Genomic DNA, 72,089 nt, shown 5'->3' on the forward strand with positions numbered 1-72,089 from the left:
GGGGCAAAGGCAAGTACTGTGTTAAAAATGTGGTAGCAGGAGGGGAAGCAGGGAAAGGGTGGAAGGAGGGTTTAGTATTGACGGAACATTTTGTGCCTCCAAAATTATTCTAATGGCATTCAATTTTAATTCAGGGTGAAGATTCGGGTCAGTTGCTCATTAATCCAATCTGGCTTTTGCTTCTAGGCTACTATTATTAACTCCCTTATTCAGATGTTATTCAAATGAGTCTCTCTACGAGAGACTGAGAACTGATGCAGGCAAAACATATTGTTAGTAAATCTTCCCCAGTTTGGCAACACATTAATGATGGATCTGGCATTCTCAGTGTCAAAAACTCTATCGGCATCTATTACAACAAAATCAAGATAAAATGAACGAGAAGAAAACAAATGGAGACAGGGAGGGGAAAAGTGCTATCAAATATTTGAAATGCTCTACAGATTCTTTGTCCCCAAAGACTCTCTCACTTTTCAACAATTGGATCAAGGATTTGGTACCACATCATGCAGATAACTTTCCTGTGGAAATATACAAATTGGTAAACGCATAATTATGTGGAAAAACTGGGGGCAGACAGGTGCTGTCAATATAAAGTACCTGAATGTGTCTTTGATGGATTCCTCCTTCTTTGTGACTCTCTTGCCCCTATTTATACCCCTTCCACTAGGCATGTCCTCTTCTACACCCAAATGTCCAGGAGGTCGAGCACTGTGCCTGGCCCAGCATTCAACAAGACAGCATCTTTACTTCTCCCCACTAAAGTTCATCAGCCCTGAATCTCATTCTGCCAAAACCTCATTCTATAAGTTAATCACACTTACCAGGCATTCTGACCTGACCAACGTAATTCTTCATTAACAATTTATCCTACTAAAGAAATAAATAGTAGTATAGATTAGTCATCAGGAGCACAGATTCTGGAGCTAGACTGTGTGGGTTCAGATCCTACCACTAGCTGTGAGACCTGGAGCAAGTTTCTTGACTTTTCTTTCCCCAGTTTTTTCATCTGAAAAATGGGTAATAAAAATAGTACCTACCAAAAAAAAAAAAAATAGTACCTACCTACTGGGCTTTTAAGAGATTGGATGACTTAAAATATGCATGTTATTTAGGACGGTGTCTGGCACATAATAAACACAATTTAATAGCTGTTATCCTTATTTATTAATAACATGTCAAGGAAATTTTATCTTAAATAGGAATTCTTGGAGATGCCAAAAATCTAAATCCAAAGAAAGACTTTCTAACTGGGAAGATACTAGAACAGCTTATGAGGCAGTTAGGAAAAAAAAATATAGACAAATATTTTAAGAACTCTCAAAATGTGTCCTCCCCCTAATGTATGATAACTGCTAGGTTACAGATTATTGAGGCCCAGTGAAATGAAATAGCCTGACTAAGGACATAGAGTTAGTAAAGGATGGTGATAGAGTTTGCCGTGGTAGAGATAAGAGGTGCAGCACCAGGGATCTGGGTCACAGGACTTCTAATGAGAGTATACGGCCCAAAGAGCTTCAACTAGCCAAACATCTCTCTCCCCAGATTCTCAAATCTGTATCTCTTTCTAGGTCTGCCTTCAGCTTCTGGGTAATATATTCAGGTGCCTCCAAGACACTTCTGTTTCTGTATCCCAATGGAAAAGCATGCAACCTGTGACCAAAATGACCCTTTCTCCTGAACCTCCTACTCCAGCGCTCTCCTTAGCTCTGTGACTGGCACTGCCACCCACTCCGTTACCCAAGCCAAAATCCTAGCAGTACCAGGACACCCCTCTTTCCACTTGTGTTTTTCTCTAGTAGTAGACCTACTACCTTAATTCAGAGCATCCTGTTCTCTCACTGAAATGACAGCAGTCACATAACTGATCTTCCGCTCAGTGCCACCCCCATGACTTTTTCTTACGATGTAGTCATAATTATCTCTAGAAAGTACAAATGATCATGCTAATCCCACACTTGGGACTCTTCAATGGCTCCCAGTTACCCATCAGTTCAAGTTCAAATTTCAAAACATAGCTCCCAGCCTTCTTCCTGATTTTGCAAGGGTCTAACTCTTCAGTATCCACTCCCTGTAATCTCTCAGCGGCAATCTCTGAGCTCTTTAAGTTCACATATGCTGTTCCTTCTGCCCAGGCTACGTCTTTCCTCTGGTGGTGTTCCTGTATATTTGAAGCCTGGGTCAGGTAATTCAGGAAAATATTTCACATTTTATGCATAATTTCATCATATATATGCATATATATATATGCATATACATATTTATTTATGTATAAAACACCTTAGAGTTTACACTGTTTTACTGTTTTCAATCTTAAATTCAAATTAAAACTTCAAATGGTCTCGTAGAATTACAGAATTACAGTAACTCAAGTTCTGTTTCTTCATCTTTACAATTACTGTGCTAACATTGCTTTTTCAAATCTGCTGTTTACGCACAGGAATATTTTGCACCCCTGGGGTTGGAGACAATGACCGGGTTTGAAATCAAAGGGGTTTTTGCTTGGGGTGGCAAATGAATGAAGAAGTAACAACGTGTGTTTATACAGCTTTGTCGGCCTCGGATTCCCTATCTCCTGAGATAAGGATGCCTTCGCATAGGAGTTTTTTTCCTGATTTCAGGGGAACAAAAGTGGGTCAGAGTGTTCTTCTTGTACAGACTGTTTCTCAAGTAACTTTAATTCAGAATAATCAACATGGTACCTTGGCACATTTGGGGGCTGCCTGCCCCGAGCCCTGTCACTACTATAGCTAACTCCTACCAATTCTGCTATCACTACCACTTCTTCTAGAATTTCTCACTAGACTTGAGTCCTTGAATTATTCTGAATTAGATGCCTGATGTTATAAACTCCTGGAATTTCTGGGCATGTGTTATGTTTACATTACAGATGACCCTGCCCCTTTTTAATGGTCAGTTTGCTAGTGTATCTTTTTCATTACACTGCAAACTCTACAGAAGCAGAGACTACACACTGTTTCAGGAGTAGTCAATCACTACAAACAAATTTCCTCTTTACTGCTCTGTCAAAAAGTAGCCCAAATCCTAACAAGTGTGGACTGACTTGATAGTCTCACTCCGACACAGTATCAGGATCTACCTTTTAAACTGTGTTTGACAAAGTCTAGTGAGGTCACATTATGCTCACCTTTTGTGACCCGGCCATTCAGCGTGAGGATGGATCATGGAGAGTAAATACTAATCACATCCATGTGTCTGTGCCTGAGACCCAGCCCAGCACGCTGCAGAGAGAGAAGCTTGAGGGGACAAAGTGGGGCTGGAGTGTGGGTGTGGCGGAGGGAATGAGGGGGTGGAGGGCAGGGGAGCAGGCCAACAAAAAACATTTGCTCGTGTTTGTTTTCAATACTTGGTCGGTAACATGTTGCCTCCTTTCTTCAACTGATGAAAAATTGTTCTCACTAAACCTTCAGGTAAACTGTCTCCTTCAGAAAATATTTTCAGACTTCCGGTCAACACCCCCTGTCCCTCTTAGGTATTCTCAAAGTATTATTTGCCCACATTCTGTGAAAGTACTTACCAGATTTTATTAAAATCTTCAGATTTTTTTTGTCAGTTTCTTCCACCAAACCATAATCTCTTTGAGAACATGGATCTATTTTTAATTTATGTTTGAATTCCAATCACCTAATTTAGCAACTGTCCATAACATATATTGAATGTATATGCTTGTTGAATTTTATAAAGCAGAACTGAAGACCATCCACCTACAATGTTAATTGAGGTGAACCACAGAGGTGAACACTGGACTATTAGGTAGGTGGTCCTCAAACCATCCCTTTCTCTCTCTCTCTCTCTCTCTCTCATCTTTCTCAATAACTCTTCTTTTGTTTGTATAACCTTCTTTTCCATGCATCCCTATTCCATACCAGGTAACTATGTGGAACTTGGTCTTTGAGAACTTGAGTCCTTCCAAGTGAGAGACAAACAACATCCCAGAATGGATAAGCCATTTTCTAGATAATATTCCCATTTATTATGCCCCTTCCCTGAATCTAGGATTGATGTTCTTGACTCAGGGAAGACAATGTATTCTAATTCTCTAGCGTCTGTCTTGTAGAATGGCATCTTTCCTAAATTATAGCATCTCTTGTTTTCTTTCTAACAAAACTGTCTCACATAGAGAATTCACTCAAGTTTTGACCTCAGAACTTACCCCTTGCATAAACAGATCACTAGGAAAAAGTCCACCTTTCTTCAGATTTTACAAAAAATAATCCCCCTTCCTCTCGAGCCATAAAATACTTCTTCTCAGCAAATTTAACATATCTGAGAGTTCAACTGTGTATGTGATCCTTTCTGTTCTGATTGTGAGAAGACCAGGAAAGTTGAGATATCATTGAGAAGTGGAAAAATTTTGGGTCTCCTGTACATTTTGGAGGTTACAAGTTATTTGAGTCTAGATTTTCCTACCCCCAGCAAATGAAAATCATAATTCCTCATTCGCTGACTATCATGGATAGGATTCTGTCTGCCATGGAAACATTCTAATGAGGTGGGCTTCTTAGACGTTTCATTACCCAGTTTGCAAACACTAAAAACACTAAAACACTAAAAAGTATAGTTAAACAGCATTGTTTAACATCTACTGAGCATTTGGAATGTTCCAGTTACTATACCACACACTTTATGGACGTTCCTCTGCATGATGTAGATAAGGAAACTGAGGCACAGAAACGTTCAGAAACTTTCCAAAGTTTACACAGCAAGTGAATTGAAATCCAGTTCCTGCCAGAGCTCACCTTCTATGCCTCCAACTCTAAAGTGCCCGCATGGTATGTCATATTTCTCCCAGATGAGTGTAAATTTCTGAATAGTAAAGACCATGTCTTTACTCTGTTCAGTGCTAAGCCCAGGGCCTTAATGATTCTTAATTACATCTCTATATCATAAGTGAAAGAATTATAAGTGTGTTGAAGGTAAGAGCTGACATATATTCTATTCCTTACATAGTAAAAGAAACATTCGCCTTTTTTTCAATTTTAGATTTCTTTAAGCTTGTTTAAATAAAATATTCAAAGAAAAACACATGAAAGAGGATACTCTTCATGAATGACAATTTTGGAAAGAATATTATGCTCAGAATGGAATAGCAGAAAGAACAACATAATGAAAGAACATTTTTCTTATACTTAATAGAAGCCAAGGTTTTCACGGATTATCCCCTATAATTATTATGATAACCTTCAGATGTAATTGCTACCATTAGCCTCAATTTTATAGATGGGAAATTGGGTCTCAGAGTTACTAGGTATCTCGCCAATGTATAAAGCTAGCAAACAGTAGAGTCAAGATTGACCCTAAGGAGTCTGTCATCAGAGCCTGTGTTCTTCATCACTTGCATTAATACAGCACTGAGAAATGCCTTCCCTCTTTCGTATCGAGTATTTTAGATTTTTAAGGACTTATGATTTGTTCTATATGCTCTATAAATTATAAAAAGTAAATTCCCATGGATCTGTCTCATAAAAACAGATTCTGGCCTTTCCACGGTGCATCATGTGCACATTTTCTTTTGATCACTAGAGGGCAATCGTCACGTTTTTAGGGTGGATTAATTCTGACTAGAAACACGGACTCCATGCAAAATAAAGTCAGGCAACCACTTTCAGTTGTGAAAGGAGAGTGTAAAACCAATTTAATTCTCCATGAATTCAACAAATAATTTTATGTGACACATTGGAGACAAAAACAGAGATTCGCTACTCCGCGAGTTTACAATATATTTGGGGGAGAGCTATTCACGTGTAATAAATCTAAACAAGCAGTGTGGACAATAACACCTGGCAGTTTAGAAGAAGGAACGATTGTCAGCCAAAGAAATAATATTGCATACTTATAAACTGCTTTTACAATTTTAAAGTCTTTGTTTCTACTGGATTCTCACACCTCTATAGAAGTGTAATTCTCTGCCTCACATATAAGGGATCCGATCCTTGGAGGTGAAGTGACTTGCCCCAATCATTGGTTTGCTATTAGCATTGGTGAGATTTTCATTTGCATCTTCAAACCTCCTTTCAAACCATTGTTCTTCTTAACCTCACAGGAACTTAATGTGTAACTGATAGAAATTGACCATTTCTACACCTTGGTGTTTTAGGTAATTGTTCTTTTCTCTAATTCTTTCCATCTGTCTAGATATAGTTGGTGTATTTTTGTTGTTACTTTCAGACTTAGTGCCTAAAATGGCTGAATAGATCAAATGTGTATTTTTTTTTTTAATTTCATTTAGAAAACTGAGTTCTATGTCTCAGATCTTGTTTGCCAAGTTTCAAGGGAGAATTTTTATGGTCAAATTATAAAACCCTGAAAATAGGACTTTATAATGGAAATGCTGATACAACCATAACTATAGCATTGCAATTGCATCACTATAAGATAATTGGTTTAGATAATATACCCTTCTGGAATGAATGCCATTCTAAATGATTGTGCATATCCATAAATCTAAGCTAACTCAGTAATTCAAAATTACAAAGATTTAAGTTTAGTACCAATAAGCAATAAATTTATGGCTACTGCTATAATAACTGTTGGTTGCTACACCCTTATTTCACAGCAGGTGGTCTGCTCCATGCTGGTTGCAGACTGAATGAAAGCAGGCAACACTTGGAAACTAATTTCTTAAGTTGATGGAAGACTCCAGAGCCATTTCAACTGGTGAAATAGTGTTGTGTTTTGTGCACTTTTTTTTTCTTTTTAAATTAAATGCTCTGAGACACTTGACCTTTCTGACAAACGAAGGGCAAACACAGCTTTGCTCTCATTTCACGTCACAAATATGTCTCTAGATATTTAAAAGTGTCTTCAGCAGATTGTTTTTTGTTCATGTCATTATTAACACAATACCCCTGTTAAAAAGGGAGAATAACTTACTTGTCATTGAGTGGATTTCTTTGAGTCAAAAAACGGAAAGAGGGCTTTGTTTAGTCCATCCATGTTTGACTCTAGACAAGCAGTCCAAGAAATCTTGCTCCCTTATTCCTAATCTCTTCGTTAAGAGCATCATATACTTTGTTTAACATGTATGTTCAGGTTTCACAACTTAAAATGTTCATTTTTAAATGATGAGGTAGACATTTGGAAAAGCCTTCCTTCCCAGGAAGAAATAGTTTCACGCAACGATTGATGGGATTCAGTCCTCCTGGTTTTAGAGTCTGACGCTTTTCTTGAATATTGATGAAGTGTTTTTCTGAATTATTATAAAATATATTAAAAATCTTTGTTAATATCAGCGGTTTAGGTGACTTAAGAGTTTGGTCTAGGTTTGTATGAATGCTACCTTTTTTTTCTTTCTTTTTTTTTTTTAATACTTCCTTATCTAGAACCGAACCTTACACAGAATAGTCACCAAATAAATTCTTCTCTCTTTTTCTTACTTTGAAGAAAATGGGGTACATTTAAAGGAGAAAGTGGTATTCAAGATAAAAGAAATAGAGAGATGATTGTTGAAGCCAAAATCTGATGACAATGATTGAAACTAGTAAAGAATATAGGTAAAAACACTAAATGAACAATAATATTGAATTTGAAATAAAAATAAATGATTTAAGCATCATGGATTCCTATGAAACAATACGTATAGTGTGAAATGGTTTCACAGAAACTTCAGTTGAAAAAGATGTTTTCTTTAGCTAGGGTTTTTCACTTCAAAAATAAACTATTATGTATTTTAATCAATTTGAATATTAAAAAGTATCAAATTATATAATACCTATATTCTTGGATAGGGAAGCATATTTTATTTCATTTTTTAATTTATTGAAGTATAGTTGACTTATTTTATTTTCTTTCTTTTTTATTCACTGAAATATGGTTGACATGGCATTTTTTAAAAATTTGTTACCAGTGCTTTGAATACAGTAAGCATAGTAAAGTCTAACAAATGGAACCTTACAGACTTCTGTGCAACATATGTTTAAAAAACACTCTTCAGGAAGTTTCCAAACTGCTGAGCTTTGACAGTTCATTGATTTTCTTGTTGTTATCTTATGAAGTCACACATTTACTCACATTACACTGAGATGTACAAAAATAATATATTTTCTTTCTATTTCACATAATAAATCTCATGATAGCCATTCCCCTGGATAATGTGGAACTCCATTCCCTATCAATCCCTTGGGGCATTGGGCCTCAGACAATAACTTAGAATGTCCCTCTAAGTAAATGTGTAGTGTTTCAGAGTGGCACTCATTTCCCCACCTCAACTCCAAGATCACATCTGAATGTATGGAGGGAGGGGCCTCATGTGACCATATTTTGCATTTTAATTTTACTGCTGGTGAACTTGTGGTTTATTCTTTCTCAGCTCATTTGGGGGCCAAGTCCTCCCACTTATGAGGACCAACCTCAAGTCTCACTGGCATTGTAGACCCTCTGAGATATAACTGCAACTTCCATTTAATTAGGCTCTGGCAAGTCACTGAATTCAAAATCGATTTGCTCCTATGAGTACCATCTTTTCTGCCAACATCACTCAAGTCTCTCAGCTAACTTCTGTGTGTCCCTTCCCACATTTCCAAGTGCAAATGGAAAGTTCTGAGTCTCATGCCAGCTGAGATTAACATGGAAGCTGAGATGCTTGGGGAGATCTATGTCAAGTTTCTCCTTTGCCTAACTAGTGTATATGCCATTATTTTTCTCTGATTATGGTTGACCCCAGGTTAGTACAAGACTAGCCTTAGGGGGGCTTCCCTGGTGGCACAGTGGTTGAGAATCTGCCTGCCAATGCAGGGGACACGGGTTCGAACCCTGGTCTGGGAAGATCCCACATGCCGCGGAGCAACTAGGCCCGTGAGCCACAATTGCTGAGCCTGCGCGTCTGGAGCCTGTGCTCCGCAACAAGAGAGGCCGCGATAGTGAGAGGCCCGCGCATCGCGATGAAGAGTGGCCCCCGCTTGTTGCAACTAGAGAAAGCCCTCGCACAGAAACGAAGACCCAACACAGCCAAAAATAAAATAAATAAATAAGTAAATAAAATTAAAAAAAAAAAAAGACTAGCCTTAGTGGAATCTCTTTGTTAAGTGTGTAAGTGGGGGTGAAGCTTCTATGCTACTGATCATCTCATCAGTCCATCTTTCCCATGTTCTCTCTGCTCATGTTGGAAGCTCTGAAGAGAAGCTTGTGCTACAGGCACTTCTCCCCTAACTTCCCTTCTATTGTTCAACTTCTTTCCACATTTTTCTGAGGCTGGAGGGAATTGGCTTGTCTCTTTTTCCTTTTTCCTGGGTGTGATACTTCTGTATATTACATTCTTCTCCTTCCTTATGTGGAAGACACTGTACCCATTCCCAGGTGCTATAATGGTAAATTGATTGCATAGGGCTTACTATTAAGGAAAGAGAATAAAAGTTTGTTTGTTTGTTTTTAACTTGTTTATTTTCAGCCTCTCACCTGTAATTTTGTGTAATATCAGAGTACCTAGTGCTTATTCCCTAGTACACTTGGGTATGATCATACTAATTGTTCAAATATTGAAATGCTTTTTTACTTGTTGGTAAATAGCCACAGAAGGTGTCTAGTATAATACTCAGCATAGTGATGCACAATAATTTTTTTTAATTTTAAGAGGTTTTTGAGCATGGAAGAGACATTAGACTTCTTTCTAGCTAATTCCTTCACTTTCAAGGGGAACACTGAGATGTATAGAGAACTAACTTTTTTTTTAATGTTTTGTGTTCTGGGGATCCCGTTTTTCAATAGGACTGTGAACATAAAATTATGCTATAACTAAAAAGAAAATATAAGTTTCACCAAGGCTTTTCGTTCGTCCCGTGAAAGCACTAAAGATTAAGTGAAAAAATAAAAGGTTTTGATGACCATCCTCCTTGTACAAACATGGAGAAGCCATTTACTTAACCCCAAGTGACACAGTTAAGGGAAAGAAAAAAGAAGGTGATCATGTCCTGGTTCTTCTTCTTCTACCCTGAACATTCTGGGGCCTTACATTGGTGAACAGCTCCACTCCACATGCTTTTGTGACCATGGACCAAGAGGAGTTACATCAGTGACTGAAGGAACTGGAGGATTCTCAGATAAACATTAGCTGCACACAAAAATGTTCCAACACTGCTGTATTCTACAGCCAATTTTTTTCACTCCTGGCATAAATATTAATGGATTTTGTAAGTCAGGAAATGTTTAATGACCAAGAGTTTCAAGCCAAGTCATATTTTCTATCGTCCTCCGTGTTTTTGTGACCTCATTGCTTTGATCTTCTTTCCCCCCCTTTTGTCTCACACAAAGACATAACTTTCATTATTCTCACTATGTAATAAAATTTTATCACTAATCTAATGACTGTCACTACTTAGAATATCAATGGAGCATAGATTTGGATCAAAGGGCATGTGGCATTTTAGTGAACAATTTATTCTGAAATAGCTTTGTGGTTGGGTTGAAATGTTAAGTTGTTCAGTAAGAACTTTCCCTCTTTAATTAGTTTTCTTATGTGTGCTTGATATTACAGGGTATTCTTGCGGGTAGAGCCTTGGAGATTTCACTTTATACTTGGCATGAGCATAGTTTCCAATTTGGAGATCACAGAAAAGCATGGTCACTTCAAAGTCACCTAAATTATACTTCTTTCTGCTGTATCAATTCTATGCAATTTCCTTCACCTTGAGTTTATTTCTCATTTGGTTACTTTCCTCTGACTTATCTTACCATTGCAAAATCTCCCTTTCTTTTCTCCAGATGACACTATTATCTGTTCAAGCATTTATCCAAAAAGAGTTCTTTCTTCCCCATTTGCACATTCCATGAAGTTTTATAGAAGTCATGGGTATCTTCTCATCATTTGAAATTTGTTCTTGCCATCACTTAATACACACATTGTCTTCTTTATTGTCTGTTTCCTTGAACACACTCTCATCTCCATCCAAATCTCAAAATCTGGGTCATACTTATTTTTCTACTTTTTTTTCTGCCATCAACGTAAGAGGCTAGCAAACCTTGGCTATCATCTATTCCTTGAGAAGGTCCTTGAGAAAGACATTCTTGGATTGTAAAACTAGGAAGAGACTGAGAGAATATTTACATCTCAAAAAAACCCCAATTTATATTGCAAGTTTTCTCAAGCAAGTGCTTTAAGAAAAAGGAGGTCAGGGGCCTGTTGACAGGGAATAAAACCTATCCACAGTTTAGCCAAGATGAGGAGAACAGAAAGATTATCTTGATCAAGAGCCTTTGTGCAGGAATAACATGACCTCTTTGTTTGCTATGCCAAAAGTAAATCTGATATCATATGCTTTTTGTCTCTTGGGGGAGGAGGTGTCTAAATAATGTCCTCAGATAAGGAGTGTTTACAGTGTCTGAACAGTATGGTGAGTTACTGGAAAGGAAAGGACCCTTACCCCATCGTTTTCTCTCAGCAGCCTAATAGTGCTCATATATGAAATCGTTCACTATGAAATCCTTTACTAAGTTCATCAATATCTTTGGTAAAAATAGGAATGCAAGAGATTTCTGTGTATTAATTTTGTATCCTGCAACGTTACCAAATTCATTGATGAGCTCTAGTAGTTTTCTGGTAACATATTTAGGATTTTCTACCTGTAGTGTCATGTCATCTGCAAACAGTGACAGTTTTCCTTCTTCTTTTCCAATTTGGATTCCTTTTATTTCCTTTTCTTCTCTGATTGCCATGGCTAGGACTTCCAAAACTATGTTGAATAAAAGTGGCGAGAGTGGACATCCTTGTCTTGTTCCTGATCTTAGAGGAAATGCTTTCAGTTTTTCACCATTGAGAATGTGTTTCCTGTGGGCTTGTTGTATGTGGCCTTTATTGTGTTGAGGTAGGTTCCTCTATGCCCACTTTCTGGAGAGTTTTTATCATAAATGAGTGTTGAATTTTGTCAAAAACTTTTTCTGCATCTATTGAGATGATCATATGGTTTTTTTTCTTCAGTTTGTTCATGTGATTTGTGGAAGGGATGTGGATGGTCCCCGAAAGGTCCTGTAGTCTAGTAATTTTCAAAATAGGTTTTCTATAGGAGCCAAGATTACTGCAAAACTGTTTCCAGACAACCACAGGGATGGGAAGATTGAGAGACCTATTTTTTTCTTCTCCTCCTGAAGCTTGATTTTTATAAATCAAGGTTATATACACAATTTCATTTCAAAAAAATTCAATTTCATTTCAAAAAAATTTACAAAGTTTGAAAATTGCCCCAAAATTTTCAACTCCATGCCTTATAGCTGAGAAAAGAGAAATCCAAAAAAATGATATGACTTGACCAAAGTCTAGTGGTTATGATTATATATTTTGGGTTAAACATACTGGGGTAAAAATTCTAGTCCTTTGACTTACTATTTGATTTTGGGCAAGTTATTTACCCTCTCTTAATCTATAAAATGTAAAAAATAATATCTACCTTATAAGGTTGTTGTAGATACCAAATTGTAACATCTCAAAGCACAGTCCCTGATTCATAGTAAGCTTTCAAGAAATGGTAGTGAATATGAGGATTTGGACAATAATTACCTTTTATGTCACAGAACCTAAATTATGGATTGTGCTTACCATCTTGAGCAGGGAAAAAAGACTGAGTGTTACAGAGTTTAAAATAATAAGCTCAAATTTACTTCTGGGGTCAACCTTAAATGCACAATCAGGTTAGAAGGAAATTTCCATGTTTTTCATGGAGTAAGACCTAGCTCATAAAGCCTTCTACTGAATCAGAACTAACATTTCCTTTTTGCCATTGTTCCCTTTCCAATTTGGAAACTGTGGGTTCAAAAACAGTCATTCTAATTGGCTTCAGTCCTTGAATAAAGGAATAATCTCATATTTGTTATTTCTTTGTAATGGAACAGGAGGATAAAATCAATGAAATGTTCTTCTCTGTTCTTAGTATCAGGAGTTCTGGTAACAAAAGGATGTTTTAACTGATTTGCTTATGGGTTTGGTGACCCACATTAATAATCATTGTTATTCATAGCAAAATTAAATTATTTATATTGTTTACTGTGTGATTTGAGCAGGACCAGATACATGAATTTTACTTAGCGACAGGCTGAAATATTACCCTCATGTCAACTGATAGGGAAATTTTTGAATCTTTCTTTCCCAGCAAGAGCATGAGTGAGTCCCTGGGACAGGCCGCCAAGTGAGGGTTCTTGGCAGGAAATTTTTTCATAGATGGTATCTCGGTTTTGGACAAAAGTAGTGGAATAGTTTGGGCCCCACATTTCAACAAGAAGCAATTTGTTAAAATTTGAAATTTTCCATGTCTCTTTTTATTGGTATCCTTTTACAGTTGATTTCTTAGTTTGGATTTGCTAATTTCCTCTTACTTCTTTCCCATAAACTTTTTGGAAAAATTGAAAATTCATTTTTATGGTGATTAAAAATAATAAAGTAATTTAGGAATAAGGGCAAACTTAATTGGGGAAATTTTTCTCCTGAAGAGGATATTCTCAGGATCCAAAGGGAAGTAATTCCCCATGTTTCTCAACTAGTAGAGAGCAAATACATTTTGTGCATTTTTATATCCAAGGTGGTATGGTTTTTGATAAACGGAAATATTGTGGATCCCAAATCACTAATTGTAGTAATAATTTACTTCTCTATAATTTAATAAGGAGAATTAGAAAGTTTAGAGAAAATGAAGCATAATAAAATAACCTTATTAATGTACTCAGTATACTAGTTTTTGCCTTAATTTCCACCATCTGAGCTTTTCTTATTAGATCCACAAAATCCCTAGTCCAGAAATGTTGTGATATAAAATCTTCAATGTTGAACTTTGTGCTACAGGGAAAATATATTCAGAAGACATATAAGAACTGTTTTCATATAACTGTAATGGCATTTATCCTATTGATTGTTATATATTTCTTTTCATGTATTTTAAAAAATAATTTGAGTTTCTCAAGTCAGTAATAAGGTCTTCTTATCTATTTTCCTAAATATCTGGAATTTCTACAAGATGATCATAGATTTGTGGTCAATGGATCCAAACATTCCTAAATTATCCAGTTGTCTATGATTTTAAATTCTTTATATTTGTAAAACAAAAACAATTTAAATGATATGTATTATCATGTCCAAATAATAAATGTTGAAAGGAATCATCTAATTCTGCTTTGTGACATAGATTCTGTAGAATGTGTTTAACATGTTGGACTTTCAGAGTGAAAGATTGAAATGATGCTTACCTGGTCAAAAAAAGGAGTAGTTTCCATATTCTCCATGGGACTAGACCTGGGTTACAAAGTATCCTAAGTGAATCAGTAGTTATGTTATTATTTTGCTCTTTTGTTCCCTCCAGATTTAATAAATAAATATCCAAGATAAATTTCTAATTGGCTTCAGTCCTTGAAGGAAGGTAACGATATTACACATTTGTCACATCTTTGGAAAGGAATAAAATAGAAAGTCAATGAGAGACCTTTCTTCTCTGCTCTTATACTTATTCGCAGGAGTTCTGATAACAGAGAAGGTACCCAATAAGTGATTTTAATAGAGTTTTAATTTTAGTTTCAGTGACTCAGCTAGTACTTATCCACAACAATCAAATACTCTATCTTCTCACAGTTACACTACAGCAACTAGAGCAGTAATAGGCCGGTGGTAGTGTTTGATTAAATTTTGTTGAAGTTATCTTACATAACTTAAGCCTAAATGATCTCACTCTATGTCAGATGTTGTGGAAATTCTCAATCATGTGCTTCCCAGCAAGTTCCTAGCTTTCAATAGAAGTTCTTCATTTTTAATTCATGTTTCACAGAGTGAAGAAATTGGTTGCAGAAGGAAACAGTTCTTAGACATATCTCATTATTACTTTTTTCAGGAAGTTTTGCCAAGATTCTGAATATCTACACATGTTTTAATAGCAAAAACCTCTGTTGCTGTAAAATAAGGATGACTAATGCTGACCAGAACTCTTTTATACACTGATTCTTAGTGCCCTTTTCGGTATAGTAAGAGAGAATCAATGGACCATTGCTCCTAACGTTTGCTTATGGGATCTAGGGAGAAATTTCAGCTGCTTTTCTCCAATATCTACTATAATAGACCATGGAAAACTTGTGGATGAGTTCAGAAATAACTCCAACCTACATAGAAAAAAAGAGAGAGAAAGAGAAATGCAATCTGACTTTTTAACCTAGTATGTTTGTGCACTGAAATTTATAAATCCTACTTGAGGAGATTGGCTTTTCTTCAAGGTACAAATAATTTCCAAACACATTATTATACTGTCATGATTTATGTTCATATGTATTTTAAATAAAATGACATGGATCATAAAGTCATCTGACCACTCTGGAACTCAGTACGTTTATGTGTAAAAAATTAAATATTCTCAAGGGTAACTTCAGTCTAAAATTCTATTTTGAATTTCTCATTACATTGAAACTCATTTTTTTATATTGCAGACATTAAAATAGTATATGTGATTATATAAAACACATACTACTGTAATATCATGTGATTACTGCCATATTATTTCCAACCTTGGTCACTTAGCAATTTATACCCATAATCTTGTAACCGTTAAAGTTTCTTAAAGAAAGTGACGTCAAGAGGAATCAGTAGATTGCATTTTTGTGTGACAAAGCATCAGCTTTTTCAAGCGATAATATCTTTGACCATGGTACTATTCAACCAAGCATAGAAATGTTCTTACTCTTCATAAGCCTCAGTAATCAAGGATTCTTTTCTTTCTTATTTCAACAACACCTGAGTTAAGACAGAAGATCTGTGGACTATTCTCTCCTAAGAAATCATTTACAGTGAAGATCCTTCTCTTTTTCTCTATTTCGTTCTTCTTTCAGAATGTCTTCATTCCACCAGGTAAAATGAATATTATTGCCAGGGAGGGTCAGCTCTAAATAAGGGGGGTGTCAGGATTTTTTTAAGTGAATATCATTAATGTTACAGAATCATATTAATACCATCGCAGGACCACATTATATTTACTTACAGTCACTAGATGAGAAAATATTTGAATAATTTTTTAAGGACATGCACTAATAAAGACTTTAATTCACTAAGTTAGTAAATTATTGGAAGAAAATACTGTTACTGTGATTTCATCAATCGCTGAAAAGTGTGTTTATTCAATATTCAAATTCTACTAAATTTAATATACTAATATACTTTTAAAAATTGAAGTGGAATGAATTTAGGTTTGGAAATTATTCACCCCACATGTATAGTATAGATAGCAGAGTTTAAGTGAAGTTCAATGGCATATTAAAGTCCAAATTTTATTATATCCATAAATGAGACTAGATGCACAGCTACTCACTTTCAGTTGAATTCTTCTTCCTTATTTTGCTGCTTTCCCTGAAACACAAAGACATCTGTCGTTAATGAGATCAGAGAAGATCACCAAAAAATAAATCTGTAGTATACTATTCTCTCACTGCTACTCTGTTCTAATGCCCAAACATAAATAACTTTTAGCTTACAATTTCTTACCAAAAGTGGAAAAGTAAATAAACTTTACTTGAAAATATAACCCATGTAACTCAAGGATTGCAGTTAATTTAAATAAGGCTAATTTTTTCTTTCATCATCTTCATAAAAATTTATTAGAATATGCTCACTAAAATTCCCTCTATTTCTAGAAATTTTCTAAGATATTATGTTATATAAATTTCAATATGCACTGATGTTTTTTCTTCTTAATAATAATGATTGTAATAGCTACCATCTGTTCTGCCTTTTGCCCACATTAATTTATTACTCCTTACAATAGCCATGGGAGGTAATCTTAGGAATAAACAAATCATTCATTTACTTATTCAACCCAATTTTAAAGAAATGTGTACTACTTGTTTATCATTTTCTAAAACCTCTTATAGTATATAGGACCATGAAATAAAGATAAGTACATTAATGTCTTCACGTTGGAAAACATTTTTTTAAACTTCTGAAGTAATTTTTTTCTTTTACAGTGGGCTCTGACTTTGTTGGAAATTCTATGTCATCATCAAAAATCCTATGTAGGCATTTTGGTCGAAGAAGATGGCGGAAGAGTAAGACGCGGAGATCACCTTCCTTCCCACAGATACATTAGAAATACATCTACACGTGGAACTGCTCCTACAGAACACCCACTGAACGCTGGCAAAAAACGTCAGACCTCCCAAAAGGCGAGAAACTCCCCACGTACCTGGGTAGGGCAAAAGAAAAAAGAAACAACAGAGACAAAAGAACAGGGACGGGACCTGCACCAGTGGGAGGGAGCCGTGAAAGAGGAAAGGTTTCCACACACTAGGAAGCCCCTTCGCGGGCAGAGACTGCGGGTGGCGGAGGGGGGAAGCTTCGGAGCCACGGAGGAGAGCGCAGCCACAGGGGTGCAGAGGGCAAAGCGGAGAGACTCCCGCACAGAGGCTCGGCGCCGAGCAGCACTCACCAGCCCGAGAGGCTTGTCTGCTCACCCGCCGGGGCGGGCGGGGCTGGGAGCTGAGGCTCGGGCTTCAGTCGGATCCCAGGGAGAGGACTGGGGTTGGCGGCGTGAACACAGCCTGAAGGGGTTAGCTCACCATGGCTGAACGGGAGGGAGTCCGGGAGAAAGTCTGCAGCTGCCGAAGAGGCAGGAGACTTTCTCTTGCCTCTTAGTTTCGCGGTGCGCAAGGAGAGGGGATTCAGAGCGCCGCTTAAACGAGCTCCAGGGACGGGCACGAGCCGCGGCTATCAGCGCGGACCCCAGAGACGGGCATGAGACGCTAAGGCTGCTGCTGCCACCACCAAAAAGCCTGTGTGCGAGCACAAGTCACTCTCCACACCGCCCCTCCCGGGAGCCGGTGCAGCCCGCCACGGCCAGGCTCCCGTGATCCGGGGACAACTTCCCGGGGAGAACGCACGGCGTGCCTCGGGCCGGTGCAACGTCACGCCGGCCTCTGCCGCCGCAGGCTCGCCCCGCCTCCTCCGTACCGCTCCCTCCCCCCGGCCTGAGTGAGCCAGAGCCCCCGAAGCAGCTGCTCCTTTAACCCCGTCCTGTCTGGGCGGGGAACAGACGCCCTCAGGCGACCTACACGCAGAGGCGGGTCCAAATCCAAAGCTGAACCCCGGGAGCTGTGCGAACAAAGAAGAGAAGGGGAAATCTCTCCCAGCAGCCACAGAAGCAGCGGATTAAAACTCCACAAACAACTTGATGTGCCTGCATCTGTTGAATACCGGAATAGACAACGAATCATCCCAAATTCAGGAGGTGGACTTTGGGAGCAGGATATATTAATTTTTCCCCTGTTCCTTTTTTTGTGAGTGTATATGTATATGCTTCTGGGTGAGATTTTGTCTGTATAGCTTTGCTTTATAATAGCTTTATTTTACTTCACTATATTATAGCCTCTTTCTTTCTTTCTTTCTATTTTTTCTCCCTTTTACTCTGAGCCATGTGGATGGATGAAAGGCTCTTGGTGCTCCAGCCAGGCATCAGGGCTGTGCCTCTGAGGTGGGAGAGCCAACTTCAGGACACTGGTCCACAAGAGACCTCCCAGCTCCACGTAATACCAAACGGCGAAAATCTCTCAGAGATCTCCATCTCAACATCAAGACCCAGCTTTACTCAACGACCAGCAAGCTACAGTGCTGGACACCCTATGCCAAACAACTAGCGAGACAGGAACACAGCCCCATCCATTAGCAGAGAGGCTGCCTAAAATCATAATAAGGCCACAGACACCCCAAAACACACCACCAGACGTGGACGTGCCCACCAGAAAGACAAGATCCAGCCTCACCCACCAGAACACAGGCACTAGTTCCCTCCACCAGGAAGCCTACACAACCCACTGAACCAACCTTAGCCACTGGGGACAGATACCAAAAACAACGGGAACTACGAACCTGCAGCCAGCGAAAAGGAGACCCCAAACACAGTAAGATAAGCAAAATGAGATGACAGAAAAACATACAGCAGATGAAGGAGCAGGGTCAAAACACACCAGACCTAACAAATGAAGAGGAAATAGGTAGTCTACCTGAAAAAGAATTCAGAATAATGATAGTAAGGATGATCCAAAATCTTGGAAATAGAATAGACAAAATGCAAGAAACATTTAACAAGGACATAGAAGAACTAAAGAGGAACCAAGCAACGATGAAAAACACAATAAATGGAATTAAAAATACTCTAGATGGGATCAATAGCAGAATAACTGAGGCAGAAGAACAGATAAGTGACCTGGAAGATAAAATGGTGGAAATAACTACTGCAGAGCAGGATAAAGAAAAAAGAATGAAAAGAACTGAGGACAGTCTCAGAGACCTCTGGGACAACATTAAATGCACCAACATTCGAATTATAGGAGTCCCAGAAGAAGAAGAGAAAAAGAAAGGGACTGAGAAAATATTTGAAGAGATTATAGTTGAAAACTTCCCTAATATGGGAAAGGAAGTAGTTAATCAAGTCCTGGAAGCACAGAGAGTCCCATACAGGATAAATCCAAGGAGAAACACGCCAAGACACATATTAATTAAACTGTCAAAAATTAAATATAAAGAAAACATATTAAAAGCAGCAAGGGAAAAACAACAAATAACACACAAGGGAATCCCCATAAGGTTAACAGCTGATCTTTCAGCAGAAACTCTGCAAGCCAGAAGGGAGTGGCAGGATATACTTAAAGTGATGAAGGAGAAAAACCTGCAACCAAGATTAATCTACCCAGCAAGGATCTCATTCAGATTTGATGGAGAAATTAAAATCTTTACAGACAAGCAAAAGCTGAGAGAGTTCAGCACCACCAAACCAGCTTTACAACAAATGCTAAAGGAACTTCTCTAGGCAAGAAACATGAGAAGGAAAACACCTACAATAACAAACCCAAAACATTTAAGAAAATGGGAATAGGAATATACATATCGATAATTACCTTAAGTGTAAATGGATTAAATGCTCCCACCAAAAGACATAGACTGGCTGAATGGATACAAAAACAGGACCCATATATATGCTGTCTACAAGAGACCCACTTCAGACCTAGAGACACATACAGACTGAAAGTGAGGGGATGGAAAAAGATATTCCATGCAAATGGAAATCAAAAGAAAGCTGGAGTAGCAATTCTCATATCAGACAAAATAGACTTTAAAATAAAGACTATTACAAGAGACAAAAAAGGACACTATATAATGATCAAGGGATCGATCCAAGATGAAGGTATAACAATTGTAAATATTTTTGCACCCAACATAGGAGCACCTCAATACATAAGGCAAATACTAACAGCCATAAAAGGGGAAATCGACAGCAACAAAATCATAGTAGGGGGCTTTAACACCCCACTTTCACCAATGGACAGATCATCCAAAATGAAAATAAATAAGGAAACACAAGCTTTAAATGATACATTAAACAAGATGGACTTAATTAATATTTATAGGACATTCCACCCAAAAACAACAGAATACACATTTTTCTCAAGTGCTCATGGAACATTCTCCAGGATAGATCATATCTTGGGTCACAAATCAAGCCTTGGTAAATTTAAGAAAATTGAAATCATATCAAGTATCTTTTCCGACCACAACGCTATGAGACTAGATATCAATTACAGGAAAATATCTGTAAAAAATACGAACATATGGAGGCTACACAATACACTACTTAATAACGAAGTGATCACTGAAGAAATCAAAGGGGAAATCAAAAAATACCTAGAAACAAATGACAATGGAGACACGACGACCCAAAACCTATGGGACGCAGCAAAAGCAGTGCTAAGAGGGAAGTTTATAGCAATACAAGCCTACCTCAAGAAACAGGAAACATCTCGAATAAACAACCTAACCTTGCACCTGAAGCAATTAGAGAAAGAAGAACCAAAAAACCCCAAAGCTAGCAGAAGGAAAGAAATCATAAAGATCAGTTCAGAAATAAATGAAAAAGAAATGAAGGAAACAATAGCAAAAATCAATGAAACTAAAAGCTGGTTCTTTGAGAAGATAAACAAAATTGATAAACCATTAGCCAGACTCATCAAGAGAAAAAGGGAGAAGACTCAAATCAATAGAATTAGAAATGAAAAAGAAGAAGTAACCACTGACACTGCAGAAATACAAACGATCATGAGAGATTACTACAAGCAACTCTATGCCAATAAAATGGACAACGTGGAAGAAATGGACAGATTCTTAGAAATGCACAACCTGCTGAGACTGAACCAGGAAGAAATAGAAAATATAAACAGACCAATCACAAGCACTGAAATTGAAACTGTGATTAAAAATCTTCCAACAAACAAAAGCCCAGGACCAGATGGCTTCACAGGCGAATTCTATCAAACATTTAGAGAAGAGCTAACACCTATCCTTCTCAAACTCTTCCAAAATATTGCAGAGGGAGGAACACTCCCAAACTCATTCTACGAGGCCACCATCACCCTGATACCAAAACTAGACAAAGATGTCACAAAGAAAGAAAACTACAGGCCAATATCACTGATGAACATAGATGCAAAAATCCTCAACAAAATACTAGCAAACAGAATCCAACAGCACATTAAAAGGATCATACACCATGATCAAGTGGGGTTTATCCCAGGAATGCAAGGATTCTTCAATATATACAAATCAATCAACGTGATACACCATATTAACAAATTGAAGGAGAAAAACCATATGATCATCTCAATAGATGCAGAGAAAGCTTTCAACAAAATTCAACACCCATTTATGATAAAAGCCCTGCAGAAAGTAGGCATAGAGGGAACTTTCCTCAATATAATAAAGGCCATATGACAAACCCACAGCCAACATTGTCCTCAATGGTGAAAAACTGAAACCATTTCCACTAAGATCAGGAACAAGACAAGGTTGCCCACTCTCACCACTATTATTCAACATAGTTTTGGAAGTGTTAGCCACAGCAATCAGAGAAGAAAAAGAAATAAAAGGAATCCAAATCGGAAAAGAAGAAGTAAAGCTGTCACTGTTTGCAGATGACACGCTACTATACATAGAGAATCCTAAAGATGCTACCAGAAAACTACTAGAGCTAATCAATGAATTTGGTAAAGTAGCAGGATACAAAATTAATGCACAGAAAACTCTTGCATTTCTATACACTAATGACGAAAAATCTGAAAGTGAAATTAAGAAAACACTCCCGTTTACCATTGCAACACAAAGAATAAAATATCTAGGAATAAACCTACCTAAGGAGACAAAAGACCTATATGCAGAAAATTATAAGACACTGATGAAAGAAATTAAGGATGATACAAATAGATGGAGAGATATACCATGTTCTTGGATTGGAAGAATCAACACTGTGAAAATGACTCTACTACCTAAAGCAATCTACAGGTCAATGCAATCCCTATCAAACTACCACTGGCATTTTTCACAGAACTAGAACAAAAAATTTCACAATTTGTATGGAAACACAAAAGACCCCGAATAGCCAAAGCAATCTTGAGAACGAAAAATGGAGCTGGAGGAATCAGGCTCCCTGACTTCAGACTATATTACAAAGCTACAGTAATCAAGACAGTTTGGTACTGGCACAAAAACAGAAATATAGATCAATGGAACAGGATAGAAAGCCCCGAGATAAACCCACGCACATATGGTCACCTTATCTTTGATAAAGGAGGCAAGCATATACAGTGGAGAGAAGACAGCCTCTTCAATAAGTGGTGCTGGGAAAATTGGACAGATACATGTAAAAGTATGAAATTAGAACACTCCCTGGCACCATACACAAAAATAAACTCAAAATGGATTAAAGACCTAAGTGTAAGGGCAGACACTATCAAACTCTTAGAGGAAAACAGAGGCAGAACACTCTATGACATAAATCACAGCAAGATTCTTTTTGACCCAGCTCCTAGAGAAATGGAAATAAAAACACAAATACACAAATGGGACCTAATGAAAATTAAAAGCTTTTGCACAGCAAAGAAAACCATAAACAAGACGAAAAGACAACCCTCAGAATGGGAGAAAATATTTGCAAATGAAGCAACTGACAAAGGATTAATCTCCAAGATTTACAAGCAGCTCATGCAGCTCAATAACAAAAAAACGAACAACCCAATCCAAAAATGGGCAGAAGACCTAAATAGACATTTCTCCAAAGAAGATATACAGATTGCCAACAGACACATGAAAGAATGCTCAACATCATTAATCATTAGAGAAATGCAAATCAAAACTACAATGAGATATCATCTCACACCGGTCAGAATGGCCATCATCAAAAAATCTAGAAACAATAAATGCTGGAGAGGGTGTGGAGAAAAGGGAACACTCTTGCACTGTTGGTGGGAATGTAAATTGATACAGCCACTATGGAGAACAGTATGGAGGTTCCTTAAAAAACTACAAATAGAACTACCATATGACCCAGCAATCCCACTACTGGGCATATACCCTGAGAAAACCATAGGTCAAAAAGAGTCATGTACCAAAATGTTCATTGCAGCTCTATTTACAATAGCCAGGACATGGAAGCAACCTAAGTGTCCATCATCGGATGAATGGATAAAGAAGATGTGGCACATATATACAATGGAATATTACTCAGCCATAAAAAGAAATGAAATGGAGGTATTTGTAATGAGGTGGATAGAGTTAGAGTCTGTCATACAGAGTGAAGTAAGTCCGAAAGAGAAAAACAAATACAGTATGCTAACACATATATATGGAATCTAAGGGGGGAAAAAAAGGCCATGAAGAACCTAGTGGCAAGACGGGAATAAAGACACAGACCTACTAGAGAATGGACTTGAGGATATGGGGAGGGGGAGGGGTGAGCTGTGACAGGGTGAGAGAGTGTCATGGACATATATACACTACCAAATGTAAAAGAGATAGCTAGTGGGAAGCAGCCGCATAGCACAGGGAGATCAGCTCGGTGCTTTGTGACCACCTAGAGGGGTGGGATAGGGAGGGTGGGAGGGAGGGAGATGCAAGAGGGAAGAGATATGGGAACATATGTATATGTATAACTGATTCACTTTGTTATAAAGCAGAAACTAACACACCATTGTAAAGCAATTATACTTCAATAAAGATGTTTAAAAAAAAAAATCCTATGTAGACGGAAATTTGAGAAGCTATACTCAGAGACACGTAATTCTTCCAGAATATTTGAAAACGCACAATATGGTACAGAGGAAAACTACAGAGGTGAAATAAAACAAATAGAATTATGTCTTGTACATTTTAATTACTATCTGTCAAATGAAATGAAGGAAGTATCCCAAGGATGTTCTCTATCCCGGTCCCATTTACTTAGCTCTTCTTGTCTTTTACCTTCCAGGCTTATGAAGGCTGAGTTTCATGTTTAAAGCGAAAGTAAGTTTTATTTTAAAGTTATAGGGTCTTATTTTTGATGAAACTCTGTCTAGACAAATGTCCTCAATATTTCCAGGAGGGAAAATTCTCCAACCATTGCTTCCAAATTTCTTATTATTTTTTAAGTATTGTTAGTGCCTTTATGCTTAAGAGTGAGACTGTTGTCTCAGTTTTCCTCTTAGCTGACAACTGGCAGATTTTATTTTTGTTAATCACCACTGTCCATCGTTCATAACCCTGATAACTTTGGATATCATACAAAAAAGATATAGTTATACAGAAAGAGTAGTTAAGGTGTTCTTATGAATTCCAAGGATGATGTAATTAAGATAACTTGAAGAGGCAGTTGAGCAACAAAAGTCTAGACTGGGTGCGGGGGACATTTAAAAAAATATTTTTTTTCTGTTTTAGTCTTTATCTCAATCATGATTTAGGATATTATTTAGCAAAATATCTTCTCAAGTTAGATTGTTATAAACACCATGTGAGTGATACAAATAAATTTCTATGGGAGGGTAAGGAAAGAGAGTTACTTTGTGACATTATTCAGAAAAGGATTTAGTGATGAGGTCTTTGCTCAAGTTTACTTATACAGGGCCCACTTTTTTTTTGCCACAATGTCATTGCTAAAGCCTACCACAGTGCTTGATATATAGTAGGAGCTAAATAAAGGTTTATTTTTTGAGTCAATCAATCAATAAATAGATAGATGCATGGATAGAGGGAGAGAGACAAACCAAAGAAATAGTCTTCAGAAATTCAGGGATCAAGATGGTAGAGTAAGAGGATGGGGAAATTACCTCCCCCATGAACACAACAAAAATACATTTACATGTGGAACAATCCTCACTGAAAAATAACTGGAAACTGGCAGAAGGACTCTTGTATAACCAAGGCTGTAAGAACGATATACTTGGAATTGGGTGGGAAGGGAAGAGAAGTGATGAGTGCCCCTGGGAGGGGGCTCAGAGGAAAAGGGAGATTACACAGGTAGAGATTCACTCTGGGGAGTGAGCATTTCGAGCCACTTTTTGGGTGCCCTAGCCCAAATTTGGGTGCCCCAGCCCAAATTTGTCACCTAATTTAGTGTACTGTTGTTTTCAGAGTGTTTAGGGTTTCCTTGACCTGTCTGGGGAGTGATTAGGATACGGACACTTGACCCACGGTATCTTTCCCCACTGCCTATAATTCATCAATGGAATCTTGTATGTTTTTCACATCTCATATTACTTTATTCATCTCAACCCTCACTAACAGCAGACTGACAGGGCAAAGGTGAGAAAAGTTTAAATAACTTGAGAGTTATTTTGGAAAATACATCAGGCCCTTTGAAAGTGTCTCTGAATTTTTCACATTTGGTCTCTCCTGTTGTCTTTGGACTTCCCTAGAGACTCATTCTTAAATATTCTAAGCCTTGCCATTCTTTTATCTGTAATCACCTATTATAATACAGGGCCCTGTTAATGTGGTGGTGAGGTATGTGGGAGGGGAAGTATTCTATGAATCTATGATTTTCTTGCCTGTAACATGAGAGGATCTGATTTGAATCTCTAAGCAGCTTCACATTCTTTACTAAACTATGGCACAGATTCTATGACTCTCTGATTCATTTTTCTGATGTTTTATAGAGTGAATGAATCAGGTTTCCTAGAGTAATATGTGGAGCCTTTTAGCAGTATTAGCATACCAGGATCTTGTTAGAAGTGCATTTGTCAGACTCCATTCCAGACCTACTAAATCAGGAATGCTGAGGTGGGGTCTTGCAATCTGTTTTTAATAAGCCCTCTGTGGAATTGTGATGTAGCTAAAGTTTAAGAACGATTATCCTAGAAACTGTCTTGACCCTGTGGTAGGAGATAATCAATTAATTATTCTGGGTGCTGTGTAATATTTCCAGCTCTTCCTCACATATCTGAAATAATAGTCTTGGGCAGTATGCAAACTGGATCAGAAATCACCTCCAGTTCCATAAACAGAATTAAAATTATTGAACATAGAATTGTGAAGTCAGATAATTTACTATAAGAAATTCATGTCATACTTAAAACATATTGTGTAATTTCCCATACTCATTAGTGACTCCAGAATGATCATGTTAATTTAAGTAATTACACATTATTTGAATTGAAATAAATCATTCAACCCCCCACCCCTAGTTCTCATTGATTTCGCCTGTAAACAGAAAAGATATCAATGGAAAATTATAGCTGTAAAATCCTATGATTCAGGCATCCAATAATTTAATACTGCCAATAATTTAAATATAATCGTTGTTCTCTATTATCCTTATTCTAAGAGCATTAGAATATTTAGTATTACATGTAACATATAATAGAGGATTTGTATTACTGTAACATTTTCATCCTGATGTTTTAGCAATCTAAACACATATCCCTTTGAAGTTCCCTAAAGATTGCATTTTCATGAGAGTCTATTTAAGGTAACACAAGTAGGTTTTACTTTTATGAAAAAAATTTAATAATAATTTTTGTGACCCTGTTCTTTGAACATAGCACTATTCAACCAAGCGTACAAATGTTCTTGCTATTGATAAGCCTCAGTAGTTAAAACCACTTCCCAGGAGAATCTATAAATAAAAGGTTTCTCTGTTTCCTTATTTGAAAACACCTGACTTAAAAAAGAAGATCTGTTGGCACTTTTTTTTCCCCAGGAAACTCTCTACCATGAAGATTCATCTCTTTTTCTTTATTCTACTCTTTTGGGTCACAATTTTACCAGGTAACACGGAAATGTTAATGGGCATACTTGTGCTAATGAATTTGAGGAGGCATCAGTTTTTCCTTGTTAAAAGTATGGTAATAACATAGAGATTAAAAGGTTTTTATGTTAAATGCAACGTGCTACTCTGGATTGAACCCTGGAACAGAAAAATTTAAAAAAGACAATAGTGAGAAAACTGGTGAAATGTGAATAAAGTCTGTAGTTTAGTTAACAGTATTATAGCAATATTAATTTTTTATTTTTGACAAATGTACCATGGGTAAATGAGATGTTACCATAAGGGGAAGTTGGTCTCTATTATCTTTGCAACTCTGCCATAAATCTAAAATGATTTCAAAATAAAAAGTGTAAAACACCTGAAAGATCAATTCATTAGTCTCATCACCTTCATCTGGTAACATTAGTTAGAATTGATTCTTGATGGAAAAAAGTATTCTTTAAGCATAACCAACTGGTAAGTGGTAGATGGTTCGGTATAAGAGAGAGAACTATTTACCTTTTCCTTCTTTTTAACCTATGCCAATATACTACTTCCAGTCTAGGAAGACTTTCTTCATATTCTGTCCTTGGTACTATAGGTAAATCATGTCCCTTGTTGGCCTTTCTTAAGATCACATGAATGTTGAGTGTAATAACTTGTACATGAGCTGTATTTTTCATGAGATTTTTCCCCCTCAAGGATTATCTCTTCACATAAGGTATGTAACAAAATTCTCTTCTCCTGAACTAATGTGTAAGTATGAATTGTACAGAAATAAAATAATAAGTTTTGGAAGTAGAGAACTCGAGTTTACTCCCTTCTCCTTAAAGAGTTTAGTTTAAAGTGAAAGGCTGATCTCAAGTCTGCCTAATTTATAATATTGGCACTGAAATTAGGTTCAGTTCACTAACTCTAGGAAAATACTCCTTTGTAGAACCTGGCTGACATTTTTAGGACAAATGAAAATCATAATAGAGGCCTAGGAGAATGAATTAACTTACTCTTTCACTGTGAATATTATAAAGTCTACCATGACAACCTAAAAATTTTCACATAATAAACTGATAAATTATCATTAAAAGGTTGCAAATGGAGAAACTTCTATATAGGGGCCAAACATCAATGAAGTAACAAAGTAATACAGTTAATTGTTAATTTAACTAAGAAAATAACTTCCTCTACCTCCATTCAAAAATTGTTAGAAAAGGATCTCTGTATTTTTTTCCAGACCTAGAAAGGGCCAAAAGGAAATTCTACACAGATTCATATTGCTTTTAACATTATGATAAATCTTTTAAAATTTCTTTTCATTTTAACAATAGCTAAAATTAATAGATTACTATGCCAAGGGTTTTTATGTTTTATTAGCTTATTTTTTCCTTATAACAGCTACATCAAGTATCCTTAATAATGACTAATGTTATTCACACATTGATCAACAAATTTTAAAATGATGTGTTCTGTAGAATTAGAAATTATAAGCTACTTGGGGGAATACAGTGACATAGATTACAACATCAGTGGTATTAACTTTTTGTATATTTTTTCTTATATTTTCAAAGTGAGGCCATTGTTCTTGTTAATCACACATGTACCAGACTTTTAGAGAATTCCTACCATTAGTGATAAAAATATATATGTAAAAGTACAGAAATATTCAACATACATATTTTCTTCACAAAATTAGTAAAGGTGTATGTGAAATATGGACACTTTGAGACAATAATAAAGCAATAAGAATGTTGTCTTTCACCTCATAATTCACCAACATATGGCGGTTGAACTAAACTGGATAAAATTGAATCTCATATATGACTCTTAGAGTTCCTCAGTTGTTTTTTGTATCTCACCTTCAGATGGTAAAAGTTCTTACTCAAAATTGAGGTACAAAAACTCATTTTCCACTCAGACAGTTACAGTTGAAAAAGTGTTTAGACAAAAGTCCTTACATTTTCTATGCATGGAAATTTCCACTGAAGTCATTTAGCTTTATTCTTCATTTTCTAGAAGTTATAAAGGCACCAAATGTCTACAAATGAAGCATTGTTTCACTCAAACCTATTGTTTTATTCTGTCAAATTCAAAACTCTGTTATTGCTAACAATCACTTTTCAAGTCTGCCATGTACTTTGGATGTAGGATGGTACAGTTTTGTACTGAAAGGGTAATCATGATTTTTTCCCATTTCCAAGAAGGTTAACGATAGTCTACCACAGGGGTCCCCAACCCCCAGGCCACAGAACACCACACAACGAAGGTTCATCTGCTGCTCCCCATCGCTTCCCATCGCTCACATTACCACTGAACTATCCCCCCACCCCCATCTCTCCCCCACCTCACCCCCCCCCGGTCCGTGGAAAAATTGTCTCCCACAAAACCGGTCCCTGGTGCCAAAAAGGTTGGGGACTGCTCTTCTACAGAATAAAATAGCAAGTCAGTGAAATCAAAAACAAATTATGGGTTGAAGAGATATTTTAAGAGATGTCATGCCCATTTTTAGCTTATATCTTAAGTAGAGTTTTATGTATTGTTTAAATAAATTCCTTAACATGTGAAAATGTTATAGATGCCATATGAATGATGCTATGAAGTGCTTTGTGAGAACAATGGAGAGATGACTTTCTTGAAAATGATCAACAGAGATTTCAGAGAGAAGATAGTATTTGAGCAGTGTATCTGAGGACAGAGAAAATATATGTTTGGCTTATCACAGCATCGCTAGAACAGTGGTTTTCAGTGAGGGGCAACTTTGCCCCCAAGGAGACATTAGGCAGTGTCTGGAGACCTTTTAGGTTGTCACAACTGGTACTACTGGCATATAATGGGTAGAGGCCAGGGATGCTGCTAAATTCCCTTCACTGAATAGGATCGCATCTCACAGCAAAGGACTGTCCAAAAAGTCCATAGTACTTAGGATGAGAAACCCTGCCCTTGGGACTGTCAGAGTTTGACAAGAAGTGGACTTAATAGTTGAATGAGTGGATGGATGCTTGCAAAGACGAGTATTAGTGATCCAAAGACACAAGCTTCAGGAATACTCATATTTAGAGGTCAGAATGAGGAGAAAGAAGACAATAATTTCACTTTTAGAAAAGTGAAATAAGATAAGGAATAAGAAAGGGGTGAGGTCAGTTTAGGGTGAAATATTGGACAATAGTGTTGAATGTGACAGAACTCTTGTCAAAATGAGTATAATTCAGGTTTCTATCACTGGCAAATCATTTATGGGCTTGATAATAGTAACTCCTCAGAAACTGTAGAATAAATAATGATATTAAGAAGTTAGCATTTAAACTGTGCTGAGTAACTATTCTTTTGGCTGTAAATTGCATCATATTCTGCATTACTTCACTTATAGTGAGAAAACAGCTAATTTTAATAGAACAGTTAGGTTTTATACCAGCTATTTATACCAACAATATGGATAAAGTAGTTCCTAGTCTAGGGATCCACTAATAAGTATCACTACTCACCACCAACTGGTTGAAATGTAGACAGAATATCTAGGCAGAAAGGCCTGTCCTTTAAAGGAACTACTGGATACCAAACCTTAATGGCAGAAACTAGTGGCAAGATTTATTTGATTTCATACCATGAATATATAAAAACTATTTGAGTCTGACCTTTGGCCAGCTATCCACAAAACTTAGAATTCTCCTACACCAGTTCTCCTTATTCTCATCATATTGTAAGGTGAATACTTATCAAAAGTGATGTTTATGTTTTAAGAGACTCCAAAATAAAGGGCTTCTGAAAGTACATACATCAGTGCATAAGGTGAAATATGAAATTAAAATAGATTGGTTTAGAGTGGATCTTTTATTTTCATTTTTTTAAAAATTTTTATTGGAGTATAGTTGCTTTACAATGTTGTGTTAGTTTCTACTGTACAGCAAAGTGAATTAGCTATACGTATACGTATATCCCCTCTTTTTTGGATTTCCTTCCCATTTAGGTCACCATAGAGCACTGAGTAGAGTTCCCTGTGCTATACAGTAGGTTCTCATTAGTTATCTATTTTATACATAGTATCAATAGTGTAGATATGTCAATCCCAGTCTCCCAATTCATCCCACCACCCCCCTTCCCCCTTGGTAGCCATACGTTTGTTCTCTACATCTGCATCTCTATTTCTGCTTTGTAAATAAGATCATCTATACCAATTTTTTCAGATTCCACATATATGCGTTGATATGCGATATTTGTTTTTCTCTTTCTGACTTACTTCACTCTGTATGACAGTCTCTAGGTCCATCCACGTCTCTACAAATGACCCAATTTCATTCCTTTTTATGGCTGAGTAATATTCCATTGTATATATGTACAACATCTTCTTTATCCATTCCTCTGTCGATGGACATTTAGGTTGTTTCCATGCCCTGGCTATTGTAAATAGTGCTGCAATGAACATTGGGGTGCATGTGTCTTTTTGAATTATGGTTTTCTCAGGGTATATGCCCAGTAGTGGGATTGCTGGGTCACATGGTAGTTCTATTTTTAGTTTTTTAAGGAACCTCCATACTGTTCTCCATAGTGGCTGTATCAATTTACATTCCCACCAACAGTGCAAGAATGGATCTTATAGTCCAATATCTCCCAATTCCCCGAGTATCCCCAGATGTCCTAAATAATCAGCTTCTAGTGACAGTCAACCTCCAAACTACAAGATGAAACACGGAACTTGGAGCACTGGTAATTTCAGAAATCATCTAATGGGCAAAAATGGACCCATCTTCTAGTCGTTCTCCTTTTTTTTTTTAAATCAATGCTGACATCAAATATATCTCTAAGTTAGTTCATTTCTTTGGGGGGAAGTAAATCTCAAGATATACAAGGGAGTTGTAGGAATTCAGACAAATTGTCTAACATTGCCACTCCTGACATTAAAGAAAAGTAAAATCAAGCTGCAGTAGAAATCTCTTGAAGGAGAACTCATAAAGCACAACATTCAGCCTAAATAATGTGCGTGAGAGCAGGAGATAAATTATGTGGACTTTTATTGTTGTCTTGGAACTATCCTTCTGTTGCTATCCATTCATTTGTAAAAAAGCAAGCTGGCACACCTAAATGAAGTCCAAGACACTCTCTAATTTCCAGGATTTACCTTGCATCAACAAAGGACAGAACATTCACTTAAACTTCCTCAGTAAGAGTTTCACAGTCATAAATTAGAAGGGGGCTTTTTCTTTTGCCCTACTCTATACTCTTTTGCTTATTGGATTTTCTCCTTTTAAAATATGAGTGTGTCATAGCTATATTGCTAATTTCAGTCATTGTTTCCTTCTTACAGCTAGAAAAAGATATCCTCACTACGGTAGCTTGGATTTGAGGAGAGAGTGCAGAAGGGGTAATGGTCGATGTAAACCTGAGTGCCATAACACTGAAGTTAGGATTGCTTACTGCATAAGACCTGGAACTCATTGCTGCTTGCAGAAGTAAAGATGACAGAAGAAAAGAAAGAGACACATGCTCCGAGAAGAAAGGACCAGTGTTACTAAGTCTCCCTTCACATCCTTCAACACATCCTTCCAGGCCTGCGTATCACAGTCATACATAAAGAATTAAATAAAATTTAATAGTGAACCATTCAGAAGTGGTTCTATGTCACACACGTTATCTGGTGCCTTTACATTGCATTTTCTCTTGATCTCTAGGTACCAGAAATAAGCACGATTTATTTTATGGAAGTTCTTCGAGAACTGTTCACATTTCTGTGGGCCCTGTGCTAGTTGACATCAGCAATGTTGGGAGAAACCATAGATCAGAGGTATTGACCCATCTTATTTCTGAGATACAAGCCTCCAATCGAGATGTGCTATTATATTATTAGTAAACGCTGCTTGTAGATTATCCCATGAAAAAAATATAAATCCACTGAATGTGTGAGGCAAGACATTGAGAGTGCAGCTCCTTCTCTTGAGCGAGACAGAGCTGGAGTGAGAGAATGACAGAGTGTAAGAACAGAAGAGCAGGGGAAAATCACAATCAGCTCCATTTTCTAGCCATATTGTTTATGTAGCGGAGAAAAATCTGCATCAGGAAATTGAAGAGGGAGTGAAAAGGGAAGAAAATAATTTCAGAAAGGAGAAGAGACAACATGTAATTAAATATTTTGACCAAGGAAGTCAGAAACTATGACTAATAGCTGAACTCAGCTCCTCCGTCCTGAGAGGCGACCCTGTCTAAGGAGATACACAGAGTAGACGGAAGGAGGGGGATCTTCCCCCTTCAGCTCCACTCTGCCCCACTTCCTCTCACTGCCTTCTCTGAAGGTCTACAGTAGTTTTCCCCACAATCCTCTCAACAGTACAACCGTATCATACATTTTCTACTCAAAAAATGCAAATTCTGCTTCTTTTATGAGTTTAGACATGCAGTTTAGTAATTTGTATCAATTCAGAATGCTTTAGAAAAAAAATCATCAATACCACAAGAGTAATAAAACAGAAATTTCCCTTCCTCCCAAAATAAAATTAAATAATCCTTTGGTCATTTAAGTAAAGAAAAAGGACATCTATTGAGTGGATACCTGTGGGCCAGACTCGGACTCAGAAGGATACAAGTATTTCCAGGCCCCAGCTGCTCTCTTGATATTTGTATTATGGTGTCTCATCCCATATTCTAAATGCAAATATGAGATCTAAGAGTCTATGTTCATACTAAGCGTTATCTCTTACAGTGAAGTGCATGGGGAAATAATTTTCCCCTATTTAGATAAAGTTTCTAGATATATTTCTACCACGAGGGACTGTTTAATTTTTAGTTTTATTTTAATAAACATGAGTTCCCATTATGAAACAATTATTTGCTAGGCATACATTGGAGGCTTACATGCATTGTATTTCACATTTTAATAACTTAAAATAGACTTTGTCCAATGTGTTGCTTTGCAGTGTAAATATCTTCAAAAGTATTTTTACAATATTCATTTAAAAAGAGTTTCTCAACCTTAGCATTACTGATATTTTAGTCCAACAAATCTTTATTGTGGCAGCTGTCCTGTGCATTGTATCTTTAGCAACAAGACGTTTCTCCACATCCCTAGACTTTACCCACCAGATGTTGATAGCACTCTTTCCCCTAATTGTGACAACCAAAAATATCTACCTACGTTGCTAAATATGCCCTTTAGGGGGCAAAATCACTCCTGGTTTAGAGCCACTGGTTTATAATTAAGCACTCTTTCTCACAGAAATTTAAAAATAAAAATGGAAACAAAAAAAAAATCAGCAATGTTTTCAGATAATCAATAAATTTTCTGTGCTTTATGAGAACAAATATCTATTTGAATTTTTCAAAAGTTATTATAAATGAGCTAGAGATGATGATATATTGGTGGTCCCAGAAAAAGATTAGCCTAACTTTTGAACAATAAATATATCAGCCACGTTGAGAAGCAGATTAGTAAAATAAATGCTCCAGAGGAAAGTTTAATTATTATTGATATTTGTCCTACCTGACCAGATACTGAGCCAGAATTACAACAAAGCCTGTAAAGTAAAATTGAGAAGCCTAATATACTAGCAGTATGGAGCAAGTAAGAATTGAATGTTTTAGTGATCACCCAGAAGTGGTAGATGGGTAGAGGTTTCTTGGAAGACACTCGAGATTCTTCTGCATGTGAACTAGTCTGTACTGGTAGACCCCCCATCTTTCAGTGCTTGACAGAGAAAACCAAAACGATCCAAATTTTTGATCTGGTCTCTCCTTGTGTAGTCCAGTGTATATTCAAGCTACCAGCTTCTGCCTTCAGCACAAGGGACAAATGTGACAGTCTTGAAGAATGCAAACCCATGAACATGAAGTATGAAATTAATATTCGTCCCTGCGGAAATCTTTTAGTTCTTTGTGATATCAACTGAAAATTCTAGAAGCCCCTTTAATGAAGTTCTGCAGCCAGCTTTCTTAAAAAGAAAGAGGTGTCACTGATTATTCATATTGCCCTCAGAATTTACTAACAAAAAAAGAAAAGAAAAGAAAAAAGGGGAAAAATACTTATAAATGCAAAGATTTCTGGCAACTTTCTTGCTCATACACTGTAATTTTCATTGCATTTATTGACCAAATGGTTAGATAATCTTAAATTAAACTAGTTTGCTCTAAAAAGCTGAAAGTTTTGCATTTTCCCCTCCTTTGGCCCAGAATCTGAATTTTGATGATAGTATGTATTTCCCTTTACTTTTAGTTTTCTGTAAGTTTTGATTGGCAGAGACCTTGATGCAATAGACACCACGAGGTATCACATATTTTTGTTGTTATTTAGTAGCTCAATATACATCTGAATCAATTAAAAGCATTATGTTGAAACCATCAAATTCCAGAACAGGACTAGGAAGAGAAGAATTAACATCCAGCCTGATATCATGCATTCAAACCCGATCTATTTCAGAATTTATTTCACCTCAATGTCCTTGGGCGAGAACAAAATCTAATTCCAATTAATAATTTATTTATTCAGACAACATTTGATTAAGGGCTTGCTTCTTCCCAGGTATGATGTCGTGGGTTTTAGATCTGAAGATTAAAAAATTACACCTTCTGTCTTAAGGCACTGTTATTAACTGATTACAAACTGAGTTTTAAGTACTATTCAACTGATAGAGTTAAAAAATGAATAAAACATGGGATCCACTCCCAAGATCAACGTCAATTCATAATACTGACAATATGTGAGTTAGATTCTGCATTCCTCACCCCCTCATTTATTTACCAATTCAATAAATACTCATCGAGAACCTACTGTGTGTCAGCCATAATGTAATAAGATTGGGACACATCAATAAACAGCACAAACAATAATCCCTATATTTCTGGAGCCATATTTTAGAGGTAGAGACAAATACAAACAGTAAACATAATAAATAAGCAAATAAATAAGCAAATTTCTCTGTTGATAAATCAAACAGAGCTAAGGAACCCCAAAACGCTGTTGGGCTGTAATAATTTAAAATAGGATTTTTCAGGGGTCCCTTATTGAGAAAGTGACCTTTGAGCAAAATAATGAGAAAGGCAAAGAATTGCTCCTGGGAACATACTTGAGATTTGTGAGGAATGCCGGTGAAGCAAGGGTAGCTGGAAAAGAGTGACTTAGGAGGAGAGTCATGGGTAAGCTGGTCAGAAGGGAAACGTATATACAGATTACCCAGAGCCTTTAGGAACTAGAAAGGATCTTGCCTTCTATTCTGAGAGAAATCCAGTGAGTTTCAGCCAGAGGAAAAACATGATTTGAATTTTGTTTTAAAAGAACATCCCTGAAGTGCTTTCATAATTAGGTGGTATTGAAATAATATGTGTAATACATGATGGTAGCAGGGTGGTAACAATAAAAACAGTGAGGAATGGTAGGATTATGGATATGTAAAGTAGAGTTAGTCAGATTTATATATTTTTTTTAATATCTTTTTTGAAGTATAATTGCTTTACAATGTGTTAGTTTCTGCTGTATAACAAAGTGAATTAGCTATACGTATACATATATCCCCATATCCCCTCCCTCTTGCATCTCCTTCCCACCCTCCCTATGTGGACACCCCTCTAGGTGGTCACAAAGCACCAAGCTGATCTCCCTGTGCTATGCGGCTGCTTCCCACTAGCTATCTGTTTTACATTTGGTAGTGTGTATATGTCAATGCCACTCTCTCACTTCATCACAGAGGGGGAAGTTAGTCAGATTTTATGAGATTTTTTTCCTTTAAGCTATTTTCTAATCTGCCTTATTCTATTCTTTACCAAACCTTCTTAAAAAGTAGCCTAGACTCATAGTCTCTGCTCTATCAAATATTATACTCTTCTCCCCCAATACATTTATCCATTTCAATTAACTGAAAATCTTCTTGCTAATACTATAAAAGTTTTCCAAAAAGCAAACCCAAAGACTTATTTTAATTCTTCATCTTGCTGGAATTCTGCACATGGCTAGAGTTGGTCACTATTTTGACAATGATTAACTTTCTCCATTTGGATAGTCTCTTGAATGCCATGGCCTCTAGTGTTTTGTCCCTGAATCTCCTTTCTTCTTGTTTGATACGCTTTCCCAAGATAATCTTGTTTACTACAATGACTTCTTCTATCAACAAGCATTTTTCTCAATATATTTCCCAAACCACAAAGCTGTATTTATTACTACTTATGGAACTTATGTATTCAGCCAGCTTCCAAATTTTTTAATCCTGATATGTCAAAAATAGAGCTTCTTACAAAGCGTAAAGTCTTTCCTCTTCCTATTATTCTCTGTTTCATTAACTGCTATTATCAACTACACAGTATTAAAAGCTAAAACACTTGATATCATTGCTGCTCTGCTTCCCAGCAGTACTCTTCTCCCAAATCCAAAAGTTACCAAGTTGGGCTGCTTCGAATTCATAAATATCTCCTAACTTCACTTTCTCCTCTTTATTTTAAATCCCATTAACTCAATTATATTTCTCATTATTTTGTATCTAGAATTCTCTAAAGACTGTCTAACTAGCTCCTCTGCTACGAAACTCCACTCCCTTAAAGAGAAAATGGTGTTTTAAATCTCTCTAGTTTCACCTCTCCATTCATGACAATGTTCAATTCCTCAGTTTTGCAGGTCTTTTGCCACCTGTACCCAGTTTGACTCTGTATTTTATGAAGTCTGTGTCCACATCACTTCAGTTATGCTAAAGTGATACCATTCTGCATGTATCATAAATTCTTTCAAAACACCAGATCTATGTTTAGGAGATATGTCTATATCTAATCTATATCTGTATCTATCTATCTATCTATCTATCTATCAGTTGGTCCTATGGGTGAAATGGGAATGGTTATCCCTATCTCATAAGGTTATTAAGTATTAAATCAGATGGTGAATATATTAGTAACTTGCTTAGTAAAGAACCTGAAATCTAAAGAACACTTAGTGAAGCATAGCTGTTAATAATGGTTATGGTAGTAGTAGCTATAGTAGTATTAGTAAAAAATAGACCTTTCTAGGAAGAGCTCTTTAGTTTATGCTGTGAACACATTTTATTTATATCTCAGAATTGCCTTTACAAGTGATATTGTATTTTTTTCATTTCTATGTCATCATCTCCCAACTATAGACACTGGCTGTCTTCTGGGGGTGGGAGCTTAATTATTTTATTTATTTTTTTCATCTGCATCCAGCACAGTATCAATACAACATAGTTGCTTACTAAATGTGTGTTGTGTGAATCAGGAGAGAAGGTATTCTCTTCATTTAATAGTGAAAATGAAGAAAAACCGATGAGTTAATAAAGCGTTTTTCTTTAACTTGCCACAAACCTATAAATCATTCATACTGACTATAAAAGCTTACTTTACTAATTTGGGGGCTACAAACTATTTCCATTTGTGTTATCTTATTCAATTGTCACACAACCCTCTGAAGTACGCAGTTATTATTAAACACATTTTACAGTTGAAGAAACTAGCATAGGAGTTAAGTCATTTCCTCAGTTGATATAGGAAATAACTGATGGAGATTGTAATAAAGTCCAGAGAGGTTTTCAGTATATAACACCAGTTAGATTTCTTTCTATGATGACATATTTGTTCACTCAGCCGTTTTATCAGTTATTTACACATTTATTGAGTATGTTGTTTCAAGCACTTTGTTACACGCTGAAATAAATCAGTAAACAAGGCAGACAGCCTGCTTGATGGAAGGCAGCTTGCACTATAGCAGGGCATAAGCACTAATAACAATGTTTCATCTGGGGTCAGTTTTAAGGGTGAATGCAAAAGGGAAGTAAAAACAATGGGTATGAGAATAACCTGATTTTGAAACCTTATTCATTTTTTAATACTATAAAAGGAGTTTACGTGTTTCATCTCATTATAACTTTTCAAATTTCACGAAACCCTCAATTTCATAAGGAAATTGAAATCCAGTGGACTAAATCATTTGTCCAATATGTCACAGCTGGTAAGTAGGGTACACAGGATTGAAACATAGTACTATCTGGTTCTGAAAGATCATACCCTTTCAAAATACAATATTGTCCAAACTTCCAAACAACCTATGGCCTTGTTTCTACCTTGATTTACACCTGGACCCAGTGAGAATAGACATCCTCCAAACCCACCTCTTCTTACTTTCAACTCTTCCTTTCTACTTGCCCAGAGTATCATGAGGTAGGCAGAGCAGTCATCTCCTCGGAGATGGGGCGATACATGCCAGACATTTCTCCTGGGAGGATGAAGACCCCCCCACAGAACTTGGGAAAACTAACATTTAATAAACTCTATGGGAACCACTGAGCTTTGAACCGTCAGTTTTCTAAGAGCTGTCCATACGCATGGGCAAGCAGGACTTGTCACGTTGCTGTCCACCATATACTGCCACCATAACTGTAGCTCTTCACTCTTGCCCAGACTCCCAGAAATCTTTCCAGAACATATACTCCTTATGGGGCCTCCAAACTAGTGCTTATATTTTTCTTATCATGAAAATTTATCATCAACTTCATTTCTCCAGTTATGTTTAAAAAGTGCAGACATATTAGAAGATGAAAGAGATGCTATGTGTCCTTCCTCCAAACAGTTACTTATTTTTGTTTATATGTGGTATATATCAGCTAGTTTCAATCACCTCACATGAATGTGTATGTGCTTATGGGTGACATTTGTATAGCACTGAACAGTTTATAACACATCACATAACCAATTTTCACGACAATGCTATGAGGATGTGTTATTCTCACTCACAGTTTTCACATGACATAGCTGTGATTCTAAACAGATATCTTATTTGCAAATAACTAAGAAGTGTGATAGAACCAGTTTTTCAATGCACCCTCTTTGTTTCCAGATCATATAGTTCTATACATTTCTTTATTATTTAAAACGTTTCTACTCTTTGAAAAAATGAGAAAGTAAAAGCAACATTATAATATTTTAATGTTACTCATGATCTCTATAAATCCACACTTCTCTTTTCTGAATTTAACATATCTTAACATAGATTTGATGGGTTGACAAGATGTTATGGTCTCAGGCATGTTGATTAGCTTAAAAAGTACTACCCTGGCAAAAGACTTTTAAAAAAAGCAAAATGCAATCATGCAGCACACCCTTTCCTCCTTTAAATTATATTAAATATGGCTCTGAAATAACTTTAGATTTCACCAAAATTCATCAATGGCCAGAGATTGTCTCATCATGAATTATCTTTCCATTCCCAAAGAAGATACATATATTCACATGTCAAAACCTTCCTGACAATCTCTTGCACTTTAAGCTTAACTTCTTTCTCTTTTCTACTGACTTTATTAATAATATAGTTAGTATATTTGAAGTCTTCTCTATGTTCTCTACATTTGAAGTTACTGGCCAGTTCTCACCCTGATGCTTGGAGAATCCTTGGTACTCAAACACCTGCCACATGGAATGAAATGAAACACCATTCTGAATTTCAGTTAGATTCTGGGCAGACAATTAGGTTCTATGAGTTGACATTATATAACTTTAATCTAAATTCAATTCAATTAATTCTCCAAATTTTAATGAAATTATTCTGCAGTATTTTTCCTGACACACACACATATGCAAAATTTAATATTCAAAATGTATGTATGGTAGCTCTATTTATTATAGTCTGTAGGGCAGATGGGTGGAATGACTTATCCAAGATAAATAAATACTATGATAAAATTTAGGGGAAAGAAATAAGCCTGACTTCAAAGTGCCTTCTATTCTAAAGCATTGGTTACAGTACAATTGAATCTTTAAGAAAAATAAAAGCTTAGCTTCTGTGTACTATAATTTAGTGCAGCGCTCCCCAACCATTTTGGTACCAGGGACCAGTTTCGTGGAAGACAACTTTTCCACAGATCGGGTAGGGGGCTGGGGGGGGATTGTTCAGGCAGTAATGGGAGCGATGGGGGGCCGCAGATGAGGCTTCGCTCCCTCGGCCACCGCTCACCTCCTGCTCTGCGGCCCAGTTCTTTACCGCCGCGGACCAGAGCTTGGGGATCCCTGATTTAGCGTATGAACAGGAAACTGTGACTTTGGAATCTCAGAACATCTTTCTTTGCATTGTCCTAGATGACTCACAGCAAACTAGAAGTTAACAGGGGGCTCCACTTTCTACTAAATACTTAATATACAACAAAACTGTGTTTCTATGTGCATATCTAAGGTAGCTTACTTTTTAATAAATTATTCTATGAATAAGTATTTTCATGCCTACTGTGTTCCAATTATCGGGGATTTACTGGGTAGGAGATAACAAAGAATCAGAAGAAACCATAACTATCACATAAGGGTGTATATTTTGGCTGCAAGAATAAACAAATGTTTTTAAAAATGCATATAATTAAGTACTAAATTATGTTATGTAGACTGTTGAAAGGAACATATCCATTTGCTCTAGTATAATGAAAAAAATTTCAATTAAGAGTAAGATCTGGAATGGAGAAGAAAGTATTGAACAAATGATACTGTGAGGAGGAAATAAGAATCGGTTTTAAAAATTGAGAAAACATGAAATGAAAAAATTAAGCAAGAAAAAAAGATAGGGGAGTAAGAGCCCCTAGAAGCCACCTGAAATTTAATACTGATGTGAGCTGTAAGATAAGGATGTACACTTTTTGTGCAAGTGAAATGTTTGTATCTTGGTCACCTTTTGAAACAACTGGTAAATTGTCCTGTAAAACAACCTGACATCCCGAACACTCCATCTCCTACACACATGATCTCATGACTAGAACAGGTTGTTTTTTCCCTTTAGCAAAAAAATTAGATTGCTGACTTTAGATGTCTTTCTTGATTGCAGCCAGAAGTGAACTTGAACCAAAGTATAGATTTGAGAGATGCCAAGAAGTGAAAGGAATATGTAAAACATTTTGTGATGACGTTGAGCATGATTACGGATACTGCATTAAATGGAGAATTCAGTGCTGCATATACACTCTGGAAACCAGAAGTACAATTGAACATCAAAGTCTTTAAAAGAGATACATCTTATTGACTCAAGAGTAGGTAAAAAGAAAATGCTTTCAGTGTTTAATGGAAATGTACACTTTTAAATCTTAAATATCACTGTTTACATAAATAAAAATAATTTACAGTCTCTAATCTGTCTATTCTTTGCACACTTTCTTTGTATTTCGGATGGATGAACACATTAAAAGAGTGGCTTTTGCATTTTCAGAAGTTGTCCTATTGGGGACCAGGAATGAGGAGATGGCATTTAGTTCAACAAGAGATTATTAATGTTACATACACCTGTGTGCTTAAAATTGCTTAGGCTACTCTATCTGAAATATTTAAGTTATATGGTTTACATGGATGTCGATACATCTTATGATTCCATTTAATCAAGGCAAGTAATGAATTTCTGGACTAGCCACTTCAAAGGAGAACATATTAGCCATCAAGCAGAACACAGAACCCACAGCAGGACCCTGCAGGGAACAAGAGAGACCTGTAGGTTGCAAGTCTGAAAGTAGAATGTGGGTCAGAGACAAATTGTTCAAGAACTTTCACCCACATAGTTTTTACTATGTTTCCACAGATAACTATGGAAGCTGGGGAGTTAGTTTAAAAACAAGGGGAATAAACTTTTCTAAATGAAAACTGGAGGTTCAGAGATCAAAAACTCAAATCCACTACCCAGGAATCATTAACAAAATTAACATCCTTGAAAACTGCTAAGCCTTGGATGACAGCATGCAGGTTTTCTTTAATTTTTCTGAGGTATGTTGGTGAAGTTCTTCAGCTATAGTCCTGTTAAATAAGCCACAGATTCAATGATCTTCTAAGATTTAGAATTAAACTATGAACAACACAGATAAGCTATAAATACAGATAGGTCCCTCATCACAAACTCTAGTGAGCTTCACCTATATAATGTCATTATTTCTTGCTTTAAGAGACCTCACCAGCAACAGGACTTTGTTATTTGTAATGTTTTCCTTCTTTTTAGCACATCTTTCTTCGATTAAAGTAACATATTTTTTTGATTTTTTTCTTGAAACCTATTGAATGCATTCTTGAAGTTCTGTCCAGATTACTACGTACGATCCAAGTAAATATAGAGCTAGTCAAATGGTGCTGATAAAGAATCCAGGATTAATTCAGCAGGACATAGCTAAACTTGTAACTAAGCACATAAACTCTGACAGGGTGAGCACCTGCTTAGCTGATGTGCTCTAGGGCATCAATACTCAAAGTGTGCTCTACAGAACAAGAGCATTTATACCACAGGACAGCTTGTGAGCAATGGAGCATCTCTGCCCTGCCCCATCACTACTGAGCCAGAATCTGAATTTTAACAAGAACCCAGGGGATTCACATGCAAATTAGAGCTCAAGAAACACTGTTTTAGCAACACATCAGAGCTGCATCCAGCTACTAATCAATCTCTGTCTTCCTCCTTCCCTGCCCTTTCCCTCTTTTCTTCTCCCCCTCTTTCCCCTCTAAAGCATTTATCCTCATCTCTCAGCTACCCTGAACTTTCCCCTGTGGGAGTTTCTGGTTTTGTCTGTGTGTTAGACATTTTTGGGGGATGTGAATGTCCCCTATAGTACACATGTATTGTGAGATAAAAGGAAGCCCCCTGCCATAAACTCCCACATGGCTCAGTGTGTCATATTATTGGATTGTTCCTTCAAAAAGTACAAAATCTAATCCAAGGCCAACAGGAAGCGGGGAGGAGAGGACAGGTACATATCAATGATCAATGTTCTGACAATGGTCAGATTGTCAAGGACAGGATCCCCTTATTTGTGGTTGGACCTGAGAGGTAGGAGTTTCTGCAGATTCAAAGGGAGGAGAACTGAATGAAATGATAGGGAGAGTCAAAAACAAGGGACACTTTCTCTAAGCTGCCATCTTTTCCCTCATAGACCACTGCAGTAATCTCCAAAATCACCTCCCTCCCTGACTCTGTTCATACTCCCTTCCAAACAGAGTGGGAGCTAGAGTGAATTCCTAAACACTTAGCCACCTTCCATCAAACATGTAATAAGATCCACCACTTCCCCATGACCTGAAAAGCCCAGTAGAGATGGAGCCCCTGCTGCACCCTGACCTCCGCCCCCGACTTGTCCATTTCTCAGTAAGTGTCAGTCTCTCACCTGCTCTTTTCTCCTTACACACATTATGCTCTCTGGAGTATTTAACTTTGGCCCTCTGCATGAGACACCCTTTGTTGGCCACCTCTTTCTCAGGATGGTGGAAGTCATCTTTGGACCATTTAATACAATGTCTTTCTTGGTAACCACTCTCTTTCCTAACACTCTATGGAATTTTATGAAGAGCAATTCATATCTGAAAATTAAACTCCAAGCGTGGCTGTCACCATGCTCTTCTTGCCTCCTGCTCAAACCTAGAGTCTTGAGTGGCACCAACGCATAGTGAGAACTCAGTAATTTTTTAAGTTATTAATGAGTGCTTTCCTTGTTAGATTCACGCATTATCTCATTTAATATGCAGTACAATTCAATAAGTTTTGATATTAAAATCACCATTTTATAGATAAGGAAATTGAACCTCCAAAAGATCACTTAGTAAAAGCAAGCCTAACATTCAACTCCAGGGCTTTCTAATGTCAAAGAATTGGCTCTTTCTATATCCTAAAATCAGTCAGCCTGATCAAGGGGTCCCAGATGGAGGTAATCTGTCAAGGGTATGAATGCTCAGAAGTAGGAAACTGCATTAAATGAACTTTGGAAATACTTTATAAATCTTGTTTCTTCATTTCCGAGAGTCTGCAGACAACTTTCAAAGGGATAGAAGCATGCACTTGACAGTTATCTACATTCTTTAGTTTGGTTTCAGTTCCTAAAATAAATTCTTACTTATCTTCAATTAGAAGCTGTTTTCTCAGATGTATTATGATTTTTGTTAATTTTTTTTAACAAAATAGGGGCTTTTCAGTAAGGTCTTTGCATAGTGGAGAAGTGGGGAAAAATTGGGCTTCACCTGTGACATCCCTGAGGGATATATTTCTATAAGAACTATGGGAAATATAAATATTCTCAGATTTTATTATTTAATTTTTTTAGTTGTTTTATTCCTACTCTTTTTTTCTTTCCATCTCTAAGTACACTCTGTGTGTCTACATATACACATACATATTTGCACACAAATATATATATATTTGTAAAATATTTTTTCCTCCACAGGTGGTCTCCTAACTCATGGTGCATGTGAAATATCAAAGGATGAAATTCCCAGTAGAGCACTGGCTTATGAATCCCAGAGCACAGTAAAATGTAGAGAACAGGGAAAAAAGCATTGGCTGGGTCAGATTAAGTACTCATCTTGCAACATTCAATCTTCACATCATCTATTTAAGGTGACTAATTTTATTACCACCACCCCTAGGAAAGCTGAGACTGGAATGGAAACACTCTTTGCCCAAGGCTCACACAGTCAGAAAGTAGTAAAGTGGCATTCAAACTCATTCAGTCTGTCCACACTATTCCATACACTGCCTTAATAGAGGGCTTGAGTATACACATCCTGGGTACTGATGCTCTCCTGGGCTTGGTGGGGAGAAAAATGTGCTTCATCCACATTTCGGGCATCACTTCATCAGAGCAAAAGAAGTGATGAGACTCATCATATGAATGGAAGAAATGGTGTAGATGAGTTCACGCCTGACAAAAACAGAGCGTATGACTAAATCAGTCGTATCAGACCTGGATAAGCGTCTGGAAGATTTAGGGGTATTTATTTAAAAGTGCAATTTTCTGAACCATACCCATGAATCACAGAATGAGACAATTCATGGGTGGTTCCCAGGAGAGTGCATTTTTTAAATCATCCCATTTGATTCTAAAAGTTATGAAGTTCAGAGAACCATTGATTCACATAATCCTTCTGCTATTTCTGAATATGAATTCACCTTTTTCTTTTAGAGTCAGCCATCTATCATTTACCAAAGCTTAAACAGCTTTAGTGCTGTGTTATGAACAGAGAGAAATTAGAGGAGCTCATTATTGCCTTTCAGAAATTTGTTCATTCACAAATTCATTGATTCTAGTGTAGTGGATAAGAAATGGGTTCAAGAATCAGACTGCTTTTGGTTAGGACTCGGTGCTTTCTCTGCAGAGGGCCTGGGTTCAAACCCTGGTCAGGGAACTAAGATCCCACCAGCCATGCAGCAGGGCCAAAAAAAACAAAAAGAATCAGACCGCTTTGGGGTGTAATGTCAGCAATGGTAATTACTAGTACAGTGACTTTGAACAGGTTATTAAATGAATGCCTCTAATCCTCATTTGCCTCTGTGTGAAATGATGACAGTAAAACATGGCATAATGTTTGACAGTAGTATCTACTTCATAAGCTTGCTGTTATGTTTAATTGAGATATTAAATATAAAGTGTTCAGGTAGTAACCAATATTTAGTAAATATTCAATAAGTACTCCCTACTACTTACTGGCCATATAGTAAGAACCAATCCTTTGGCTAAATATAAAAAATAAAAATAGGAAGTGGAGTTGTAAGGAATATTTATATGTACAATCTATATACTTTTCAGAACATTTCTCTCACCGTTATCCTTGATACAAACCATATTTAGAATGGTAAGTCATAATTACCTGTTTAAGGTTAAGAAAACAGAGCATTAGTTCCCCTTAGTCATCTTCCATAACCAAGAAAAGGGAGAGAAATGGGTAACAACTCTTTATGAATTGGTCTCTGATCCCTTAAGATTAGGATTCTGACATTCACTCTCTCAGAAGTGTCATTTTCTAAAATTTTCTGGGTAGATAAACGATAGATACTACAATTGCTACTATAACTTTATTTCAATCCCCATTCAGTAGGTCTATATTAAATACCTTTTCTGTCCTAGGCTCCACTGTAAAATTGTCAAGATCGCTACCTCATGGAGTTTACATTCTAATGAGATGTGGCAGTTAATAATAATGATAGTGGTAACAATTATATCAAACTGTGTGAATAAATAATTTTAAAAAAACAAAAGCTGACAAGGGATCCAGCTAATTTCAGATAAAGACAAACAAAGAACACCAAAAATAAATTTCAATGAAGCGAGGCTCACTATAATCATTAGAGTAGGTACCAAAAAAGCCTTTAAAATCTCCTCTGATAAGATGACATATGAGTAGCAGAGACCAAATTAAAAAAAAAAAAAAATCAATTGTGATTCTGGGTAAAAAGAGTGAGGAGACTACAACTTGAAAGAATGCTTGATAATGAGGCCTAAATATCACATATCTCTCTCTCTCACACACACACACACACACACACACACACAGAGTCAAAATCCTTCTGAAGCAAAGAGAAGATTGCAGTTGGGTGAGGGTTAAAGTAATGCATTCAGTGAAGAAATGAGTCTTCATTTGAGTAAAATTTGGATTGACACACAGAAATGGATCATATGCAAAATATGTATGAATGATTAATGACTACTGTGAATTTATAATCCATAACTTAAAATTCACTTAGACATAAGAAGAGGAGGCACATAAAAACATGTAACACAATGGATAATCAATACTCTGTTTTCAAAATTAAAATATGATGTTTTGATCACCACATTAATTTCCTTAGCTCACCGATGCATAATACCAAAAGTAATAAATGTATTTTGATAGTTATAGAATTTCATCTTTCCTCAAACCACCAACTTAAGTGATGCTCTTACAAACAAAGATATTAGGAGGAGGTGTCAGTATCAACATATATTTTCTCTAAAGTGTTACTTAAGCCTCTACTAAACAATAGTTACTGGAGATAGTTGCAGATCAATATTTCTATAGCACTGTATAAAAAGGTAAAACTAATAATGGCCTCTGCCTACTTAGCTGTGGCTTTCTTTTATATTTCTATCACTATTCATTAATCTATAGATTTAAATGTCTCTCCTTTACCTTTCTATACTCTTTCCTATCACCCACCCTTCATTTATAACCCCAAAGTGTAGCCCTGAGCTTAAGGACACTTTGAAAGTATGGGAGTAGACATCTGCCCACACACTGGAAGACGTCATTGTTGGAACTGAATAATGAAGTTAAACATACCCATTGTACTAAGATTTACCAGTAGTAGTAGTAGTAGTGATTAGGCAGAGAGTTTCACACTGCAATAACAGTGTGGTATGACTGTAAGCAAATTCTTGAGATCAATTGTTTCATGTGTAAATTTTTTAAAAAATGATTCACAAGTAATAAGATAGCACAAAATATACATTTGTTAGACTGTAACATTTGTCACCAAAATCAAGACAAAACACACAAGCCAACAGACACTGAACAACATTTTACCACCAGACTATACATTCTAATAGTTATCTTTAAGGTTAGTTTAAAATTCAAGGTTTATATTATTTCCTTTAGCACCCAATTACGGCTTAATATAGAATAAGAGCAACTAGTTGCAACAGAGTTCTGCATGAGAAATTATTTTTGACTCATCTCAGTGACAATGTATAATATACAACAGTTTCCTCTACTCCTTAGAATGCCAAGGAGGATTCATGCTGGACTGGGAAAAATATTTGTTGGGATGAAAGGAAAGAACAATTTGCACTATTTACCAAAGTGTCTCTAGATTCTTCTAAAAACAGACTTTCCCAGGAGTGGTTTTTTTCCAGAGTTCCTGCTTCCAGAAGGGTTCTTCAGCCGTAAAAATAAAGGGTGAGAGCAAATGAATTGTAATATTTCTTTTACCTTGGAAACCACAAGTTTCCATTATTACGTAATTTCCTTTGAACTCTAAAACAACCATTTCAGGTGATTTGGGTATGTAGTAATAATAATGGTTAAAAATATGAACTCTGACAATAGACCATGTTCAATTCCAGTTTCACTACTAACCAGCTAGCTGGTTGACTTTGGGTGAGTTACTTCAATCTCTATGTGTTAGTTTCCTTGTATGTGAAACTGGAGCTAAGCATTATACCTACCTCAGAGGACTTTCATGAGGCTTAATATTAGTACATATTAAGTTACATAGAACAGTGCCTTGTACATAATCCATATTTAATAGGTGTTTTTTAAAGTGCAGCAAGATTATGCATTACAGAGCACTGAGCCTCTTGGACTCATGTATTCTAAAGATATGAACCATCAATAATTATCAGAGCTTGCGTAAGATATTTTTGTAGTGGAAAGAAGTAGAAACTGTAGCAGAAATCCAGCTACCAATATTTATGCGGTCTTTTGTTTTCTTAATAATTTAATCTTCAATATCCTCATGTGTAAAAAGTTTTATGATCCTTTCCAATTTGAAACTTTCCAAAAGTGCCCATCAGTCTGTACTGGTATATAAAATTAATCCCATAATGAATTCTTAACCTTTAATTTCAAAGCTTTGCACCGCTGAATTTAAATATACAATGTTTTTAAGGGGGGTTGAAATAATGCATGGTGTCTAATAGTGAAGAGCAAAGAATGAAAATGACACCATGGTTTTGTAGTGCAAAGAGATCATGATGTTATTTTAGGCTTCTTATTTCTAACATGTATCCTTATACATTTTTGGGGATTTTCACACCCAGCTAAATGGCTTATATTTAAATATAATAGATAATATTTTTCACATATGTTACTTATTTAATCCTTAGCATAAACCTCTAGGTATGTCTGGTCCTACCAATCCAGCCTTCAAAGAGAGAATCTTGAGGCTCATCTACTGAATATTTATCCCAAATATACAGGTAGTAAACAGAAGAGCCAGATCTCAAGATTAGTTCTCTGTATCTAAATTGAGTGCTCTTTCAATTTTTAATACACTGCTTTCCCCTATGAGTGAGGTACTCTTATGGGTGAGTCATTACATGGTATATAAAGAATTATACTGATTATTCTAATAGTATAACTATGATAAGCTTTAATGTAACAGTATTAGAACTAGAAATATTTTCTGTTTGTAGAAAAAAAATTTTTGAAGTCTGTACTGAATTTGTTACAACACTGCTTCTGTTTTTTATGTTTTGGTTTTTTGGCTGCAAGGCATGTGGGATCCCAGCTCTGTGACCAGGGATCGAACCCTCACCCCACTCATTGGAAGGTGAAGTCCCAACCACAGGACCGCCAGGGAAGTCCCTAGAAAAACTGAGTTCCAGAAATAGTATCTATCTCAGGCCATATGACGTCACATGATGGACACCCATTATTCAGTTATGAGAGTGAAGAAGGTGGGGATTGAGACTATGGACTCCAGCACCTCATTACTTAAGAGTCCATTTCCACTCTACCAATCACTACGTGTCTGATTTGAGGCAATTACATAATCCCTCTGTGCCACACTTTCCTCAGCTGGAAAATAACAAGTTTGTATGTCATAGAAATTGTCATGAGGATTCAACTAATTAATCCCTATAAAGTGCTTAGAACACTGCCTAGCACATAATAAATACTTGAAAAAGCATGTGGCTGAAAATGTTGATGCTGCTGAATATGTGCTTTCAATTAAAGAATGAGGAAGACTTTAACTCCATTAGTGGCTTGTATAACTGAAAATGAGTTCACTTTTGGCTCTTTGAGGTCATAACAGAACTAAGTCCTCTATTCTGCTTGTTGTTGTTGCACAATACTTACATGAATATCTGCTCAATCTTGAAAGGCAGCATTAATCAGCATAGTAATCACCCTGAGAAAGCTATAAAAACAAGAGTTCATCTATCTTTTTTCAAAGAATAGCACATCTCTGTCATTTTGAGCTCTGCCTCAACTTTACTCAAGGAACTATATCAGCAATGAAGATACTTTGTATTTTCCTGATCTTTATCTTCACCATATCTTGTGGTCCATCAGGTAATTTTTGTTAATATGGAAAAAGAGGGAAAGGCAACTGTTTTTTTTTTGTGTGGGTGTGTGTGAATGTTTTACTCTGGAAAATAAAACAAATTATTGTTAGGAGGCCCCATATGAACTCATAATGTAATTCACTAATGGAAGAGGCAATGAGTAGAACTGATAGTTGAGAATATAATAGGAAAACAGTTACCAACGTGGTGCAATTAAACCTGTTTGTTGTTGTTTCTGATGAGACTATGACTCCTTACATGCTTCCCAATACCTTCTCTTTTTAAATGCAATTTAATGAACTGATGCTATAGCTGTTGTCAAAATTAATCTTTCTACTACTGGCCCAGTAATTTGTGGTAAGGGAGAGGGGTGTTGGAGTGGATGGGTATTTAGAACACAAAATATGTAGACTCTTTTATCCACATCCTTTTGTCTTTACTCTTGAGAAAGCATGCACGGATTAGATATTTACAAATATTCTATTTACAACAACAAAAAAGCTAATGGCAAAGGAAATACTGTTGGATAAATAAGTACTTACACTGTACCAATTTATAGGCAATAAAATCCAAACTCTTTAATATAGTTGCCTGGGCATGATTTCAGAAGCAAATGGTTTAACTCTATACTTTAAACAACTTTATTTACTTATCTATCTATCTACCTATCTATTTATCCATCTACCTATGCAAGGGGATTAAACCTGGATCATGACCATAGCCACTTTTTCCTAGTTTTGCAGAGGAAAACAAGAGAAAAAACAAGAGGAATTGAAGAAAGAAAAAGACAATGTTACCTTGTTCGTGGTGCTTGCAAGACTTCATGCAACTCCTGGGAATACGTATTTACTGACTGCGATTCGGAGCCCTGCTGTGTTGTACGGGAATACATAATGCCAGTCAAACCCAGCACCACCACTAAAGCTTCTATAACTGTAAATTATACTCCTGCTACACTACGTAATACTACAGATGCAAGTTATGTTTCTAGTACACTACGTAATACTAATGACGCAAATTATAATTCTACTACACTGTCTAATACTACAGATGTAAATTATAATTCCACTATATAACACTATATTGTAACTATATTATAAATAAAAATGAACTTTCTACTTTCTATAAATCTATTTTCACGTGTTGTTCTCTAGCCTTCTGGATTACGCAACTATATAATGACAGCTAGTGAGTTCAATGTTAGGTTAGTCCAAGAGAAATAAAGAAGAATGGCAGCCTCTTCACTAAACTGGCAGAAGTTCTCCTCCACCCACATGGCAAAAACCCTCCATCCTTAATACTTCCCTTTACCTCTGGCCTATTTATTTGCCCTGTGCAATAGCCTAGTTATTTTCACATGATCTTTTAAGTATCAGCCATCAGTCATAGTTTATGCTACGTTTCCATAGTTTCAGCAAAAATGCACTCGGGCCTTGAACACAAAGTCATATACATTTCATTCACATAATAAGACAGTATGATAATATAATTGTGAGAAAGAGCAATCAAACAAACCTCAAAAGGAGTAAAATGTGATGAAAATAAAAGTAAATTAAAAAATTTTGAAGGTATATTTTTTCTTCTGATAATAAGAACATTTGGAAGATTACAGAAATGTTTAAAGATGAAAAGAAATATCATTTCTAATTCTGTCATCCAGTGCTAACTATTTATCATAATCAATTTTGAACATAGGCAGCCAATCCAAGAGTCTTCTCTCCTGGGTCTTAAGAATGTATTTAACTACTTCACCTTATAATTCTGTATTTAGTGTTTCTGTCCTCATCCCTCTCTTCAATAAACTCATTGTGTTTCCAGTTTTCCACATTCCACATTAATTTTATCACAATATTAAATTGTTAAATTAAACTATCTTATGAATTATAAAGCTTTCCGTCAGTAAATGCTTGACATTTAGAACCTAAAGTCTCCACTGAGTGTATTTTTTACATATAGCTATAGCACGTATCTGGAAAATATAAAAATTTAGGACAGAATTCTGATTAGAGGAAATGAAAAAAGTTCAGTCAATTTGAGATTTAAGAGGAAAAGGTAAGTCTCAGCTTTCTTACTTAAAGAAATTGATGAACAACACAATCATTCATTAGGACATACAGTAAGAGGTGTAGATTTAAAGGAAACATTTATGACATTCTGAGTTTAGATTTTCCTACTGTAAACATGCGTGAAGCTCAGGAAAGAAAAAAATGCTTCAAATATAGATTTGAGGAACGATTTATTGCAGCAATGAGATAAAATCGCCCAAGGGAAGATTACAGATTGAGAAGAGAAAAAGTCTGAAATTTCAAGGAATAACATTTAAATCATGTTAAGAAAAAATTGGACACTGCAAAGGAGAATAAGAAGGAGAAGCTAGCCAATGAGAACTCACTCCCAGGCTTCATGTCTTCCCAGGTAAGGTCCCAGATGTAGAAGAAAAGAGGCAATGCATTACTACTATGCTCTGTGTTAATTTTTGATCCACAGAATTGATGAGCATAGTAAAATAGTTTTTGTTTTAAGCTGCCAAATTTCAGAGTAGTTTGTTGCACAGCGTTATTAACCAGTGTATAACTTCCAAACAACACAAGTGTAAAAAACAAAAAAGAAACAGTACAAAATGAATCATAGGCAAGACTTCTGAAATGATGAGGTAAAGAACTCCAAAAATTTGCCGCTTGATAAAAGTAACAAAACACTGGCAAAAAAATTGTCAACATCAACTTTTTAAGAGCTCTGCAAATTAACCACAGACTTGCAAAAATCCAAGGAGCATATATTCAAGAAAAAATGCTAAATCTCAGTAAGAACAGCTACCTTTGTGGCATTTTTACTGCCCTATTTCCTTCCAACTCTCCCCAGCTCTACAGTAGACTTGAAAACCAGCAATCTCCCAACCATGGTAGCTGAGAACATATAAAGAATATCTACAACTAAACAATTTTTAAAAACACAAAATGCAATTATAAAATGGACTAAGGGGTTGGATAGACAGTTCTCCAAAGAAGATACACAAATGTCCAACAAGCACATCTCAGGCATGCAAATCAATACCACAATGAGTTACCACTTTCCACCCACTAAACAGGCTATAACCAAAACAACAGACCTTAACAAATACTGGCGAGGATATGAACAGATTAGAATTCTTATACACTGTTGTTGGGTAAATTGGTGCAAACACTTTGGAAAACAGTCTGACATTTCCCAAAAAGTTTAAGCATGGAGTCTTCATTTGATTCTGCAATCCTATTCTTAGGTATATATGCAAGAAAAATAAAGCCATTTGTCAACACAAAAACTTGTACACAAATGTTCATAGCAGCATTATTCATAATAGCCAAAAAATGGAAATAACCCTAATCTCCATAAACTGATGGATGAATAAACAGTATGTGGCATATTTATACAATGGAATATTATTTGACAATAAAATGAAGTATTGATTCATGCTACAACATGGATAAACTTTGAAAATATTATGCTAAATGAAAGTAGCGAGTCACAATTGTCACATATTGTACTATCTTCTCTTTATATGAAATGATCAGACTGGGAAGACCTATAGATTCAAGAGGTAGATGAATGGCTGTCTATGGCTTAGAGGGAGGGGACCTTATCGAGGGGTGGGAGTGTGATAGCTAAAGAGTACAGAGTTTCTTTGGGGGCATAGAAAGTATTCAAATATTGATTGTGATGATGGTTACACAACTCCATGAACGAGCTGAACACCACTGAATGGTACAAATTAAATGGGTAAATTGTCTGGTAATGAATTAAATCTCAATAACATTGTTATGAAAAACAAGAATACAGGCCAACTGTCGGTCAGAAACTATACAAGCCAAAGGACAATGTATCAACATTTTTAAATACTGAAAAAAATTCTGTCAATCTAAAATTCTACTCAGTAAAAAAAAAAATAGTGTCAAAAATGGAAGTGAAATAAAGACACTTTCAAGCAAGCAAAATCTGAAATAATGCATTTCCAGCAGATCTTTCTTGAACAAATATACACAATTCTTCCAGTAGAAGGAAAAGTATACAAGATAAAAATTTGGATTTGCACACAGGAATAAATTGAATTGGAATTTGTAAATTCACAGGTAAATGTAAATATCCTTTCCCTCAACTTTTATTCTCTATAAAAGATAATTTATTGCTTAAAGCAAAACTAATAATATATTGTGCAGTTTCTAGCACTGCAGAGAGCAATGAATGACAATAATAGCCCAAATCATGGGAAAGGAAAATAGAAGTAGAGGATTTTAAGGCCCTTACATTATACGTGATAGCTAAAGACCTATATTATAAATTCTAAGGAAAGGACAAAAAATATATAGTGAATGGGGTAGATAAAATGTAATCATAAAAAATACACAGACAAGAAAGGGAAGGAAAGAAAAGTGAACAAAGGGAGGGAGAACAAATAGAAAACAAATACCAGAAGGCAGGTTTAAAAACAACTATACTGTTATTTTCTTAAATGTAAATATATTATGAATATAGCAATTAAAAGGTAAAGACTGTAAGACAAGATGTTGTATTAGTTATCTATTTCTACATAACAAATTACCCCAATAAGTAACAGGTTAAAACCTTTATTATCTCATAGATTCTATGAGTAGGATTCCAGAAATAGCTTGGCTTGGTGCTTTTGTCTCAAGATCTCTGATGAGTTTGTACTGAAATAGGTGGCCTGAGCTACAGAAATCTCAATACTCAACAGGGTTGAAGGATCTTCTAAACTCACTCATGTAGTTGTTGGCAGGCTTCATTCTTGAGAGCTACTGGACTTAGGGCTTCAGTTCTTTACATGCTGTTAAATAGAGGATCACAGATTCAAATGACATAATTTGGGCTACTTCAATATAAATGGTTATATTAAAAACTAAGAAATGTCTGAAAACTATGAGATGCTAATGAAAAAAATTGAAGAAGACACAAACAGATGGAAGGATATACTATGTTCTTGGACTGGAAGAATCAATATTGTTAAAATGACCATACTACCCAAGGCAAACTACAGATTCAATGCCATCCCTATCAAAATACCAATGACATACTTCACAGAACTAGAGCCAAAAAATTTTTAATTTGTATGGAGACACAAAAGCAAAAATAATCTTGAGAAAGAAGAACAGAGCTGGAGGAATCACGCTCCCTGACTTCAGACTATACTACAAAGCTAGTCATCAAAATAGTATGGTACTGGCTCAGAAACAGACACATAGATCAATGGAACAGGATAGAAAGCCCAGAAACAAACCCATGCACTTATGGTCAATTAATCTATGACAAAGGAGGCAAGAATATATAATGAAGAAAAGACAGTCTCTTCAATAATTGGTGCTGGGAAAACTGGACAGCTACATGCAAAAGAATAGAATTAGAATATTCTCTATACCATATATAAAAAAATAAACTCAAAATGGATTCAAGACTTATATTAAGACCTAAAACAATAAAACTCCTAGAAAAAAAACAAGGCAATAAACTCTTTGACTTTAGTCTTAGCAATATTTTTGTACATGTGTCTCCTCAGTCAAGGACAATAAAATAAATAAGTAAATAAATAAATAAATGGGATTAAATCAAACTAAAAATCTTTTGCATAGTGAAGGCAACCATCAAAAATATAAAGCAAAAAGGCAACCTACTTAATGGGAAAAGATGTTCCAAATGATATCTCTTATAAGAGGTTAATATCCAAAATATGCAAAGAACCCATACAACTTAATATCCAAAAAACAAGCAATATAAATAAAAAATGGTTAGAGAACCTGAAGAGACATTGTTCCAAAGAACACATATATATGGTCAACAGAGTCACAAAAAGATGTTCAATACCACTAATTATCAGGGAAATGCAAACTAAAAACACAATGAGACATCACCTCATACCTGTTAGAATGACTGTTTTCAAAAAGATAACAAATAACAAGTGTTGGCAAGGTTGTGGAGAAAAAGGAGCCCTTGTACACTGTTGTTGGGAAGGTAAGTTGGTGCAGTTACTATAGTAATAAGTATGGAGTTTCCTCAAAAAATTAAAAACAGAATTACCACACAATCCAACAATTCCACTCCTTGGTATCTATCTGAAGAAAATGAAAACAGTAATTCAAAAGGATATATGCACCCCTTGTTCATCCCAAAATTATGTACAATAGCCAAGATATGGAAGAAACCTAAGCGTCCATTATATATATATAATGGGATATTATATATATAATGGAATATTATATATAATGGAATATCATATATATAATGGAATATTATATATATATAATGGAATATTATATATATATATGGAATACTACTCAGCCATTAAAAGAATGAAATCCTTTCATTTGCAAAAGCATGGATGGATCTAGAGGGTATTATACTAAGCAAAATAAGTCAGACAAAGAAAGACAAATACACATGATTTTACTTGTCTGTGGAATTTAAAAAACAAAACAAATGAACAACAACATAAAAAAAGCAGAAACAGACTCATAGCTACAGAGAACAAACTGGTGGTTGCCAGAGGGGAAGTAGGTGGGGGAATGAAGGGGATTAAGAAATACAATCTTCCAGTCATAGAATAAATAAGTCATGGGGATGTATGTATAGCATCAATATTGCAATAACTTTGTGTAGACAGATGGTTACTAGACGTACTCATAATGTATATAGTATATATATAAATGTCGAACCACTATGTTGTACACCTGAAACCAACATTGTTTGTCAACTATACTTCCATTTAAAAAATGAAAAAAAGGGGAAAGAAAAGAAAGAAATAATAATAAAAGAAAATAATAATAGTAAAATAATAGTAACAATCTACTTGACTTTGAAACCAAGGACAGTTTTCTTTGACTAGCACAAGTGTTTTTATATTAAACATATTTTAAAAAGGCAATATGATGCTTACTGTATTACAAACTTTAAATATAAAGCATGAATTTTCTGTTTCAATTCTGGTTATACACACAGTTCAAATATTATTCTAGACCACATAAGAGGAGGTGTGTAACAACAACTGAATGAGTGTGTGGAAAGTGGGGAGAAATGTTGGTGCGAATGGAGAGGGGACTAATATCTTTATTTTAAATAGAGAAGAGTTAATGTTGTGACTAAAGTTGGTGGGGAAAAGATAAAGTATTTAAATGTTTAATGATACCTACAGAGATTTTAAAAAATTAATATAACTTTCAAATATTTGAGGAGAAGGACATCACAGGAGAAAGTGTAAGTGGTCTAAATCCTCTTTTTTTTTTTTTTTTTTTTTTTAGTGGAAACCAAAAGATATACTCTTGGTTGCCAAGCAAGGACAAATTCTTATGTTTATAGTAACCAGAACACATAAAAATAGGGAAATTGAGGTAAGAAATTATTTATATTCATTACAAGTTATTTTTTCAATATTTATTGTTTTACTGTGATAAAAACTTTAAAATAAGTGGACACTAGTTAGACTTTTCTAGAAAGAAACAGAGCTTCATAAATATTCAAGTTACATCTAAAAAAAGGTAATAAAAATCAGTTATAAAGCAGAAACTAACACACCATTGTAAAGCAATTATACTCCAATAAAGATGTTAAAAAAAAAAAAAATCAGTGACAAAAGTGAGGCATAATATCCGGACTTTGGTAAATAAATAATTTGGGGAAACTAATGGGATAACTGGATATAAGGTAGGATTTTGGATATAGGAACGTACTGATGAGTTTGTGTACCAGGTTAGTGATTGGAATATATTTTGAAAAATAATCAGGAGTTTAAATGACAAAGTAATGTTCAGATGTTTTACATCTAAAATGGTAAATATTTATCTCAAGCCTACTCCGTACATGCTCCTCTGTGTTGGTATTTAATTGATCACCATTGATATAAGAATGTCATGTTTACAGCTATCTTCTACATAGAGATTCCTCCCTAAAGACCAATTAATATCAAGTGTTTTCAATTCTGCCCACAACCCTAGTCAATGAAGCAGAGATAAGAACACAAAATTAAAACAGTTTCCGGAAAAAGAGTCTTTCTTCCATTAGAAAACTATAAATAGTAAATGTCTCTTGGCTTTTTGGAAAGTGTTCTAGTTGTTAACAAATCTTTCAGCAGCTTCTTTCTACAGAATGAAGATCTTTATTTATCTTCTTCATTTTCTGTGTTATGTGACCTTCATTCTACCAGGTAATAGATGCTTCTGGTGTGTTTGTATGTATCATATAGCTCCTAGCTAAAAGTAGAAATATTAAATTATGAATTAGAAAATGCAGGTTCTTAATACACTCTTTTCAATTAAAAAGTCTCTGATTATGTTGAATCTCAGTTTCCTCGTTCAGAATAGTGTTATACTAATATACTTTATCTCATTTTGAAAATTAAAATGCAAATAAAATAAGTTGATTCAGATGAGATTCTTTTTCTTTTGTGGGTCTTGATTTGTTTTGTTATTCAAGTTATTAAGAAATTCATAATTTATTAAATTTATTTATTCTTATGTCAGTGAAGACTTCATAATAAATTGGATCCCAGGGAAGATGAATGGACTAAGAAAACAGTATATATCTCTTGGGATATCAATAACAGAATCTATAAAATGATCCAGGATATAGTCTCAGAATATGCTGGGCAATAAGGTACAGTGCTAATAAAAAGGCAAGTAAAGAAATAGTACTTCAAAAATCTTTGTTGAATTAGTTAATGCATTAGTAAAGGAATACAGCAATGGTTTTATGAATCAATTACAAATAAACGATCAAAATATGTAGTACAGTGAAGCCCCTGGTGGTGATTACATGCTATTCTTAATACGTGTTGCCCCTGAAGCAATCCAGACTCTCTAACAAGAGAGATACAAATTTATGACCCAAAGTGTGCTAATTTGGCCCTAGAGAGTTAGAAGTTCAAAAGGTGCAACATGTATTAGAAATAGAACTGAATTCAAACTTAGAAAATCTAGATTTTATTACTAGCTCCCTACTCAACTGCTTGTCAACCTTGCCACTCAGAGAATTTAAGTGATTTGTCAATGTCCTTAACAAAAAACAAAGAAAATACAGAAGAATCAATAACAATTGTAAAAAAAAATGAAATATCTGATATGAAAGTTTGTACCTGTTAATTACATGCACCTCAGTTAAAATTTACTGAAATAACATATTGGAAAGTGGCTCTACAAACTGAAAATTAGTTTACCAATTTAGGTACTATTATTATTATTATTATTATAGACGTTTCTGTTATTACAGTTATTATTAATAATGAAAGGGGCCTGAGTAAGTGAGGACTTCAAATGTGATTAAGGAATGTGTTGAGGTATATGGTACTAGCATGTCAATCAATAACCATCTAACATTGAGTGCCTAGTAAACTACTGAACAAAATGCTAGACTCTGAGGAAACAGAAATAAAAGATACAGTAATTCTCTAGTCATCCTTACAAGCTAGTTGAGTAAAAGATAAATCAGAGGATTTGCTCGAATTAGAAAGTTTATGTAATTATGCTTCAAAGAGTAAGAATGGTGCAATTATGGCATTAGTGGAGGTTTGGGAGAATATCCTGAATTCCCTGATGAAGAGTTTTGAAATTGGGGGTAAGACACTTGTGTTTAGACTTTGAAAGGTGAGAGAAAGAAAGAAAGACAATAAGTATGTATGAGGGTCTAGTATATGCCAATCCCATTCCATAACTTTCCATGTCGATATCTAATCTGACCTTCCAGATAACATTATGAGATGACTGTCATTGCCTCTTTTAATAGAAGAGGAAAATGACATAAAAGATCATATTTCAAGTTCACACTTATACAAATATCAATGATAAGTGGAATGCGAATACAGACTTTTCAGATCCCAGCATATTGTTCTTTATACTTCATCATGCTTCCTATAGTAGAAGGCACTGAGGTTAAATAAAAGACTGAATAGATAACTTGGTCAAAAGCAGTGAGGTCACACAGGAGGATAGCTGCACTTTAGATGTATACGGTCTATACCATCAAATTCTACATTTACTGAGCCTTGCAGAAAACGTTAAAGAAGCCTATGAAGATGGTTGGTCTATGTCTATGACCATAATCTTTCTTTTATATTTTGATCATTCTAACAGATACTAAGTTATAATGCCAGCTGAAATGGATAGAATGCACTATATGTGGCCTTTGATAGATCAAAAAAAAAAAAAAAAACCAGGAAGAGTAATTCAAGATGTCAGAGTGGGTGGCTTTGAAGGAGTTCATAGAGTGGTACATATCCATTGCACAATGGTGTGGTTTGACTATTGGTAAAACCTTAAAGTCACAAAAGAAGCGAGGAAAAGTGTCTAATCTAAGTGAATACTTTGTGAAGATGTCAGATGAGTGTTCAGTCCAAACAGAGTGATACCATGCTGGAGAGACCAGCTGTAAAATGATAAGAGATTAATACCGATTTTGATTAAAATATGAAGGAATGGACAGTATTTTAGGGGAAGTGCAAGCCTAAAATAATCCATAGAGATAGTGAACATAACATACTATCATAGTTTATAGAGTGAGCTTGCCATTAAATGGGTCAGGGTTTATAGTAAGGACCTGGGGCTCCTTTGTAGCTGTGGCAATATCTTTAGTTCTCTTAACTATAAAATGGATGGTAATATTAATTTTAAAAGGTTTTGAAAAGATGAAAACAACAGTGTAAGCAAAGTATTTATCACATTGAAGACTGTACTGCAGTATTTCAAGAAATGAAAGAAGAGGAATAGAAGCAAAAAGAAAAAAGGAGAGGAGAGGAAGTAGAAGAGGAGAAACAACACAAGGTTGTGTTCAGGTATAGCCAGCTCTTAAGATGTCTCAGAAGAGGCCGTGGATCCCAAACAGCAGAAATATGGTGGCCTTGGCAGATTCATGATCTAGTGCATGGTGAACCAGAAGCCAAGTCTAAAATAGTGAAGGAGAGACACACATCTGTGTTGAAATTTTGGTGAGAAGACAGTATCAGTCTTGGTGCTTTAGGTTTTATTCAATTTACAAGTAAGCTGAGTCAGTCACCAAGGCAATTTGGTTACTTGAGAAACATGATAAAATGTAGAGAAAAAAGTAAAACCCATAATAATAAATAGCCTTTTCAAAGTGGCCAGGATTTTGTTGATTAGCTAAATAATTTCCCAACCAATCCAGAAGGCTGCTCTATCACAAATGAACTCCACACTCGGCCTCTCATGTGGCAATGATTAGTTTATATTAATTAATTTGCATTAGTTGAGGTAATGTACAAATTAGTCTTAATTCCTTATTAGACCTTCCTCAATTTGTAAATTCTTTAAATATTCTTGAATAAACTAAGGAACAAATAAATTAATACCTACTTTAGAATCCTTTATGACTTTTACATGATGGTACTATTAATTGATATTAAATCTCTTCAGTTGTAAAGATCCAAGTACAGCCATAAGATGAGTAAGTATAACCCTTGCCAAAATGACAATGTTTCAGGAATAGAAAAGAAATCAAAAATGTAATTCTAAGATCTAAATAAGAGCTGGGTAAGAGATGGGGAACAGACAGTGATATAAAATTCCCAATTATCATCTAACTTTGAGTTAAGACATATCAAAGTAAGGAGAACTAATAAAGAATTCCAAATAGAAGGGCCAGAACTATTTTATTTAAATTTGCCTAAGGTAAAATTTTTTTCTACATTCAGGTTGCAGCCTGGAAAACCACTTATTAAGCATATAGAGAGAGTACATTATCAAGAATTTATTACTAATGATTCTTTACAAATGTAAATGTTCATTTTAATAGAATCCCATTTATTTGTCATTAACCACTCAACTTCCAATTTTTTTAATCTTCATATTTCTCTGTAGTCATAAAATAATTAAGGCTCCTAGAGACAGCCAAATCTATCACAAGCAGTATCTAATTTGATACACTATTCAGATAGCTGTTGAATGCTTTTCATGTGTCAGTTTCCAACTTTTTCAATGTAGAAGCCATGGATTAAATATTTAAAGTGTGAATTCTGGATTTGGAGAAATTTAAGATTAAATCCTGGGTTAAGCATGGGTTTTGCATCCTTGGGCAAATTATTTGGTCACCCAAAGCCTCAAGTTTTTATCTGAACAGCATCTACTTCAAAGTTTTAGAACAGTTAAATGAGACAATGTGTACAAGATATTTAAAACAATACTTGACACATAGGTTTTTAATGAATAAAAACTATTTTCATTATTATTTGCTTTTGGACCTAAACATATCATGTCCTCTTTCAACTTTGGAATAAGAATCATACTACTTTGTCTGCTGGGTCACGTTCTTTTTACAGTCCTTCTATTCATCTGGATAACTCTTACTCATTTTTTAAGGTTTACATTTTCCTATCACTTTCCCATGACACCATGTCAAGATAATAAGCACTCATCTGTTCACACGTTTGACCCAATATATTTCTTTTATCATTGTACTTAATGAGTCTATCTGTGGATTTATCTCTTTGCCTCCACATTTTGTTTTATCTTCAGAACAAAGCCCGCTGTGTGGTCTAAAAGTCGTACTCAGTAAGAATTTAATTTCAACTATAGTCTTTTGTTTACCATTTAATAATAGTTCTTAATCTGTGAGAAGCTATTATATTCCACTGTTGTAAACATACATATTAACTCATCATGTCTCAAAATGACTGTGAATTACATGCTATTGTCCCCATTTTACAAGCGAGGCAATTAAGGCTCCTAGAACTGAAATAGCTTACCCAAAGCTACATAGCTAACAGATGACAGAATTAAAATTGAAGCTCAAAGTCTATGGCTATAAACCCATATTCACTCTGCAGTTAGAACTATCAATCTGTACCATACAAAGATTTTGAAAACTAAACGTAGTGATTTGTTTGCTCTATCAAATGTTAAAACACACTATAAAATTACAGTAGTCTGTTTCACATAGCAGTGTTAAAATGTTAAAACACACTATAAAATTATAACAGTTTTTAACTACAGCTTCCCTATTGAGAGGGATAGATGAACAAAAATAAGAGAAAAAACTCTGTTTAAAAGCATTGCGGAGTTAACAGGTCAATTAAAAATTATAGAAAAAACATCTGGTTGAGATCAATCTTTCAACCATTCTTGAAGAGGCAGGAGAGAAGTCGAAAAACAGAAATTTGATAGCCTTATGCTACTTCTGGGAAAAAAATTGCAATTCAGAGCCCGAGAAGGAAGGAGAACTATGGAAAAACTGGCAAGTTTTCATTTCAGATGCCAGAAAGCTACAAACTAGGCCTAAGTTAAAATGACATTACTCTAGTTGTCCCAGGGACTAGTGCTCATTTTCACATTACCTTAAATTCTATAAACGGTTTAAGACCATCCAAGAAGGTTGGTTGGCTGTTCAAGCCACCAGCAAAAAATACAATAATAAATCATTTCTGGAGAAAGATAATATTTCTCTAGGCCTCAAGTTATTTCCTCATTTTTTCTTTGCCAAAGTATGTAACACAAAAATAATCAGGAACAAATGAAAACAAGACTATCCTATCAAAAATCAAAAACCAACACAATAATGAACAAATTAACAAGGGATCCAGATAATGGAGTTATCAGACCAAGATTTTAAAATAACTATGTGTAATTTGTTTAAATAAATAAATAAGTAAAAACAAGGTTTAAAACGTGGCATAGAAATAAAAACTATAACAAAGAACAAAAGTAAAACTCCAGAACTGAAAAATAAACAAAGCAAAATTAAATACATAATGAGTGTGTTAAGCAGGAGTTAATGCATAATTGCTGAGATATTTAACAAAGATGAAATATCAGAAGAAATTATCTGGAATGAAACAAGGGAAAATTAATGATTGAAAAATAGAAAAAAAAGGGGGAGAGGAAGAGAGGGAAAGATGAAGGAAAGAAGAAAGGAAAGAAGGGAGCAAAAGTTGAGGAAAACAACAGATTACTTTCAAAGGATCAACTATTAAATTGGGAGCTGACTTCTCACCAACAAAAACAAAGAAGGAAGTGAGAAGACAATGCAATGATGTCTTCAGGGTTCTGAAAGAAAATAACTACAATCTAGAAGTCTGTATCAAATGAAAATACTCTGAGAATGAAAGCATAAAAATATGTACTGTCAAACAAAAACAGAATTCAACATCGGCATTCCTGTATTAATGGAAATTCTTAAAAGCATTGTCTAGACAGAAAGAAAATTATCTTCTCATATGGAAGCTCCGAGACAGAAAAAAAAGCAGTGGCTTTTGATAAGATTTTGGGAAGCTGAAACCTCTATCATAAACTAGTAAAAGAATAATAAAAGATAATATAAATACACAATAGTAAGGTGATAGAATCATAAAAAAATAACTAATATATATTTTTAAAAAAGGAGAGAGAGAAAAAATAAAAGCATGTATTTCAACCAACATATATTAATAACTGTCATAAATATAAGTGAAAAAATATATATACTGTGCAGTTGCTTTCACATCAGCTTTAAAATAAGCAAACAAAATATTGCAAGTCAAGATAACAGATTATTTTGAAAATGAAAGAGTAGAATGGGATACGATTTTGAAGCAGCACAAATGTGATGCCAGCAATGTTTTATTTCTTGACCTAGGTGGTGTTTACACCAGAGCTTAATTTTAATAATTCTTTTTGTGGAGCATTTATACTTGGGCATTCTCCTGCAAGTTTTGTTTCATTTTTAAAATTTACTTATATAAAATTAAATATAATAAATGATTTTTCAATTATATATTTTGATAATCTAGCTCATTGGTTTTGTTTCAAAAACCCATAGATATAATCACAAAGTAGAATAGATAGCTCAATATAGGTCTAGAGTTTGTGAGAATTTAGAATGTAAGATTAAGAATATAATGAAAAAAACTCTAGAATCAAACTCTTTCACAACTATCCTAAACATATATCATGTAAATATTAAAATATGTAATACAAATTTGTTTATAATAACCTGGTAAAATTTTAACTATAATGTAGTTGAGAAATTGATAAATTGTCATATATAATTTCAAGGAATATGATGCAGCTCTAAAAATCTTGAATCTTGTTGAGAAGAGCAACATGTCATAAAATCTAATCATGTATTAACTAAAAACACATTTCAATTTTATACAGATAATGGGAATATGTAATATTTGTGTCTTCTTATTTTTTGGCATTTTACAAATTTGTTACAATGTACACGTAGTATTTTTATAATCATAAATAATATGTTCTTAAATAAGAGATCAGTTATTTCAATTACTCTTCTTTTACTATAGCCTTGGTGGATCCTAATCGATGCTCAAAATTGTATGGTCAATGTAAGAAACGCTGTTCTAAACATGAAAAGCAAATTGAAATATGTTTGTCACCAAGTAAAATTTGCTGCATTGAGAGGGCGTTTGAAGAAGATTTATCTTGAAACGGAAGATTTACCTCTGACCAAAGAAGTCATGTGTGCACCAGTGCAGAGAGGTGTCAGAATGTAATTAGAAGCTCTGTAATAAATAAACACATAAGCTGATATCAATGCCTTCCTTCATAGATATTAATTATATATTCAATGGAATGAGGTAGGATCTTTCTTATTTTCTCTAAGCTAAAGTTTAGATGGAGGCATATCTGGTGCTAATTTCTTATCATGGATACTATGTTTGTGTCAATGTCAGACCACTTTTGATGTGTCAGAGGTTCACCTACACTTACACAACTGAACATTTCCCAACTTAACCATGACTTCACTAGAAAGTTGGTTCATGAAAATTAATACCCATAGGCTTATCAATTACCTAAATATCATCAACACGTTACTGACATTGAGACAGAAAACCTAAGTACGAGATGAATGCATGAGCTATAGTAGAGCACGGAAATGCTCGTTGCCCTTCCCTCTCTTCTCCCAAGGTTCTTCTCATTCAAAAAGGCATATTATTTTAATACTATCTAATGCTAATACACTTGACCTTTGAACAACACAGATTTGAACTGCGAGGTACTACACCATCCCAGTTGGTTGGATTTGGGGATGCAGAACCACCAATACCAAGAAACCAAGACACAGAGGAACTGTGTACACAAAGGGCTGACTATAAATTACACATAGATTTTCGGCTGTGGGGAGGGTGGGAACCCCTAACCCCCTCCTTGTTCAAGGGTCAACTGTACTGTTAAACTGGGTTTAAATACAATCCGAACTTTGGCTAGAGCTTACACTCATAAAATATTAGCTCTGTGTTTCTTTAAGTATGGATAGGTTGGGAAAATGCATAAAGATCTGTTATTTTAACCTCCATGTAACTACTAGATGGCACAAGTAGTCTCCGTAATGTTAAAAGCTGAGGAAGAAACATGAAGACTAGAATTTGTTTTTCAGCTAAAAGCAAAAGATAAATCAACACTTTATCAATATTCTACAAGGTCCCAAACATATTTTTAATCATCATATTCTTTAAAACTAACTTAACTACTGGCCCAAGATTATTGCTTTTTTTTTTTTAATTGAAAATCTGGTGAACCTAGTGGGAATGTCTTACCTTAAACAGATTTTACCAAGATAGGCATCATATAGCCACCGGGGGTTTAAGTGATGTGTACCTCAAAAGAAAAATGTTTAATTCAAGTAGAATGCACCCATTAGAGACAAGGAGGTTAGCCAGTGTCTGTACTTCTGTAGGCTCAAGAATCAGATATGAGGATCAAATTCAAGGATTTGAGAACAGAAGAAAGAAATATATAAAGAGCTCTAGGGATAAGGAACAAGTTGAAAATGTGGAATGCAATGTGAAATAAGGCACAATAATTCAAGATTTACATTAAAACTTTGAGGAGAGGGATTTTGAAGGATGGTGGCAGCAACACAGTTGTTTGAAATAGAGCAAATAAGAGTAAAACCAGAACTCATGAAAAAATTTACAACTAACTAGGTGACAAGATATCCCCACATACCTTATCATACAAATGGGTGGAGAAAAAAAAACACAAAAAACAAAACACCAATGGCCTAAAGGCCTTTGTGAAATCTGTATGCAGCCTTTTTATGGATGTGTCAATAGAACAGTCCCATACAATGAATGCTGTTGGAGGAGGAATAGCATGACAATTTCATTACATCAGCTATAACTGGTAGGGATTTTCCAATTTAATAGTGGGTAAATGAAGTGATAATTAGCAATATCTGAAGGGGCTGAGAAAATCTACTCCTATGAAATCCTGAAACTGACCAGACTGGGCTCATTTCAGAGAGAATATCTCTCAATATTAAGAAAAAAAACTGCTGGGAGTGGGAAGGAAAATTGGCCAGGACTTGGAAAATGAGAAAGGGGAAACTGAGTTTTTGCTCATGCCTACAGTCAGTGGCAGATCCATATCCAGAATTCCCATTTCTCAATAGCCCAATTCTGTATTTTAATTAGGAACAAAGATCAATGTACATTATACCCAGTTCTAGAGCTCAACCAAGGTATTGGCAGCACCATATACTTGCTTAATATACAGTAATATACAGTAAGTCCCCTACATAAGAACCTTCAAGTTTCGAACTTTCAAAGATGCGAACGTGCGTTCACATGTTCAATCACGTAAGTTAGTTCACACATCTGGCATACATTGTCATGTGCGTGCATCCTCTACAAGTGGTTGTACTTTTGTGTACTTTACTGTACAGTACTATATAGAATACAGTAGTACAGTATTTTTATTTCAAGCTAGACCTGCAAGAGGACAACTTCATTGAACTCCTTGCTGTGCAACACAAGGACCTTACTAATGAAGACCTGATGGAACTGGAGGCCCAGAGACAGGATGAAGAGAGACAAGAGGAAGAAGAAGTAACTGAAGAACCAAAGAGATTCACGACACAGGAAATGGCAAGGGGATTTTCTTAATTTGAGGAGGGACAGTTTTTGAAGCACAGGACCCAAACGTAGAATGGTACACAAAGGTTGCAGCAGCTGTTCAGAATGCAATCCAGTGCTACCATGTCATTTATGATAAGAAAAAAAGAGCTACTACCCAGACATCACTGGATCATTTTTTCAAGAGGGTAGATAGAACTGAATTCAGCAAGGAACCAGAACCTGTGACATCAACGTCAGGCATGAGTGAACTTGCAGCTTGCCCTCTGTCTCCTATTGCTGACGATCCTTCAGCTCTACCACCTCCCACCTCCTCTCCCTCCTCCAGTCAGTAACTCTTCTTGCCTGTTCTCTCGATGCCAGCCTCTGTATGCCAGCTGTTGTACTGTACTACTGTACTTTTCAAGGTACTGTACAGTAAAATTTAAACTGTTTTCTTTATTTTTTGCATTTGTTTTTTTATGTATTATTTGCATGAAAAGTATTATAAATGTATTATAGTACAGTACTGTATAGCTGATTGTGTTTGTTGGGTACCTAGGCTAACTTTGTTGGACTTACGAACAAACTGGACTTACGAATGCACTCTTGGAACAGAACTCGTTCATATGTAGGGGGCTTACTGTATTATATTTCACTGTGCTCTGGCTCCTAGAGATGCTTCTCTTTTGGAGCCTCAGCTAGATTTCAAGTAAATTATGAGGGTTTAGAAAGGGTTTATATCCTATTCCTTCATCTCTCCTCAAACTTAACAAGCTTGTAACCATAGTAGATGGTTTATCTACATTTATCCTAGACATCCCAGTTTCCCATCTGTTCTTTTTTTCATTTCAAAAGGTATTTATTAGGTGCCCATTTTATTGAAGTATAGTTGATGAATACAATAGTATGTTAGTTTCAGGTGTACTATTGATACAAAATGATGACATTTGCATATATTATGAAATGGTCACCACGATGTCTAGTAACCTTATGTCCCCATACAAAGTTATTACAGTATTATTGATAGGGACAGAGTAAAGGGACAGAGTAGGTGATTAAATATTTAATCCCACTAGGGAATTGTAAGTAAAGAAAAAAGGTATGGGAGACTCCTGTAAGTTAATGATTACTCAAGAAAGAAGGTTTGCTTAACCACAAAACCAAGCAGGCTTGCTTAGCAACAAAACCCACGCAGCAGAAGCATGAGACATACTCCAAAACAATAAAACAATGGTGGCATGAGACCCACATCCTGCCCAGTGAGCTCAGTAAGTTAATGACCCCTAGGACATGCTCTCTGCACACATAAAAAACTATAATTTATGGAAAGGTGACATTTCAAAGTGAAAGACCCTCATTGTACTGAGACCTGAAATCGTTTTTCCATAGTGCCATGAGAGTCCTGGCTTGACCATGTAGGGACAAGAAAACTCCCCTGCCCAACCGGAGGAGGAAATGATGATAGAAGCTTGACATCTACTCAAGAATGAGGAAGAAGGTGGTCTTCTCATCCTCCCCACTTTTCCTCTGATTATGAAACTGTAGCCCACTAAGTTCGCAGGGTGGTACTTCATCCGCCTGCTTTTAAGCCTCACAAGTGTCCTATTCTAATAAATCACTTCTTATCTATCACTTCACCTCTCGCTGAATTTTTTCTGTGCTGAGACATAAAGAACCGGAGCTCCTCGGAACCCCCCAAAATGCCACTTAGCTGTTTATTATTAACCATATTCCGTGTGCTGTGCATTACATCTCTATGCCTTATTTATTATGTAACTAACTCGAGGTTTGTACCTCTTTATCCCTTTCACCTGTTTTGCTCAGTCCCCCAACACCCTTCCTTCTGGCAACCACCCATTTGTTCTCTATATCTATAAATCTGTTTTCATTTTGTTTTGTTTAATTGTTTTGTTTTGGGGATTCTGCATATAGGTGACATCATGAGGTATTTGCACACTATCTGTAAAAGGAACATGAATTTTTGGAATTCCTGGGTCAAAGTACATTTTTAACATTTATACACAGCCAGGATGTCCTGTCTGTTTTCCCACAATAAGCTCACAACTCATAATTGTTCTTTAAAGAATAAAAAAAAATGCAACATATGATTATGGAAAAATATCATAATTGCATTCATTTATATTTTCCTAATTCCCAGTGAGTTAAATATTTTGGGTAAGTTTATTGGACTTTTGTATTTCTTCTCCCATTAATTGCTTTTTCATAAGCAACTCTTGATTTTCTTTAGAATGATTTGTATTTTTAAAATAATTTTGCACTCATTTTTTATGTACAATAACCCGTTGGCTATTACATGTTGCAAATATTTTATCCAAGCTTTGCTTGATTTTCATTCATAAATAAATTATAAATGTGTGTATCATTAAATCGTATTATCTTTTGTATAACTTCTAAGGCTTTTTTTTCTTGCTTAGAAAGCCACTCCCTGTGACAAGATTATAAAATATTTCCATATATATTTTTGATATATTTTATATACATACATACACAAACACACATACAGACACACATGTATTTCACATTTTGTTGTTTTTATTTTAAAGAATATAATTTATTTAGCATATGTTAGGAGACATGGGTTTCTGGACATTTTTTTTCTGATAGTTTGCTAATCCCAATATCATTTGTGCCATATTTATGCCATGTTTTCCACACAGATTTGACATGCTATATTCATGAGAAACTAAATTTATGAATATATATGTGGGCCTGTTGATCAATTGACCTCTATTTCTGAGAAATGCCATCTTATTTTTATTGCTATAACTTTGTAGTATATTATAATACATAGTAAGGTACATCCTTCTTTGTGCTGTTTTTTAGGTTACTTTCCCTTTAGAAGATGCCCTTGATCTTACCTGCTCAACTAACAGAAATCAATGTTACAACTCTGATATCACACAGAGTCTCACTCTCTTGGATTCTTAAAGAAGTTTCTTTTGAAGAACAAAGGGACTTTGCTATTGTACTTTTATTCAGTACATTTGACATGCTGGTAATTAAATGATTAGAGGAGTGCAGTGCTTTACCTTATGAATACCGGCTTAAATGATGTGCAATATTACTTAAAATATTTAACAAGCTCAACCAAGTTATTCCAGAAATTACAAAATTATTTTTTGAAAACCATACTAGCAGGATTAGGTATCTCAATGATTTCATAATAATAATACCAGATAATTTTCTAGTATTTTACATTTACAAACATTTTTATCTATGTCATGTCATAAGCAACGAAAGAAATCAGAGCAAAATCATGTTTTCGCTGGCAAGATTTAGATAATTTAATCACACCCTTCATTAGACAGTGTATAAGGTGGTCAAGAGATGTGACTCTGGTATCCAACACCCTGGGTTCAATTCTCATCACTACAATTTATTAACTGTACCAAACTGGGCAAATTATTTAATCTTCTTAAGTCTCAGTTTTCACATCTATAAGCAGGAAATAATCATTTTACATACCTTGTAGGATGTTGTAAGGATTAAATGAGTTAATATATATATATATAAATTGTTCAAGACAGC

General features: G+C 35.5%; 3 protein-coding genes across 4 annotated transcripts; all 3 read left to right on the forward strand.

Annotated features, from left to right (window-relative positions):
* The first annotated feature begins 26,697 nt into the window (after positions 1 to 26,697).
* Positions 26,698 to 48,495, forward strand: LOC309637318 (beta-defensin 110). Of its 2 annotated transcripts, none has more exons than XM_082411737.1 (2): positions 26,698 to 27,022; positions 41,770 to 42,865. In XM_082411737.1, the coding sequence occupies exons 1-2, from the start codon at positions 26,968 to 26,970 to the stop codon at positions 41,943 to 41,945; spliced, it is 231 nt and encodes a 76-aa protein (XP_082267863.1). In that variant the 5' UTR covers positions 26,698 to 26,967; the 3' UTR covers positions 41,946 to 42,865. The 2 variants fall into 2 exon arrangements, with proteins under 2 accessions (XP_082267863.1, XP_082267862.1); XM_082411736.1 differs by lacking the exon at positions 26,698 to 27,022 and adding an exon at positions 48,435 to 48,495 and having other exon boundaries at positions 41,741 to 41,971.
* LOC309638133 (beta-defensin 110-like) lies at positions 27,281 to 32,452 on the forward strand (the record flags this gene model as incomplete). The annotated part of the gene is made up of 2 exons (XM_082413753.1): positions 27,281 to 27,284; positions 32,248 to 32,452. The coding sequence occupies 2 exons, from the start codon at positions 27,281 to 27,283 to the stop codon at positions 32,442 to 32,444; spliced, it is 201 nt and encodes a 66-aa protein (XP_082269879.1). The 3' UTR covers positions 32,445 to 32,452.
* A 2,172-nt stretch (positions 48,496 to 50,667) lies between the features above and the next one.
* DEFB113 (defensin beta 113) lies at positions 50,668 to 54,379 on the forward strand. Its single transcript, XM_082413773.1, has 3 exons — positions 50,668 to 50,741; positions 51,038 to 51,072; positions 51,385 to 54,379. Exons 1-3 carry the CDS (start codon positions 50,675 to 50,677, stop codon positions 51,799 to 51,801), a joined length of 519 nt encoding a protein of 172 aa, XP_082269899.1. The 5' UTR covers positions 50,668 to 50,674; the 3' UTR covers positions 51,802 to 54,379.
* The last annotated feature ends 17,710 nt before the right edge of the window (positions 54,380 to 72,089 follow it).

The sequence above is a fragment of the Balaenoptera physalus genome (genome assembly GCF_965194825.1).
Source record: "Balaenoptera physalus genome assembly, chromosome: 11".
Taxonomy (NCBI): domain Eukaryota; kingdom Metazoa; phylum Chordata; class Mammalia; order Artiodactyla; family Balaenopteridae; genus Balaenoptera; species Balaenoptera physalus.

Excerpts from the sequence above, each read along its gene's own strand:
- LOC309637318 (XM_082411737.1), top strand. The coding sequence starts at position 26,968 with ATGAAGATTCATCTCTTTTTCTTTATTCTACTCTTTTGGGTCACAATT. Across the intron at positions 27,023-41,769 it reads TTGGGTCACAATTTTACCAG|CCAGAAGTGAACTTGAACCA; the intron begins GTAACACGGAAA and ends TCTTGATTGCAG.
- DEFB113 (XM_082413773.1), top strand. The coding sequence starts at position 50,675 with ATGAAGATACTTTGTATTTTCCTGATCTTTATCTTCACCATATCTTGT. Across the intron at positions 50,742-51,037 it reads TGGTCCATCAGGTAATTTTT|CTGTTGTCAAAATTAATCTT; the intron begins GTTAATATGGAA and ends CTGATGCTATAG. Across the intron at positions 51,073-51,384 it reads ATCTTTCTACTACTGGCCCA|ATCTACCTATCTATTTATCC; the intron begins GTAATTTGTGGT and ends ACTTATCTATCT.